Raw genomic sequence first — 70,471 nt, 5'->3', positions numbered from 1 at the left:
CACACCCAGACAAGTGGATTTTTTTATATGGTGTCAGGAAGGGATACAGTTTCACTCTTCTGCATATGGCTAACTAGTTATCCCAGTACCATTTATTGAATAGGGAGTCCTTTCTCCATTGCTTGTTTCTGTTAATTTTGTCAAAGATCAGATGGTAGTAGGTGTGCAGAATTATTTCTGGGCTCTATATTCTGTTCCATTGGCCTATATGTCTGTTTTTATACAAATATTATGCTGTTTTGGTTATTGTAGCTTTGTAGTATAGTTTGAAATCAGGTAATGTGATGCTTCCAGCTTTGTTATCTTTGCTTAGGATTGCTTTGGATATTTGGGTTCTTCATTCCATATGAATTTTAAAATAGTCTTTTAAACTTCTGTGAAGAATACATTGGTAGTTTAATAGGAATAACATTGAATCTATAAATTGCTTTGGGCAGTATAACCATTTTGACAATGTTGATTCTTCCCATCCATGTACATGGAATATTTTTCCACTTGTTTGTGTCATCTCTGATTTCTTAGAAGAGTGTTTTATAATTCTCATTATAGAGATCTTTGACCTCCCTGATTAGCTGTGTTCCTAGGTAGTTCATTCTTTTTGTGGCTATTGTGAATAGGACTGCATTCTTAATTTGGTTCTCAGCTTGGATGCTGTTGGTGTATAGCAATGCTACTGATTTTTGTACATTGATTTTGTATCATGAAACTTTGGTGAAGTATCAGATTAAGGAGCTTTTGGGCAGAAACTATGGGGTTTGCTAGGTAAAGAATTATATCATCTTCAAACAGGGGTAGTTTGACTTCCTCCATTCCTATTTGGATGCCCTTTATTTCTTTCTCTTGTTTGATTGCTGTTGCTAGCACTTCCAGTACTATGTTGAATGGAAGTGATGAGAGAAGGTGTCCTTGTTTTGTTCTGGTTTTCAAGTGGAATGTTTCCAGGTTTTGCCCATTCAGTATGATGTTGGCTGTGGGTTTGTCATAGATGGCTTTCATTATTTTGAAGTGCATTCCTTCAATGTCTAGTTTGTTGAGGGCTTTTAACTGATGGGAAGCTGAATTTTATCAAATCTGGGTGCTCCTGTGTCATGGGCATATATATTTAGGATTGTTAGGTTTTATTGAACTGAAACCTTATACCATTATGTATCGTCATTGTCCTTTTTGATCTTTGCTGGTTTAAAGTCTGTTTTGTCTGAAATTAGGAGAGCAACACTTGCTTCTTTTCTGTTTTCCATTTGCTTGGTATATTTTTTTCTGTCCTTTTGTGAGCCTATGGGTATCACTGCATGTAAGATGGGGGTCTTGAAGATAGCATACTGATGGGTCTTTCTTCTTTATCTAACTTGCCACTTGGTGCCTTTTTTTTAAAAAATATATATATATACTTTAAGTTCTAGGGTACATATGCACAACGTGCAGGTTTGTTACATAGGTATACATGTGCTGTGTTAGTTTGCTGCACCCATCGACTCATCATTTACATTAGGTATTTCTCCTAATGCTAGCCTTCCCCCAGACCCCCACTCCCCAACAGGCCCTGGTGTGTGATGTCCCCAGCCTATGTCCATGTATTATCGTTGCTCAACTCCCACCTATGAATGAGAACATGTGGTGTTTGGTTTTCTGTCCTTGTGATAGTTTGCTGAGAATGATGATTTCCAGCTTCACCCATGTCCCTGCAAAGGGCATGAACTCATCCTTTTTTATGGCTGCATAGTATTCCATGGTGTATATGTGCCACATTTTCTTAATCCAGTCTATCATTGATGGACATTTGGGTTGATTCCAAGTCTTTGCTATTGTGATTAGTGCTGCAATAAACATATGTGTGCATGTGTCTTTATTGTAGAATGATTTATACTCCTTTGGGTATATACCCAGTAATGGGATCACTGGGTCAAACGGTATTTCTAGTTTTAGATCCTTGAGGAATCGCCACACTGTCTTCTATAATGGTTGAACTCATTTACACTCCCAACAACAGTGTAAAAGCATTCCTATTTCTCCACATCCTCTCCAGCATCTGTTGTTTCCCGACTTTTTAATGTTCACCATTGTAACTGGCGTGAGATGGTATCTCATTGTGGTTTTGATTTGCATTTCTCTAATGACCAGTGATGATGAGCATTTTTTCAAATGTTTGTTGGCTGCATAAATGTCGTCTTTAGAGAAGTGTCTGTTCATATCCTTTGCCCACTTTTTGATGAGGTTGTTTTTTCCTTGTAAATGTGTTTAAGTTCTTTGTAGATCCTGGATATGAGCCCTTTGTCAGATGGGTGGATTGCAAAGATTTTCTCCCATTCTGTAGGTTGCCTGTTCATTCTGATGGTAGTTTCTTTTGCTGTGCAGAAGCTCTTTAGTTTAATTAGATTCCATTTGTCAATTTTGGCTTTTGTTGCCATTGCTTTTGGTGTTTTAGTTACGAAGTCTTTGCCCATGTATATGTCCTGAATGGTATTGGCTAGGTTTTCTTCTAGGGATTTTATGGTTTTAGGTCTAACATTTAAGTCTTTAATCCATCTTGAGTTAATTTTTGTATATGGTGTAAGGAAGGGATCCAGTTTCAGCTTTCTACATATGGCTAGCCAATTTTCCCAGCATCATTTATTAAATAGGGAATCCTTTCCCGATTGCTTGTTTGTATCAGGTTTGTCAAAGATCAGATGGTCGTAGACGTGTGATGTCATTTCTGAGGCCTCTGTTCTGTTCCATTTGTCTATATATCTGTTTTGGTACCAGTACCATGCTGTTTTGGTTACTGTAGCCTTGTAGTATAGTTTGAAGTCAGGTAGCATGATGCCTCCAGCTTTGTTCTTTTGGCTTAGGATTGTCTTGGCAATGCAGGCTCTTTTTTGGTTCCATATGAACTTTAGTTTTTTTCCCAATTCTGTGAGGAAAGTTATTGGTAGCCCAATGGTGATAGCTATAATTCCCTTGGGCAGTATGGCCATTTTTACAATATTGATTCTTCCTATCCATGAGCATGATATGTTCTTCCATTTGTTTGTGTCCTCTTTTATTTCATTGAGCAGTGGTTTATAGTTTTCCCTGAAGAGGTCCTTCACATCCCTTGTAAGTTGTATCCCTAGGTATTTTATTCTCTTAGTGGCAATTGTGAGTGAGAATTCACGATTTGGTGCTCTATCTGTTACTGGTGTATAGGAATGCTTGTGATTTTTGCACATTGACTTTATATTCTGAGACTTTGCTGAAGTTGCTTATCAGCTTAAGAAGATTTTGGGCTGAGATGATGGGGTTTTCTAAATATATAATAATGTCATCTGCAAACAGAGACCATTTGACTTCCTCTTTTCCTAATTGAATACCCTTTATTTCCTTCTCTTGCCTGATTTCCCTAGCCAGAAGTTCCAACACTTTGTTGAATAGGAGTGCTGAGAGAGGGCATCCTTGTCTTGTGCTGGTTTTCAAAGGGAATGCTTCCAGTTTTTATGCATTCAGTATGATATTGGCTGTGGGTTTGTCATAAATAGCTCTTATTTTGAGACACGTTCCATCAATACCTAGTTTATTGAGAGTTTTTAGCATGAAGGGCTGTTGAATTTTGTTGAAGGCCTTTTCTGCATCTATTGAGATAATCATGTGGTTTTCGTTGTTGGTTCTGTTTATGTGATGGATTACATTTATTGATTTGCATGTGTTGAACCAGCCTTGCATCCCATGGATTAAGCTGACTTGAATGTGGTGGATAAGTTTTTTGATGTGCTGCTGGATTGTTTGCCAGTATTTTATTGAGGATTTCCTCACTAATGTTAATCAGGGATATTGTCCTAAAACTCTCTTTTGTGTGTGTGTCTCTACCAGGCTTTGGTATCAGGATGATGCTAGCCTCATAAAATGAGTTAGAGAGGATTCTCTCTTTTATTAGAGATTGAAATTGTTTCAGAAGAATGGTACCAGCTCCTCTTTGTACCTCTGGTAGAATTTGGCTGTGAATCCATCTGGTCTTGGACTTTTTTTGGTTAGTAGGTTAGCAATTATTGCCTCACTTTCAGAACTTGTTATTGGTGTTTTCAGAGATTCAACTTCTTCCTGATTTCCTCCTGGGAGGGTGTATATGTCCTGGAATTTATCCACTTCTTCTAGATTTTCTAGTTTATGTGCATAGAGGTGTTTATAGTATGTTCTCTGATGTAGTTTATATTTCTGTGGGATCGGTGGTGATATCCCCTTTATTTTTTATTGTGTCTATTTGATTCTTCTGTCTTTTCTTATTTATTAGTCTTGCTAGCAGTCTATTTTGTTGATCTTTCAAAAAAATCAGCTCCTGGATTCATTGATTTTTTGAAGAGTTTTTTGTGTCTCTATCTGTCAGTTCTGCTCTGATCTTAGTTGTTTCTTGCCCTCTGCTAGCTTTTGAATGTGTTTGCTCTTCTCTAGTTCATTTAATTGTGATATTAGGGTGTCAATTTTAGATCTTTCTTGCTTTCTCTTGTGGGCATTTAGTGCTATAAATTTCCCTCTACACACTGTTTTAAATGTGTCCCAGAGATTCTGGTATGTTGTGTCTTTGTTCTCATTGGTTTCAAAGACATCTTTATCTCTGCCGTCATTTCGTTATGTACCCAGTAGTCACTCAAGAGCAGGTTGTTCAGTTTCCATGTAGTTGTGAAGTTTTGAGTGAGTTTATTAATCCTGAGTTCTAATTAGATTTCACTATAGTCTGAGAGTCAGTTTGTTGTGATTTCTGTTCTTTTACATTTGCTGAGGAGTGTTTTACTACCAATTATGTGGTCAATTTTAGAATAAGTGCAATGTGGTGCTGAGAAGAATTTGGGGTGGGCAGTTCTGTTGATGTCTATTAGGTCTGCTTAGTGCAGAGCTGAGTTCAAGTCCTGTATATCCTTGTTAACCTTCTGTCTCGTTGATATGTCTAATATTGACAGTGGGGTGTTAAATCTGCCATTAGTATTGTGTGGAAGTCTAAGTCTCTTTGTGTGTCTCTAATGACTTGCTTTATAAATCTGGGTGCTCCTGTATTGGGTGCATGTATATTTAGGATAGTTAGCTCTTCTTGGTGAATTGATCCCTTAACCATTATGTAGTGGCCTTCTTTGTCTCTTTTGATCTTTACTGGTATAAAGTCTGTTTTATCAGAGACTAGGTTGCAACCCCTGCTTTTTTTTTTTTTTTTTTTCCATTTGCTTGGTAGATCTTCCCCCATCCCTTTATTTTGAGTCTATGTGCACCTTTGCATGTGAGATGGGTCTCCTGAATACAGCACACTGATGGGTCTTGACTCTTTATCCAATTTGCCAGTCTGTGTCTTTTAACTGGGGCATTTAGCCCACTTACATTTAAGGTTAATATTGTTATGTTTGAATTTGATCCTGTCATTATGATGTTAGCTGGTTATTTTGCCCATTAATTGATGCAGTTTCTTCATGGCATCGATGGTCTTTACCATTTGGTATGCTTTTGCAGTGGCTGGTACCGGTTGTTCCTTTCCATGTTTAATGCTTCCTTCAGGAGCTCTTGTAAGGAAGGCCTGGTGGTGACAAAATCTCTCAGCATTTGCTTGTCTGTAAAGGATTTTGTTTCTCCTTCACTTATGAAGCTTAGTTTGGCTGGATATGAAATTCTGGATTGAAAATTCTATTCTTTAAGAATGTTGAATATTGGCCCCCACTCTCTTCTGGCTTGTAGGGTCTCTGCTGAGAGATCCGCTGTTAGTCTGATGGGCTTCCCTTTGTGGGTAACCCGACCTTTCTCTCTGGCTGCCCTTAACATTGTTTCCTTCATTTCAACTTTGGTGAATCTGAAAATTATGCGTGTTGGGGTTGCTGTTTTCGAGGAGTATCTTTGTGGTGTTCTCTGTATTTCCTGAATTTGAATGTTGGCCTGCCTTGCTAGATTAGGGAAGCTCTCCTGGATAGTAAACTGAAGAGTGTTTTCCAGCTTGGTTCCATTCTCTCTGTCACTTTCAGGTACATCAATCAAACGTAGATTTGGTCTTTTTACATAGTCCCATATTTCTTGGAGGGTTTGTTCATTTCTTTTCACTCTTTTTTCTCTAATCATGTCTTCTCGCTTTATTTCATTAATTTGATCTTCAATCACTGATACCCTTTCTTCCACTTGATCAAATCAGCTATTGAACTTATGCATGCATCAGGAAGTTCTCGTGCCATGGTTTTCAGCTCCATCAGGTCATTTAAGGTCTTCTCTACACTGTTTATTCTAGGTAGCCATTCATCTAACCTTTTTTCAAGGTTTTTAGCTTCCTTGCGATGGGTTAGAACATGCTCTTTTAGCTCAGGGAAGTTTGTTATTACTGACCTTCTGAAGCCTATTTCTGTCAACTCGTCAAACTCATTCTCTGTCCAGTTTTGTTCCCTTGCTGGCGAGCAGCTGTGATCCTTTGGAGGAGAAGAGGCACTGTTTTTTTTGAATTTTCAGATTTTCTGCTCTGGTTTCTCCCCATCTTTGTGGTTTTATCTACCTTTGGTCTTTGATGTTGGTGACCTACAGATGGGGTTTTGGTGTGGATGTCCTTTTTGTTGATGTTGATGCTATTCCTTTCTGTTTGTTAGTTTTCCTTCTACCAGTCAGACCCCTTAGCTGCAGGTCTGTTGGAGTTTGCTGGAAGTCCATCCAGACCCTGTTTGCCTGGGTATCACCAGCAGAGGCTCCAGAACAGCAAATATTGCTGCCTGACCCTTCCTCTGGAAGCTTCGTCCCAGAGGGGCACCCGCCTGTTTGAGGTGTCTGTCAGTCCTTACTGAGAGGTGTTTCCCAGTCAGGCTACACGGGGGTCAGGGACCCACTTGAGGAGGCAGTCTGTCCATTCTTGGAGCTCGAACACCATGCTGAGAGAACCACTACTTTCATCAGAGCTGTCAGACAGGGACATTTAAGTCTGTAGAAGCTGTCTGCTGCCTTTGTTCTACTATGTCCTGCCCCTCAGTCTGTGCCTTTTAATTGGGAGCATTTAGCTATTTACATTCAGTTTGTATTTATATGCATGAATTTCTTTCTGTCATCATCTTGTTACCTGATTATTATATAGTCTTGTTTGTGTGTTTACTTTAGAGTGTCACTGGTCTATGTACTTCAGTGTTTTTGTGGTGGCTAGTAATGATCTTTCCTAACATTGTTTAGTACTTCCATCAGGACTGCTTATAATGCAGATCTGGTGGTGACACAGTCACTTAGCACTTGCTTGTCTGAAAATAATCTTATTTCTACTTTGCTTATGAAACTTAGTTTGGTTGGAAATGAAATTCTTGTTGGAAATTGTTTTCTTTAAGAATGCTGAATATAGGCCCCTATTCTCTTCTGGCTTGTAGAGTTTTTGCTGAAAGGTCTGCTGTTAACCTGATGTGGTTTCCCCTGAGTTGCCTCTTTTTTCTTTCATTTGGGCTTGGAGAATCTGGTGACTTATGTGTATTAGGGATGGTCTTGTTTAGTATTTTGCAGGGGTTCTATGCATTTCCTGAGTTTGAATGCTGTCTTCGCTAGCAAGGCTGGTGAAATTTTCATGGATGATATGCTGAAATGTTTTCCAAGTTGCTTGCTTTCTCTCCCTGTCTTTCAGGGATGCCAGTGAGTCACAGATTTGGTTTTGTTACATAATCCCGTATTTCTTGGAGGTTTTGTTCATTCTTCATTAGTTTTCTTCCTTTTTGTCTGACTGAGGTATTTTAGAGAGCAGGACTTTGGGCTTTGAATTCTTTCCTCGGCTTGGTTGATTCTGCTATTAATATATGCAGTTGCATTCTGAAGTTCTTGAAGTAAGTTTTTCGGTTCTATCAGGTCAGTTAGGTTCTGTCTCAAAATGGTGATTTTGGCTTTTATTTCCTATATTGTTTTATTGTAATCCTTAGAATGCTTGATTGGATTTCAACTATCTCTTGAATGTTGATGATCTTCAGTCCAATCCATGCTCTAATCTCTATTTCTGTCATTTCAGCCATTTCAGCTCAGTTAAGAACCATTGTTGGGGAACTAGTGTAGTTGTTTGGAGGGAAGACATTTTGGGTTTTTGGGTTTTCATAGTTCTTGGTTCTTTCTCATCTGTGTGGGCTGGTGTTCCTTCAATGTTTGAAATTCTTGTCCTTTGGATGGGGCTTTTCTTGTTTGTTTGGTTTTGCTTTTATCTTCTTTGATATCCTTGGGGGGGATTCTGATTGTGGTATAAGGTGGATTCAGCCAACTAGCTGTTTCTGTTTTTGGGAGGTCAGGACTCAGCTGAGTATTCCTGGGCTGCATGTTCTTCTAAGTCTGAGGGGCTGGTATTGGGCCCCTGACTTTATTCTCTGGCCCTCTGAGGTTGTGAACTCACCATGCTGGAAGTACCAAAGTGTTCCCAGATCGCTGTCCACAACACTCTTTAGGGTGGTTTCATCCAAAGCACTTTATCAAGTGGTGGCAGCAGGATCCATGCTTCTTAATTCATGCCAGTGGCAGTGGCAGCATAGCAGAGTGTATACTTGTTGGCTGTGGTGGGGTGCTGATCAGCTGGGGCTGCCAGCCTCCATGTGGGTGTTGGAAGTGGTGGCAGCCTTAATTTTTTGAGATGGAGTCTCACTCTGTCACCCAGGCTGGAGTGCAGTGGTGCGATCTCAGCTCACTGCAACCTCCACCTCCTCAGTTCAAGGTATTCTCCTGCCTCAGCCTCCTGAATAGCCGGGATTACAGGCATGCACCACCACACGCGGCCACTTTTTGTATTTTTAGTAGAGACGGGGTTTCATCATGTTGGTCAGGCTGGTCTTGAACTCCTGACCTCGTGATCTGCCTGCTTGAGCCTCCCAAAGTGCTGGGATTACAGGAGTGAGCCCCTGCCCCTGGCCAGCCTTAAACAATTTTTAGATTTTTTTTGTGATTTCTTACTTGACCCATTGCTTATTTAGAAGTGTCTTAAAATTTTCACATATTTGTAAATTTCCCAGTTTTTGTTGTTGTTATTCTAATTTCAGTCCTTTGTGGTCAGAGAATGTGCTTTGTATGACTGCAGTACTTTAAAATTTACAGAGGTTCATTTCATGGCCTAGCATGTTATCTGTCCTGCAGAATGTTCTATGTGCTTTTGATACAGATGTAACAGTATTCTGCGGTTGAGTAGAATGTTGTATACATGTCTGCTAAGCTTAGGTTTATAGTGTTAATGTCTTTTATTTTCTTGTTGAGCTTCTGCTTAGTTGTTCTATCCATGATTGAAAGTGGAGTACTTGTCTCTATTGTTTAATAACCAATTTCTCCATTAAAGTCTGCTTTGCTTCATATATATTGGGGCTCTCTTGTTAGGTATCACTGATTACAACTTTCTGATGGATTAACATTTTACCATTATAAAATGTCTTTACCTTATGAGTTGGGGAAAGGGTAATTGGGCTCCTGGTACTCTTGGCCTGCCCTATGCATGGAAGGAAGAGAGCCCCCTACAGTTTTGTTACGTGTACCAGGAATTTAGCCTTTGTTATAACCCTATTGAAAGACACGAGGAATGCTCATGGCCTGCCCAGCTGGTGAAATATCGTATTTGTTAGTGGAGAGGAAATCTTATCTTCTTGGCCAGGAGCTCCATTTACTGTGAAGCTGCCATCAGGCTGAGCTGAGGGTGAGACATGATCTTGGTTCAGTGCCACAGGTTTTTGCCATTCTTACTGAATTTACATTTTTCTCAAATAAATGTTTCTTCTTTTGCTGTATACCCTAAGGATAATTTTCAGTGATTTTAAATGGCTGTTTTAAAGTACTTTTCACCAGTTAAGGTTTTGGTGGGAAACAGGTCTGCAGAAGTCCTTATTTAGTTATTCCAGAAGTGGAATTTCCAGTGTTCATTTTTAAACTGTATTATTTTCTTAGTGGCTGTTCTAGTGATGACAATATGCATTTTAATTTAATGCAGCCATCTTTATTAATTTCATCCGGTAAACTTTTCTGAAATATAGCTCTATTTTCTTCCCCCAACTTTATGCCATTTTTGTCGTGTTACATATTTTATAAATTCAACAATAGTTATCATTCCTTTGTGTCTTCTAGCTAAAAGAAGAAAAATACATTGTCTTTTATGTAAAAATTTATCCACAAATTTTACTTTTTATAATACTAATTTCTTTCAATGGATTTGAGTCACTTTCTGGTATCATTTCTTTGAAGCCTTTAGGTTTTCTTCAGCTTTTAAGGCAGGCTGGCTATCAATACACTTTCTTGGTCTTCATTAATCTGAGAATGTCTTTATTTTGCATTTACTTTGAAGAACAGTTTTGCTAGCTGTAGAATTCTAGATTCAGTTCCTTTTCTTCCAGCATGTCAAATACATTGCCACTGCCTCTGGTCTCCACTGTTTCTGATAAGTCAGCTGTTAAACTGTTGTTCCTCTATATGAGAATATTTTCTTGCTCCTTTCAAGAGCTTCCCTAACAGTTTCACTATAAAGTCTAGATGTCGTTCTATGTTTACCCCAGGCTTTACCGAAACCTTGTATTTGTAGATTTTTGTTTGTTTGTTTGTGGTTTAAGAGAGAGGGCTCACTATGTTGCCCAGGCTGGTGTCTTAACTCCTGGCTGCAAACAATCCTCCTGCCTCGGTCTTCCAAACTGCTGGAATTACAGGTATGAGCCACTGCTCCCAGCCATGTAGGGTATTTTAAGTCAAACTGGGGAAGTTTTCAGCCATTACTTCTCCAAATATTCACCCCTCTTCTAAGACTCCCATCATACATGTTGTTATGTTTGATGTTGTCTCACAAATTTCAACACAAAGATTATCTATAATGAAATGGGGCCTCCTCCTTATGAAGCACTTAAATTATTTTTGTTCCATTTACTTTTAAAATCTTAGTTCAGTACCGATATCAAGAAAATGTATATTTTCTTCCTTTTAGAAATAGAAGAGGGGCATAGTACTTCAGACTTTTGTTCTGCATACATAGCATATGATCTGACAAAAGTGAAATAGTAATACCGTAATGACCTGGTATGGAATGAAATGAGTTACTGCTTCCAGTTACAATATCAGAATTTCTTCATATACGGTGACTAGAAGGGAGAATGAAGGTAGAACAGTGGTGTTCCTCTTCAGGAACAGACAATAGTTATAAAACCTTAAATGTAATCTTTAATGAAAAGATATATGCATTATAAAAAAAGGGGTTATAATGAGTGATGTGGAGATGGCTACATATACTTTCTTAAGAATTCCACATCTTTTATCATACAGATTTCAAATGCTTTTTGGCAACATAAGCACTTTAAAAGAATTGAGCTACATCAACTAAATGACAATAATTAGTTCTTCATCATCACAATAAGACAACGATTAAAATATTTCACCTCATATAGTCAAAATACTAATCTTTTCATTTACAAATTTGTAGGCAAATGTGTAATTACCAAACAACGTATAGTACAGAAACAAGAAAAATGCTAAGTCTAGTTATGACAGTTTTTTTCTAATAGACAAAACTGTCAACAGTTTATTATAAAAAACCTATACAATTAATAAATACTTGATCAAAAGTCTTTAAAAATATATTCATAAAGAAATGTGTAGAAAGAGACATTTCAAAGTCATAGCAGTTACTACTATTACAATATTTAATCATTTTTACAATAGGTCTGCTGGTCCATTTCAATTAAATTCATTCTCAGAACCATCACATATCTTGCTGAATTTCACTTAAAGCAAAAGCAAGTTGCTTAATTTTTGCTTCCATTGTTCTTTTGTTCTTGCACGTTTCTTCCAAAAGTTCACGCATTTCTTTTTCAATTTGATGGACCTAAATTGACATGTAAATTTTACATTTTAATTTCTTAAAGAAAATGTATTTTTAAAATGCATTCTGAAAGAAAAGGTCCACAATTTATTCTTACACATTTTGAAATTTGTGATGTATTTGAAGAAATGACAGTAAAATGTAACTTGCTCAAATGCTAATAGGAAAAATACAGTATTTATACAGTATACAAAGTACTTTCATGAATTAAAATATTATCTACTTAGTTTTCATAAACTTCTTGTGAAAAAGACATGGCTCTCTCTCTCTCTCTCTATATATATATATTTTTCCTTGTTTTGAGACGGAGTCTCGCTCTGTTGCCCAGGCTGGAGTGCAGTGGCGCGATCTCTGCTCACTGCAAGCTCTGCTTCCCAGGTTCATGCTATTCTCCTGCCTCAGATTCCCGAGTAGCTGGGACTACAGGCACCCGCTACCACGCCCGGCTAATTTTTTTCTTTGTATTTTTAGTAGAGATGGGGATTTCACCATGTTAGCCAGGATGGTCTCATCTCCTGACCTCATGACCCGCCCACCTTGGCCTCCCAAAGTGCTGGGATTACAGGTGTGAGCCATCGCGCTTGGCCAAGACATGGAAATATAGTTTAACTTGGCCAGGTGTGGTGGCTCACACCTGTAATCCCAGCACTTTGGGAGGCTGAAGTGGGCAGATCACTTGAGGTCAGGAGTTCGAGACCAGCCTGGCCAACATGGTGAAACCCTGCCTCTGCTAAAAATACAAAATCAGCCGGGTGTGGTGGTATACCTGTAACCCAGCTACTCGGGAAGCTGAGGGAGGAGAGTCACTTGAACCCAGGAGGTGGAGGTTGCAGTAAGGCGAGATAGCACCACTGCACTCCAGCCAGAAGAAGAGTGAAACTCCATCTCCAAAATATATATATATATATATACACATACAGACACATACACACACACACACAATTTTAACTCTATTTTAGAGCTTAGAAAATTTGTTTATGGTTGTACAGTTTCTATATATCATAGCTAGGACAGAATCCCATGCTTTTGATTAATCCTTCTACAGTCCTATGCTGCTTATCAATGCTGAGTCACAAGTTCAGCTTAAACACCAGTTCCTTATAGATTTTTAAAACTGAAATAACCTCCTTCCCCAAAGAAACCCTATCTTTAATGTAGTGCCTACAGCTTTTCTAAAAATGCTGTTGGTGGTTATATATTGCCATCTTTTTGAGAGATCATTTTATCATTTATTCCTAACCTACATTCTCCTAGGAGTAGCTGTAGTTGATATCGTTAACTTCTAATTGAAATTGTCTTTCCTACGATATCGTAACACTTCTGATAATGTTACCAATATGACCATCTTTTTATGTTTACTTCATGCTTCCTAACCCCTAATATAGATCTCTCAATCTCTTTTGCCTTAGAAAACTAGTATTTCTCCTAAATAATCACCACTATCTGATACCTCATAATCCCCGGCCTACAAACCCAATGATCATATATCATATTTAAGCTCTAGCGCTATTTCATTTTTTTTTTTTTTTTTTTGAGACGGAGTCTCTGTCTGTCGCCCAGGCTGAAGTGCAGTGGCTGGATCTCAGCTCACTGCAAGCTCCGCCTCTCGGGTTTACGCCATTCTCCTGCCTCAGCCTCCCGAGTAGCTGGGACTACAGGCGCCCGCCACCTCACCTGGCTAGTTTTTTTTTTTGTTTAGTAGAGACGGGGTTTCACCGGGTTAGCCAGGATGGTCTCGATCTCCTGACCTCGTGATCCGCCCGTCTCGGCCTCCCAAAGTGCTGGGATTACAGGCTTGAGCCACCGTGCCCGGCCTCTAGTGCTATTTCTAAAACTCTTCCCTTTGATATTACTTGAAACACTTCCCTTAAGTGTTTAAACCTTAAACTTATTTAGTATTGAGGTTAATACTTAAACCTTACTTAGTATTAACTTACTTAGTATTACCTGTAACCTTATTTAAGGTTTAATCCTTATTTAGTATTACCTGATGTACCCTTGTTAAACATTTGGTAGATTTTTAAAATTTTGAGATAGGATATTGCTGTCACCCAGGCTGGAGTGCAGTGGTATAATCATAGCTCACCATAGTCTCAAACTCCTGGGCTCAAGCAATCCTCACATCTCAGCCTCCTGAACAGACAGGTCCACAGGCGTGTACCACTATGCCAGGATAATTAACACATTTTTTTTTTTGTAGAGACGAGATCTTGCTATGTTGCCCAGGCTGGTCTTGAATTCCTGGTCTTGAGTGATACTTCCACCTCAACCTCAACCTCCTAGTAAGTGTTGGGATTACAGGTGTTAAGCCACCATGCCCAGTCTACATTTGGTAGCTTTTTTTTTATTTTCAGACAGAGTTTCACTCTTTTGCCCAGACTGGAGTGCAATGGTGTGATCTCGGCTCACTGCAACCTCTGCCTCCCGGGTTCAAGCAATTCTCCTGCCTTAGCCTCCTGAGTACCTGGATTACAGGCATGTGCTACCATGCCCAGCTAATTTTGTATTTTTAGTAGAGATGAGGTTTCTCCATGTTGGTCAGGCTGGTCTTGAACTCCCAGCCTCAGATGATCCACCCACCTCAGCCTCCCAAAGTGCTGGGATCACAGGTGTGAGCCACCGCGCCTGGCCTGCATTTGGTAGTTTTTAAGTAAAATATTTGGAATATCTGTTCACATGAAACAAAAGACTAAAGTTTGGACAAGTTATACTCTTATTGCGATTATTTCCAAAGACCTTACTCCCTCTTCTTCTTTGCACAGAGTCCTGAGGATAATGTCATTTAAACAACAACCTTGATTATGATTATGATTTTTTTTTTTTGAGACAGGGTCTCACTCTGTAGTCCAGGCTGGAGTGCAGCGTGGCACAATCTCGGAGCACTGAAATCTCCGCCTCCTAGGCTAAAGTGATCCTGTGACCTCAGTCTCCCAAATAGCTGCAACTACAGGCATGTGCCACAACATCCAGCTAATTTTTGTATTTTTAGTGGAGATGGGGTTTCACCATGTTGGCCAGGCTGGTCATGAATTCCTTAGCTCAACTGATCCACCAGCCTCGGCCTCTACTGGGATTACAGGCTTGAGCCATGGCACCCAGTCATATAATTTCTATATGGAGCATTACTTTGCCTTTCTGTTGGTGCACTCTTTTATAGTTGCTGATTTCTGTATCTCCAGTTTTACAGATACCTTAGTTTCTTATTACCATTTCAGAAGCAGGAAAAAATGGAAATTCATAATTATCTCACCAGAGAGGTCACATAAGAATCACCTGTGAAATAAAAAAAATACCTTAGTCTGACTTCAGACTTAGTGAATGAGTCTCTGAGGGGAAGTTCATGAATACGGTGTTTTTTGTTTTTTTTTTTAAAGACAGAATCTTGCTTTGTCACCAGGCTGGAGTGCAGTGGCACGATCTCGGCTCACCGCAACCTCCACCTCCCGGGTTCAAGGCATTCTCCTGCCTCAGCCTCTCGAGTAGCTGGATTTACAGGTGCCCACCACCACGCCCAGCTAATTTTTGTAGTTTTAGTAGAGACAGGGTTTCACCATATTGGCCAGGATGGTCTTGATCTCCTGACCTGATCTGCCCGCCTCGGCCTCCCAAAGTGCTGGGATTACATGCATGAGCCACCGCGCCCGGCCTGAGTACGTATTATTAAAAAGCTTCATAGGTGCTTCTGATGTTTGCCTGTGATTTAGCATCACTCTAAACTCATTATTTTGTTAATCATATTGAGATAATAAAGTTGATAGTCTTGAACCCTAGTACTCTTTGATAACTTTTTCCAAGATGGTGATGGATTATGTTTAATATATTCCGATTCTCACCCTGCCTATGTGTAACCAAACAGACTTCTATCCAAGATTAGATATGAAATTTTTATCCAGAGAGCAGAGAAAGTACACATTAGAATCCAATGTACAATTTTTGTTTAGAAATTAGAATTATGTTCTACAATTAATCTAAGTATTACTAACATTTTACCCTGGTTTCATGATAGTTTTGGTAACATTCTTCATATCTATTTGGTCATGAGATCATGTTGCCTTTTCTCTTTATAATTCTCGAAGATCTAACTTACTTAGCTATAGTCATGTAATATACTGATTACTGAAGTGAATTTTACTTACAGTACCTTTAAATTTGCAGAATCAATACACTTCTGCTTTTCATTTGCCAGTTGCGCTATTTCAGCTTGATGAGCTTCAACAATTGCATCAACTTGTTTTTTAAAAGCATCATCCATACTATGAAGCTTTTCCATTGCATTCCTTAAAAAAACAAGAACACCCACATATATATGTGTATATGTGGTGTGAATGTATAGATTAGGATGTTATTTCTTCTCGGGTGGCTCACATTCATACTAATGAAAATGTAACTCAGTATTATGAAAATATCAAAGGGCTATTACAGGGTAACTAAAGATATAAGTAGTTCATCATCTAGCAAAATCTATTAGGGTAACAATTAGGTTAGGATCATATATCACTAATATTTGTTACATTTTCATTTTCTGAAAGTTAGAATATTCTGTTTCCCAATTTATTTTGAGTCTTAGAGTATAGTTTTTAATTTTATTTTATTTTTGAGACAGGGTCTGGCTGTGTCACCCAGGTTGGAGTGCAGTGGCATGATCATGGCTCAAAGCAACCTCTGGCTCCCAGGTTCAAGTGATTCTCATGCCTCAGCCTCCCAAGTAACTGAGATTACAGGCTGTGCACCACCATGGCCCAGCTAATTTTCTGTATTTTTAGTACAGACAGGGTTTCACTATGTTGGATAGGCTGGTCTTGAACTCCTGGCCTAAAGTGATCTGCCCACCTTGGCTTCCCAAAGTGCTGGCATTACAGAGGTGAGCCACCATCTGGCTTAAGGGTATAGTTTATAAGCACCTTCACAAATGATGACTACTATCAATCTTTTTTCTCTAGGTTTTCAATGTGATAATTTGAGAAGTGCATACTACAGATGGTTTAAGTTTATGAACATGTATTTGTGGCTTCCTTATGGTAATGCTTAGTGGACAAAACACATTAAATGGTATTCACAAAATTTTCATGCTAAAAGTATCCTGGAGGCAAAACAATTTCTTTATATAAATACAAATAATGCTATTAAAAAAGTAATGTTCATAAAAAGAACACATTTTCTGGTTTTGGTACAGCAATCAGTAATATAACAGATTGAACATAAGGAACATGCATCAAAAGCCTTTTTAAAATTGTACCACTTAGTAGCCAAGTGACTAGGGGCAAGTCACAAGCTGAGTTTTTCAACTATAAAACAGGACAATCCTGCCTGTTCTGCCAAACTTACAGGATTACTATTGGGTTCAAAATAAGATAGAAGAAATCAACCTATAAATTGTAAAAAGCTATACAAGTAAAACCTGTTATTATTAATAATAATTGGCTTATTTTATTACAATTCCATTAAATTAAAAAGTATTTATAGCAGTCTTAGTCATAAAGACAATTCATGTATAAAATCAGGTCTGCATTTTTATATTAATGGTATAATGAATAATGCAATGGAAAAGAGTCTAACGATTGCTAGGTTTTATAATTTTTACTAGTTTTTTGCTAATTATAGAATATGACTTTCTTTTAGAATCTGAAAGACTCCTAACTGTAAATTTGTTACTGGCAGGATAAAAAACTGCAACAGATTCCAAGCCAAGGTTCTTGTTTTAGTACTTGTTGAAAGCAAAGTGGAACAGGATCTATCAACAGAAAACAACTGTGCTATCAACCAAAACTTTCTGCAGTGTAACAACACTTTCCCATTAGACTGAATCACAACAAGAAATCAAATTCCAGGTTACATTAGATTTGACATAATTAGAACCTACCTTTAAGTGAGATTTTTGGGCTATCCATAGCCATGTTATCTGTATCACTCTGTCTTCACACAAGAACTAATCATGAAGCTGTGCTACTTAATTTTGAAGGTTCCAACTGTATAAATTATTTTTAACAAGTTTAGTTATATTATTTAACACAGTAAAACCTTATTTCCTCTTGAGTATTTTATGGAACCCACATAACAGTGGCAACCAGGTACACATTTTATTTCCTCTCTTTAAAATCGGCTCTTGGCCGGGCATGGTGGCTCATGCCTGTAATCCCAGCCCTTTGTCAGGCTGAGGCGGGTGGGTCACCTGAGGTCAGGAGTTCGAGACCAGACTGGCCAAAATGGTGAAACCCCGTCTCTACTAAAAATACAAAAAATTAGCTGGGTGTGGTAGTGCATGTCTGTAATCCCAGCTACTTGGGAGACTGAGGCAGGAGAATTGCTTGAACCCAGGAGGCGGAAGTTGCAGGGAGCCCAGATTGCGCCATTGCACTCCAGCCTGGGCAATAAGAGCGAAACTCCGTCTCGGAAAAACAAACAAAAAAATTGGCTCTCATTCTCAGCTTGTACTGGCAACTGCTATCTAAATGTCCTCTAGCCTCCTCAGGAGCTCACTGCCCCTGGTAGTCAACTGGCAGTCTCCTCTAAATTTCACTTACAACAACTAAAATATCACTAGCTGCTTTCATTCAAATACAGTTTAAAATGCTCATCATAATAAAAACAAAATGTTCACATAGCAATTTTTTTTTTTTTTTTTTGAGACAAAGTTTCGCTCTTGTTGCCCAGGCTGGAGTATAATGGTGTGATCTCGGCTCACTGCAACCTCCACCTCCCAGGTTCAAGTGATTCTCTGGCTTCAGCCTCCTGAGTAGCTGGGATTACAGGCGCCTGCCACCCTGTCCAGCTAATTTTTTCTATTTTTAGTGGAGATGGGGTTTCACTGTGTTGACCAGGCTGGTCTCGAACTCCTGATCTCAGGTGATCCACCTACCTTGGCCTCCCAAAGTGCTGGGATTGCAGGCGTGAGCCACCACATGTGGCCTGCCTCATATAGCAATTCTTATGTGCCAAGCACTGTTCTAAGAACTAGATAATTCATATAAGCTATATCTATTCATAAATATACACATATATATATAAAATGTCAACCTCTTATCTAAAATTTAAGGTAGGTGCTACTGCTATCTTCATTTTACAGATGAAATGGAAATAAACTTCTTGGCAAATAACTATGTCCTACGAGATTTTTAGCCCTCCTCTCTTTATACATATTTCACCCATTCCACAGTGTTTATGATTAAGGAGATCTCAAATCCTTTAGAACTTAATGCTTACTTTTGTAGTTCAATACTTTTGTCTCTTTCCGCTTTAAGTTTCTTTTCCTTGTTTTCAAATTTTTCTTTCACTTCTTTTACTTGTGTTTCAAGATGACACAGAAGTTCTCCTTTATCATGCCACTTCCGATTCAGTGTACTAATATGAGAAGTAATTTGAAAAATAAATAGGGTTTATTAAATTATTAAGCCACATTTTATTTCTCAGTGGGAAACACTGTACTATATAATACCTGTAAGCTTTTCTAATTTCTTCAAGTTCTACTTCCTTTCCTTTCAACTGTTGTTTTAGTTTTTCTTTTCTTTCATTGTGCCTTTCTAACTTCTCAAGTATCTCATCCAGTTGTGAGGATTTTTCATCAAGTTGTTCTTGAGTGCATTTTTCTATTTCTGTGATCTTTTCTTGTAATCTTTTGATGTGTTCATCTTTTTCTTGTAAACACTTCAAGACAAAAATTGGTACTTTGTTTTTATTAACTTTAAATACTTCATATTCTGGTTAATTAGATATGGTTTATCCTTTTAAATAATATTTTAAACACATAAAATGCTTCAAACTATACTACAAGGCTACAGTAACCAAAACAGCATGGTTGCTGGGCGCGGTGGCTCAAGCCTGTAATCCCAGCACTTTGGGAGGCCGAGGTGGGTGGATCACAAGGTCAGGAGATCGAGACCATCCTGGCTAACATGGTGAAACCCCGTCTCTACTAAAAATACAAAAAACTAGCTGGGCATGGTAGCGGGCACCTATAGTCCCAGCTACTTGGGAGGCTGAGGCGGGAGAATGGCGTAAACCTGGGAGGCAGAGCTTGCAGTGAGCCAAGATCGCACCACTGCACTCCAGCCTGGAAGACACAGAGAGACTCCGTCTCAAAAAAAAACCAAAAAAAACAAAAAAACAAAAAAAACACAGCATGGTACTGGTACCAAAACAGAGATATAGACCAATGGAACAGAACAGAGCCCTCAGAAATAATCCCACACATCTACAGCCATCTGATCTTTGACAAACCTGACAAAAACAAGAAATGGGGAAAGGATTCCCTATCTAATAAATGGTGCTGGGAAAATTGACTAGCCATAAGTAGAAAGCTGAAACTGGATCATTTCCTGGATCATTTCCTTACTCGTTATAAGAAAATTAATTCAAGATGGATTAGAGACTTAAATGTTAGACCTAAAACCATAAAAACCCTAGAAGAAAACCTAGGTAATACCATTCAGGACATAGGCATGGGCAAGGACTTCATGTCTAAAACACCAAAAGCAACGGCAACAAAAGCCGAAATTGACAAATGGGATCTCATTAAACTAAAGAGCTTCTGCACAGCAAAGGAAACTACCAGCAGAGTGAACAGGCAACCTACAGAATGGGAGAAAATTTTTGTAATCTACTCATCTGACAAAGGACTAATATCCAGAACCTATAAAGAACTCAAACAAATTTATAAGAAAAAACCAAACAACCCCATCAAAAAGTGGGCAAAGGATATGAACAGACACTTCTCAAAAGAAGACATTCATACAGCCAACAGACACATGAAAAAATGCTCATCATCACTCGCCATCAGAGAAATGCAAATCAAAACCACAATGAGATACCATCTCACACCAGTTAGAATGGCGATCATTAAAAAGTCAGGAAACAACAGGTGCTGGAGAGGATGTGGAGAAACAGGAACACTTTTACACTATTGGTGGGACTGTAAACTAGTTCAACCATTGTGGAAAACAGTCTGGCGATTCCTCAAGGATCTAGAACTAGAAATACCATTTGACCCAGCCATCCCATTACTGGATATATACCCAAAGGATTATAAGTCATGCTGCTATAAAGACACATGCACACGTATGTTTATTGCAGCACTATTCACAATAGCAATGACTTGGAATCAACCCAAATGTCCATCAATGATAGACTGGATTAAGAAAATGTGGCACATATACACCATGGAATACTATGCAGCCATAAAAAAGGATGAGTTTGTGTCCTTTGTAGGGACATGGATGCAGCTGGAAACCATCATTCTCAGCAAACTATTGCAAGAACAGAAAACCAAATACTGCATCTTCTCACTCATAGGTGGGAACTGAACAATGAGATCACTTGGATACAGGAAAGCGAGCATCACACCCCGGGTCCTATTGTGGGGAGGGGGTGGGGGAGGGATTGCATTAGGAGATATACCTAATGTAAATGACGAGTTAATGGGTGCAGCACACCAACATGGCACATGTGTACATATGTAACAAAACTGTACGTTGTGCACATGTACCCTAGAACTTAAAGTATAATAAAAAAAAAAAAAAAAGAAAAAAGAAAAAGAACAAGAACAAAAAACAAAAACAAAAAAACAAAAAAAAAACACATAAAATGTTCATTTTGTGACTCCTAACCCTTAATTGACACTGGGTATTTCCAGTTATTCCAAAGGCTATAATAAGATTCTCCATTAAATTCTGAAATAAAGTTCATTCCAAATTAATAAATATCATGTAGAACTTTTTAAGAGCAAAAGGGCAAATATTATAAAAAGAAATGCATGATAGTCTACCCTAAATTTTACAACAGTTGAAAAACACTGAAAAACAACTTTTGGATACTTTGATCCAAAGATTTTCAAACCTGCCATCTGCTCTTTAACCAAAATAAAATGTCAAACTTACATCTTTTAATTTTCTAATAGTTTCAGTTTGGTCGTCTATGATTTTGCACTTTATTTTTAATGCATCACTATCACTTTCATTTGTCTTTCGCAGACATTCATTCTCTCTAGATAAACTTTCAATTTGAGCCTCCAATTTGCCACGATTTTGGGCTAGAGAAGATCCTAAGAAACAAAAATCATCAATTACAAACTTTGAAACACCTTGGGGATTTGTATCTTATTAAACTCTAACGAACTGTAATATAATAATAAAAAAAACTAAATAAAGAATCATAGCTTATAATAGTACAATATGAAGAGGAAAAGGGAAGCAAACAAAAAGGCCTCTTATACACTTGTGGGTATTTTAAAACCTGAAACCACAAATAAAGTTGAGAATAAGTAACTCAGATATGTAATATTAATTCATGCTATGACATTCAAACAAACAAGAGCATATTAAAAATTCCTACAGAGAATGAACGAATAAGCAATGCTCCATTACAACTGAATATCTTGGCTGGGCGCAGCTGCTCACTCCTGTAATCCTAGCACTTTAGGAGGCTGAGGTGGGCGGACCACTTGAGGTCAGGAGTTTGAAACAAGGCTGGCCAACATGGTGAAACGCTGTCTCTAGTAAAAATACAAAAAAATTAGCTGGGTGTGGTGGCGCATGCCTGTAATCCCAGCTACTGGGGAGGATGAGGCAGGAGAATTGCTTGAACCTGGGAGGCAGGGTTGCAGCGAGCTGAGATCACACAACTGCACTTCAGCCTGGGCAACAGAGTGAGACTCATCTCAAAAAAAACCCAAAAAACCCCAAATATTTAGCTATTCATAATTTTAAAGGTATCTGTGAATGCAAAAAAACAAAAACAAAAACAAACAAAAAAAAACAACCCAGTATATATCTCTTGCTTTACAGAGATTGGAAAGGGAATGAGACTGAGGATTTACTGAAAAATAGCTTTCATTCATATAATATTTTAATTTGTGCATGCACAATAAATGTTGCATATATCAGAAAAGAAAATTAAATGTGTATACTGTACAAATAACTTGAAATCACTGTATAAGAATTATTTTTGGCCAGGTGCGGTGGCTCATGCCTGTAATCCCAGACCTTTGGGAGGCCGAGGTGGGTGGATCTCCTGAGGTCAGGAGTTTCAGACCAGCCTGGCCAACATGGTTAAACTCCGTCTCTACTAAAAATACAAAAATTAGCCAGGCGTGGCGGCATATGGCTGTAATCCCAGCTACTCAGGAGGCTGAGGCAGGAGAAGCGCTTGAACCCAGAAGGCAGAGGTTGCAGTGAGCTGAGACTGAGCTATCACACTCCAGCCTGGGCAACAAGAGCAAAACTCTGTCTCAAAAAAAAAATATATATATATTTTTAACAATATATGTAGATGTTACTTTGTAAAAGTAACACGTTTCAGAAAAGTTGTCAAATTATCATGGGAAAAAAAATTTAAAAAATCAGAGCCATAACTTCTTCATTGGTATAATAAACTATTTCTCATTTCCTAAGAGGTCTTCATTCCCCTGCGGCTGGCAAATGCCTACTTATTCTTCCAGATAAAGGGTCGCCTTTTTTCTTGGCATCTTTAGGCAGAGTTGAGCCTTTTTGTCTCCCATACCCAGATTTGCTCACTTATAAGAATAAGCTATTTTCCCTTTGAAAATCTGAGAATTTTACCCTGTTGTGCCAGCTCATGTCCCCATACTTTTCTTTCTGTCCTTAAACCAAATATTAGTGATTCCTTGGCTGCTAGCTCAGAAATAAGCTGGACTTTTTCGTGCTTGAGAAGTTCTATTTGAATACTCTTCTGCTTGTCATCTTCAATTAAAATTTCAAGGGTGTTGATTTGATTCTGTATATTCCCAAAAAAGATAAATAAGAATTATTATAATAAGTGCTTTATTTTCCATTTTTTCCATCTTACAATGAGAAAAAATGTTATATAAGCAAATACAAGTAAACATTACCAAATTTTACATTAGAAGTTTTAGTTTTAGTAACTAAAGACCAATGTAGATCATGAAATAAACAGCCGAATTTAAGAGACCACTCCTTTAAACAATCTGAATTTTACTCTAAAATTGTTAAAGAGAAACTATACCTGTAATACTCAAAATTTTCACCAAGCATTTATATCAATAGTGTTAAAAGTCACTTTCCAGAAATAAATTTTGGGTAAAATAGCATTAATGTTTAAAATTGAGACAACAGCAATAAAGACATTAATTTAATGATTATTACATCTAAGTATATCTAAAACCACCAGCATCACCACCACAAAATTAATATCAGCAATCCAAGTGGTGCTTCCCAAACTTTAACCATTTGAGTATCACTTTCACAATTTTTGCTGTATCACTGTACTGCTCGCACCTATTTAACTGAACATGTTTCTTAAAACTAATTTACTTATTTTACCTAAATGCTATCTCATGAGCAATACAATTTGTGAAATCATGAGCTTAATTTCTTTAGTTGTACTAGTTTTCTTATATGCAATATATAATTAGTATCATTTAAAAGTTCCTTTTGTGTACTTCCTGAAATTATCACAACCTACTTGAGAAAATAATATAAAAAAATTTTAAAACATATAATGTTGCAAAATCTTACCTGTAAATTTGCTGCTGTTTCTTGTTTCAATTTAGAAACTTCTGCCAGTTTTGTTTTTTGTTCCTTTACCATACAGGTCAGATCTTTAATTAAAGAGGAAGACTCATTTTCTTTTCGTTGAGCCCAAATAAGAGCGTGTTTGCTCTTTGCTAACTCAGTTGCAACATTTTCAAAACCATCTTTAACCTATATTCCAAAATTATATTATAAATGGCAGTTCTCCAAATAATTAGAAAATATTTGCTTCTGGAAACAGTATCACAGTTTTAGCAAAAGAGTAAGATTTAAAGATAATCTGTTTCAATCTACTAATTTCCAGATGATGGAACAGAGACCCAGGATGATTATATTTGCCTAAAGTGACCCAGGGAATTAGTGTCAAATCTAAAGCCAGAAATCATTTATTTGGGCTGGGCGTGGTGGCTCATGACTGTAATCCCAGCACTTTGGGAGGCCAAGGAGGGCAGATCACTTGAGGTCAGGAGTTTGAGACCAGCCTGGCCAAAATGGTGAAACCCCATCTCTATTAAAAATACAAAAATGAGCCAGGTGTGGTGGTGCACGCCTGTAAAATTCCAGCTACTTGGGAGGCTTGAACCCGGGAGGAGGAGGCTGCAGTGAGCTGAGATAGCGCCACTGCACTCCAGCCTGGGTGGCCAGATATTGCTCTAAGCACTGAAATGCATCAGTGAATACCACAGATTAAAATCTTTGCTTTTGTAAAGCTTAAATTCTAGGTGGCAGGGACTGACAATATAACAACAAGCATAATAAATTATACATCATGTTAGATGATACTATATGCTTGGGTAAAAGGTTAGAAGGATGTGAAGTGTGTGAAGTGTTGGGAGATGTGGGTTCAAGTTTAACCGGCATAATCACTGAGAATACAACAATGGAGCAATGACTGGAAGAAGGCAGGGACTGCAGCCATGCAAATGTGTGGGAAAGGAGTGTTTTAGGCAGGAATATGCCTGATACACTGGAGGACTAGGAAGAAGGCTGCTGTCACTGGAGTGGCATAAATGAAGGGGAAGGTAGTAGGAGATGAACTCAGAGGGCTAGATTGTTAAGTGTTTTGATCACTACTCTGAATAAAATGAAGGGACAATGGAGGTCTTTGAAGAGAGGAGTCATATTACCAAACATGTATTTTAAAAGAACACTCTAGCTGCTGTGTTTGGCATAAACAGAGCGGGGTAGGGGAAAGATAGAGGCAGGAAGATTAACTTGAAAGCTCTTCATATAATATAAGATAATGTGACATACCAGAGTGGCTATGTTAGAGGTGGTAAGAATTGGCCACATGTATATTTTTTAAATAATGGTGACAGAATCTCTTGAGGTACTGAATGTGTAGTGTCAGAGAAAGAGTAATCAACAATAACTTTGTTGTTGGCTTAAGCACCTAGAAGGATGGAGTTGTCTTTCACTGGGACAGGAGAAATGTCCAAAGTAGAAGGTTTGGTAATAAAATCAGCAGTGAAGTAGAATATGTTAAATAGGTGGTTAGTCATAGAAGTTTAAAATTCATGCAAAACATCCGGGCTGGAGATATAATGATGCTGGAGGAGTTTACTAACAGAATGAGTGTGTATAGAAAAGAAAAGGGATTTAAGGGCTGAAAACCTGGGCACTGCAATAATGAAATTGTGGAAGAAATAAGATAAACAAAGAGAGACTGAAAAGACGTGACGTCACGGAAAGCCAAGAAAACCAAGAAATGCAGTATGGTGGAAACCAAGCAAAGAAAGAGTATGGAAGAGGAGAAAGCTATCAACCCTGTCTAATGCTACACCTAGGTCAAATCAGATGAGGACAAACTTAACTGACAACTTTCATAGTGTGGATATTGCTTGTGGCTTTGATAGCACAATGCTAGCAGAGCAATAGAGATAAAAGCCAGATGAGAGCAGGTTGGAGAGGAGAGAAGTAGAGAAATCAAAGACAGCAAATGCCCAATTTTGAGATGTTCTGTTGTAAATGGAAGCAGAGAAACAACATAGTAGTCAAAGGAAGAAATGGAATCAAGTGAGTTTTAAGATGAGAGAAATCACAGCATGTTTGTATGCTGAAGGGAATGATCCAATATAGAGGGAAAAATTGCAGATGTAAGAGAGCAAGAAAGAAGGCTTACTGAAGCCATATCTTTAAGTAGGGAAGAGGCAATGGGATCCAGTATACGTTTGGTGGGACTGGTCGGAGGAGCACAATTATTCCTCTATAGCAAGGGTTACCAAACTTTTTCTAGAAAGTGCCAAACAGTAAACTGTTAGGCTATACAGGCCAGGCCATATGAACTCTGTTGAAAGTACTCAACTATGGCTGGGCACAGTGGCTCACGCCTGTAATCCCAGCAATTTGGGAGGCCGAGGCAGGTGGATCACCTGAGATCAGGAGTTCGAGACCAGCCTATCCAATATGGTGAAACCCTGTCTCTACTAAAAATACAAAAATTAGGCAGGTGTGGTGGCGTGTGACTATAGTCCCAGCTACTTGGGAGGCTGAGACAGGAGAATGGCTTGAATCTGGGAGGCAGAAATTGGAGTGAGCCGAGATCATGCCACTGCACCACTCCAGCCTGGGCGAGAGAGTGAGACTCCATCTCAAAAAAAAAAAAAAAAAAAAAAGTAAAAAATGAGCATGGCTCTGTTCCAATAAAGCTTTACTTAAAAGAGAAATAGGCAGCGGGCCATATTTGGCCTGGGGGCTTTAGTTTTTGCCAATCCCTACTCTATAGTAACAGGAGGGAATTCAGGTTTTCTGATTCCTATCCCAATATTCTACAACGTTTACAATCTTACTTAGTTTTTTCAAGAGCAATAAATAGTAGCTATTATTTACTTGAGGAAACTAAGGCCTCTAAGAATGTATATATTTTACTTAAGATTATGAAGCCAACATTTAATACAGCTATGTTTCTAAAACAAGTCCTCTCATCAAACCGTATCTTACTGATTCTGTTTTCAATAAAGAGCTGGGCGCCAATTCTTACATCTTGAAATCTTCTGGCTTCAACAGTTAAAGCAATACGGAATTCATTTTCTAAATCCATATACTGCTGGCTTAACACGTCAATTTTCTCTTGATATTCTTTTATCACTTGCTCATGTTTTTTCTCTTCTTTGGCTATTTCTTTAGCTAAGGCATCCTGGAACTCAGTATCAGTAAAAAACTCCCTTGTTTCAAGTTCCTTCCTGGAGGGAAAAACATATAAAGATAAAAGGATGATACTCACCTGAAAAGAAACATTGTAAAGGTCTTCACATAGTTCTTAATATTCTATATTCGCTATTGTTAATTCAATATCGGCCTCTAGCTTTCAAACACAGTAATTGGGCACAGATAGGTACAAATAATATGAGTTTTATTTGATTGTGTATTTAATAGTGATGGGGATAAGGGAAATATATCAAATCTTAACTTCATGAGATAGTTCAGAATCATTCTATGGCTTCAGAAATTCTTCAGGTGCATTTGCATAAGATATTTCACTGTATCTACTACTTTGGCCAAGTGTTTGACTTGCAATAAATACAGTCTGATTAGCACTGGTGGTTTGTTAATAGAAAAAGTCAGTTAAAGTATAAAATTATTTACTAATCTTTTGATATTGGGCCAGTTAGTCCATTCTTTACAGTTCTCCACTACTTTTCTTGCATTACTGAAACCCATAATGTGAAACCCATCATTTCCAGTTTTTGGTTTCTTTAAACTGGAATGAAACTAAGTAAAGCAAACTAAGTACAAAATGCCTGTACAGGAAACTAAGTACAAAATTCTAGATTTTTGTGATTATTTTCCCCCAATCTTTTATAGTTGTCTCTTCTACACATGATACCAATTTTCCCCAGAGCACCAAAATTTATGTAGATACAAAACAAAACAGGTTTGGGAATAAATACAATTAACATATGATAATCATACAATTTCACTGGTAGGATAGTACATAAATAACTAAAATAGATAAGCTGAAAATGTTCAAATTACTGCGGATTCTATAGAGCAAGAGTTGACAAACTACAGCCCATCAGCCAAATGTGACCTACAGCCTTTTTCTTTGTTAATAAACTTTTAATGTAACATAGCCATGCTGTTCATTTTATGTATTATCTATGGCTACTTTTGTGCTACAAAGGCAAAGTTAGGTATGGCCTACAGAGCCTGAAATATTTTCTATGTGACCCTTTACAGAAAAATTTCACTGACCTCTCCTTCAGAAGAATAAAGAATACTGATTAATTTACTGATTAATTTACTAATTAATTAACTTGGAGGTCAATTAAAAATTTTCTCTCTATAAAGACCAACTTTTGGCTGGGTTTGGAGAAATGAAAAATAAGCTATATTGTTATAAACCTATACTTCAAATACTGATAACAAAGGCACCTATTCATTTTTTAGCTACTAGTTCTTGCTATAGGGCTGATTCTAATGTACACATACATGAATATGGCATTTTCCAATAACTGATTCTGTCAGACTATACGAATGCTCAGTCACTATCTTTAAATACTGGTGGTGGGGAACCAGTAGCTTTCTTTTTCTATTTTTAAATGCCACATTTTTCATTTACCTGTGTTCCTGTTCTTTCAATGCAAGAAGTTCATGAAGTTGTTGCACTTGTTCTCTTTCTCGATGAAGGGAAGTTCTAAGTAAGTATATTTCTCTATCAGCAGCTGAAGCTTTGAGTTCCACCTCTTGGATCAGTCTTATCTGAGTAAAATGCACACAATTACAGTATTTAGATAATAATCTCCCCTGCTATTTTAATGTCAATTTCCATAAGTACCTTTTAAATGACAGTGTCTGGTGACTAAGTTGATTTTCAAAATTTAGGAAATTAATGATGTTTCAGTCACACAAAGTGCAGCGTTGGAAGGAACAAATACACTAGCATTAACTATTGCTTATTTGCATCACAGATTTTAATAATTTCCATTCAGAAGTATGACAATGAAATTCCTTCAACCACCTGAAAGCCTTTTTAAAAGCCAGCTCTCTCAGAATAAAAGCCTAACTACCTGCAACATTTCTATCAACTTTTCTTTTTAACTGCTTTAAGAGCTAGTAGTGTTAATTTAGACATAATTCAACAGGCTTTGTGACTGTTAAATTAACAGCAATTTAATTTTTGCATATAGCCTCACATCTTTTTTTTTTTTTTTTGCTTATTTCCAATTTTATTTTTCCAATAATAAAAGGGCTTTCATTGTTGTTAACATCTAAAGTTCATTCAAGAAGATACCTACTATGACAGATATTTTTTTTAAAAAAGAAAAAATATACTAGCTAATTAGCTAAGAAAGAAGCTTTGCATTTTGTGACAGAAGCTTCTGCCATTTAGCCTCACATCTTTTAGGTTTTCTAGGTGGTATAATTTGTTTCACAATAGAAGCTATGAATTTGTGTTAATCTATGCCACTCATACACTAAATAGAGAAATACCTGTGCCGCCTGCTGCTGCCTTTTTTGTCTCTCCATTTTTTCTAATGATTTTTCCAGGGTTCTTAAGTGTTTAAGGTGATCCTCTTGTTGATCTTTTGCTTTCATTAGTTCAACAGTCAGTTTTTTAATTTCATTTTGAAGTTTGTGAACCATAACTTCGAGTTGTCCTTTGGAATTTCTCTCTCTAAAAATAATTTCCTTTAGCCTAAAGCAGAAGTTATATGTGGTGTTAAGTATATACACATATAAAAATGATAAAATGGTAATAAGTGTTCAAACTTAGAGATCTGAAGTATGTTTCAAATTCTAATTACAGTAAAAACTGGCAGAAAAATAGTGCGTCTTTCCCCTACTCCTGAACCTAACATTATGATCAAAAGGAAAATATTTTATATAAATTACTATTCCACAGCAGAACTTTACTAAACAATTTGTTTCAGGCATTATACTAGATATTGGACTTAAAGGCAAGCAAGATGAGTAAGATGGAGTTTTCTCTGCCTTCGAGGAACCCAGCATCTCACAGAAGGAACAGACATGATATATTTATAAAGCGACGTGACAGATGTGCTACATAAATAGCAACCTGTAAGTCAACTTGGACTCCTTGTATCTAACCCAGACACCCAATATTGCTCCCAGCTTTGTGCTGGTTAGAACCCTTTCATTACAACTGAAAACTCTTAATCAGTTTCAATAAAAGAGAGAATTTACTGACTTGCATAAGCAAACATAGAGAAGGATGTGGTGGCACTATGCTGAGGGACCACTGAAACCAAGAACATAACACAATCCTAGAATCTGGCTTCAAAAGCAGACTCTAGGAAATCAGATATAGGTGGTCTGCATGGTGTCATGCAAGAATCTTTATGTTTGGGGTAAGGGTACAGGAGGGAGACTATGAACATCTCTGGGATCATATTCTAATAGCCCTGAACCAAACAGGAAAGAGTATCTTTCTCTAGCTCAATTTAGAATGAGTCCTAGGCAAGGCTCTGATTAGTCCAATTGGATTCATATGTCCACCCCATGAACCAATCACTGTGGCCATAGGATACAGGATGTTTACCCAGCTTAGGCCAAGTGCTCACCCCTTACTACAGACAGGTGGTTGAGATGACAGACTATAAGTCTATTGTTTGGAAACGGGACACTGACAAAGACGCAGCCTCATGAAGAAATTACTGAGTCATGCAGCCAACCCAGTGTAATTTCCAAGGCATATTTAAAAAAATATATCCATCAACTTCTACATTATGGTCATTTCTCCAATTCTTGTCCTTATCATCTTTCTTCTTGACTTCAATGAGAGTACTCTCCGAACTGGTCTTCCTTTGTTCATGCTCTCAACTCCTGTTTGGTATGCTATATGAAAGAGTGCTAGACTGCATATGGGTTGCGGGCAGGGAAGCCACCGAGAAGTAGAAATGGAACAATCATCTAAGCAACAGATAAGGGCCTAAAGAAAGGTAACAGGTTTGGGATACAGAGGAGATAGTTCAACATCTTTTAAGATGATATCAGTATTAATTGATGAATAAAGATATCAATAAAGATGATAATATCAACTGGCTGTGGGTGGGATAGGAGAAAGAGAAAGGAAGCAAAAAAAAAACAAAGATTCCTAGATTTCTATAGTTTTAGTGACCGACTGGATGCTGGATGGGGCACCATTTATTAGGGCAAGAAATATATAATAAAGAAGAAGAATGAGTCCACCTGAGGCCATGCTGATCTTAAGAAACTTATGAGGAATACAGACAAGGCATTTTTAGTAGATAATTAGATGAACAGATCTAGTCATCAAGGAGGTTTGGATAATAAAAATACCAAAGTAGATAAGATTCATTTTTTTGAAATTGTATGGCACCCACATGCCAGACCCTTTATTAGGGATACTGATTCCCTACCAAGGCACATAAGGGAATAGGAAGATTAGTAAGGATCTAATCTCAAACAAACATGTGGTAGTGGTGGGGGTGGTGGGTGGCGTAGATAGAAGAATCAGAAAAGATTGGTTTTTCATGAAAAAAATGAATACATAACTTGGGAAACACAGGCACAACAACAGTTAAGTAAGAAGAAAGATAAAGTGTGCCCAAAGTCTTCCAGTTTAAATGGACTGGCTAGCAGCCCTAGACACAGCTTCCTCTAATATCCCGCTAAATACTTAGAATACAGAATAAAGTAAAAATTCATACACATATAACTGAAAACAAAAGATAACAGAGTGCCAAAATTTGGGAATAATTTCAATTATAAGGCAAATGGAACTAAATTGAAATTAAAAACAACTCCTACAACACTCAGGCTTTGCCTCATGAAACTGCTCCATTCTGAAAAAAGGAAGACAGATCTCTTCTCTTCTACTGTCTGTCCATGACTCAGTCACAGGGTCTCTATAAATCTGTCACTACATAATGTTGGTTACTTACCCACTTACTGAAAGCAGGAGTGCTGTTTTTCTGAGGTAGAACACTCTAACTGAACCATCCTGTTCCCTCATCATACCCAGTGGCTTCTTGTGTCAATTCAGACAGACATTTGTAAAATACAAACAAGGCAGGAAGTTGGTGGGTAGTGGTAGAAGGGCTAACAATAACATTATGCATCATCATAGCTTTATAATTATAGAGGTTTAATAGCACGCATGTTGCATATTAGAATTGTCTTTATACTCGTCAGGTACAACATATCAGAGAACCATGCAGTGGGGTAGAAAACACCATGTCAGTATCACAAAAGTGCTTAAAAGAAACTGGGAACTGGGCTGTGAACTGTGTATATCAACTTATCCAAATGAGATTTTAGAAGGGGAATTATCCACTGCACAATCAGACAGGAAATGGAACCAGGAGCAACTTCCCAAAGTCTGTTAGCAAATGTCAAGTCTAGAAACCTAGTGCTCATTCAAGGATAAGAAACCATAAGAAACTCTAAAAATCTTATAATCATTTGAGGAAAAGCATAACATTAGAAATAATTACAGGAAACAGAAGGAAAAAAGTTATTGTAATTTAAAAAACTAGTATTTTCACAGAATGAAATGACAGACCTGTATTAAAGAATGCAATACAACAAAACAAAACAAAACAAAAAAAACCCAGATAAAATGGGAGACGTAATGGTGAGGATAGAATAAAAACATTAGATTAAGAAACCGGGCTATATGATACCAAAGGTCACTGCAGAAGATGAGTATGTGATGAAATCAAATATGACCCAAGAAGCTGAAAGAAAAAGGCTGCCAATGCCTGCCCTTTACAGAATCTGGCACTTTATATAAAAAGTTGTTAATCACTGCTCTAGTCTCTTGCTGTTCTTTACTTATAATATTTACCCGACACCTTCCTGCTTGAGGGCTCAAATACATGTATCTGAATTTCTTGTTGATATAACAAGCTATTAAAGTGCTAAATTATCTAATACAATTAGTTCAAATCAAACTAAAACCACATACATTGTTGTTGATTGAACTACACTGAAACTAAGGAATTAAAGTTCTAAAGTCAGTATTCTTTATGCTATGAGGTATCTTCAGGTTTATTAATTTTTTTACCTATCTGTGGTAAGTAAAGCCAGACTATGAATATCATCTTTTTCATTTGCATGTTTATGCAGCTCATCGATATAATCCATGAGTTTATTTTCGGCTTGCTCAGCTCTCCATCTCTTCTCTCTCTCTTGGTCTAGCTGTTCAACAAGGGACTGAAAAAAAACAACAAAGTTATGTGAACTTATAAAAGTTACCTAACTTCTCACAGCCTCAATTTTCCCATTTATAACAGGGGAATAATAGTACCTACTTCAAAGAGCTGCGGTGAAACTTTTTATTTTATTTTTTTGAGTCTCATTCTGTCACCCAGGCTGGAGTGGAGGGGCATGATCTCAGCTCACTGCAAACTCTGCCTCCTGGGTTCCAGCAATTCTTCTGCCTCAGCTTCCTGAGTAGCTGGGACCACAGGCATGTCCCACTACGCTTGGCTGTTTTTTGTATTTTTAGTAGAGACGGGGCTTCACCACGTTGGTCAGGCTGGTCTCGAACTCCTGACCTCAAGTGATCCACCCACCTTGGCCTCCCAAAGTGTTGGGATTACAGGCGTGAGCCACTGCGCCTGGCCAAAAATTAAGTTAATGGTAGCAAAACATATAGATAAGTGCAGAACAGTGCCTGCTACATAATAACCAATCAATAAATGTTAGCTGCCATTATTATGCCACAGTAGATAAGATTCGTTTTTTGAAATAGTATATACTCATAGCATGGCACCCACATGCCAGACCCTGTATTAAGGATACAGAGTCCTTACCAAGGCACGCAAGGAATATGAAGACTGGTAAGGATCTAATCTCAAACAAACTTGGGGGGGTAGAATCAGACAAGATTGATTTTTCATGAGAAAAATGAATATATAACTTGGGAAACACAGGCACAATAGGTTAAGTAAGAAGAAAGATGAAGTGTGTCCAAAGTCATAATGATAATTATTATTTTTCAATATTAAAGCCTCTATAGTTGAGAATAAGGGGAGGAAGCCAGTAGCCTAAAATGTACGAATTCTATTACTGAAAGAACAATACACAAGTAATATAAGGGGAAGTTAATGAAAAATATAAAATAATGAATCCACAAGTACTGAAGTTTCTCAACATGAGAATTGTCAAGAAAATTTTGAAGAATTAAAAAATTTTTGAACACCTCTTAATCTGGGATCCAGTGGTCCAAAATTGAGTTTCAGGAAAGTCCATGAAAACCTTGAAATTATATACATTTGCTTTGAGTGTAAAAATAGGCTTCTTTGAGAAGACCTGTAGAGATTTTTAGATACTGAAAAGGGTCTGACACCCCAAAAAAGTAGGAAGCACTACATTAAGGAATAAGAATTTAAATATTCATAACTGTTTCTTCCTCCAGAAGCATATAACAAATGATTTCACTTAAATCTGATCATAAAAAAATGAAATTTTCATTCATTCAAAAATAACATTACATAAAATCTGGAAATCAGGAAGGAAAAAATAACCAATCTTCATCACTCCAATAAAATTCAAACACTTTTTGCTAATAAAAGCATGCATGATTTTTCTGGGACTCTGTATTTAAAATTATTCATACTACTTTTTCTTAATTTCTTAAATCATACCTGGTAAGTGTTGTCTTCTGAGTGACTTTTGTCTACTTTAATTATTTCAGTCTTTGGCTTTTCTGATTCTTGTAACATAGGACAGTTCGCTAAAGATGAGCTTACATATAATTCTTTAAGGTAAGGTGGTTTCATTTTACGATTACAACTGTAAAGAATAAAACATAGCAAATCACTCAAAAAAGTATGTTCACATTACTTTTCTCTAACATTAACATTTCTAGTTGTATATGCAAACAGCTTTTTAAAAAGAATATTAATAAAATTATAGTAACTTGGACAAACTGCTTTATAAATTTTATAATGGGTGTGCTCTGTTGATTAATGAGTACCTCAAGATTTTAAAAAAGATAATGATTTCATAAATGTTCAGGTTTCAACATTTTCAGGTAGGGTAGAATTCTTGGATATATCAGAATAATTTAAAAAGTACTATGGTAAGGTGATACCTAAGAACTCGAAAAGACAGTAAACAGAGCTACTCTTTGGGAGTTAAAAGTTTAAAATCAACACATAATGGATCAAAGTTAATAGATTCTATCACTTGGTAGGACCAAAGAAATTCCAGGGTACGTCCTGGAAAAAAGTACAGTGTTTGAAGTGAACTGAATGCCTCTGTGTGTGTGTGTGTATATATATATGTACATGTAAAATGTAATTGGGTAGGTATGGAAGAATTAAACAACAAAACAACAAAATATGCTTTGCAAAAGGAGAATTACAGAAGCAAAAGTTTACTGTAACCATCCCAGAGTAGTCATTTCTGAACCACTTGTCATGGTGATCCCAATTACGAAAGTACAGACATCGGTTTCCCTTGTCCTTATGGCATTAAACACAATCATCTTATTCACATTTAATCCTAAATTCAGTGTCATCTGACTAGGACTTGGCTTTCCATCTAGATCTGCCTACAAAGAGAGAAAAGGCTAGTCATGTAGACTCAAGTGTACCAGTCTTATTTCCCACTGTAAATGAATGAAACTAAAACCACATACATTCTTTTTGATTGAACTAAACCTAGATTAAACGAAGGTATTCCAGTTCTAAGGTCAGTATTCTTTATGCTATGAGATATCTTCAGGTTTATACATTAATTTTGCAACTAAGGTACAGACACAGAGAAAAGGATCCTTTTATATACATTTACATGAATGTACTGACCAGATCAGAACCTACAAGGCTGAAAAATCAAATCTTCAACATTAGTAAAGTAATAAATATCACCATGAGATAGCTTCGAGAAGCCAGCATTATTAACTTCTGTGTGCCTTAAATTTCTAAAACTAAAACAAGTACCTTACAAAAGGGTTGCAGTTTTTATTGTGGTGCTTAATAGTTTGAATGGTTTTGGCATAATACGGGATTTTTGATCTTCGAGGAACTTTTTTATTGCATTCTTTTCTGTTTCCATAGTCACTTTCAGAAGTTATATCTGTGTCTCTTTTTGGTCTGGGGTCTTTCTCAGGAACATTATCTATTGAATTACAAGTCTAGAATTTAAAAAGCCAACAAAGTTTGTTAAAAGTTCCATATAAAAAAGATTAAAATTGGAAATTTTCTGAAATATTATGACTTTTTATATGATTAAGGGTTTATAAACTAGAAATGTTTGACATTAAAGACAGGGAATTAAGCTTCTGGTATGGACAAGTAGGCATCTACCATGTTGACTTTCCTGCAGATAACAATTATAAACTCTGGAAAAAATACAAACAAAACAAAACAAAAATAAAAACTACTTGAAGGCCTTAGAAAGTGAACAAAAGTAGGATTATTCTAGAGGGGAGGTGACACTTGGAAAATGGACCAGAATTAGGGTGTTTCTGTTTTTTATGGTTTTTAGCCTGAGAATGTACCACAATCAGTATCATGCAGAGAGTCTAAACCTCAGGTAGGAAAAACCAGACTTCTGGGCCTAAGGAACCAGAGGGCAGTATGAAGTGGACTGCAAGTGGCCCAGCAAAGAATGAAATAAATGAAATGAACTTTGAACTGCTACCTAAGATAAAAACATACAATCTGAGTCAAACCAAGTTAAATGCTTACTAAAAACAAAAATGCCAACACTCTTTGGAGGACTATAACCAAATCTAGAGTATCCACAACAAAACATTCACGATGTCCAGGATGCACTTCAAAATTGCTCGCCATAGGAAGAACCAGGAAAATGACCTATTCTCAAGACAAAATGGAGACCAAACCTGAGATGACTCAATGTTTGAATAAGCAAACAAGAACTTTAAAATAGTGATCAAATAGTGATGTTCAGTGAGATAATAAGAAATACACCTGTCATAAACAAAAAGACAAGAAAACTCAGTGCAGAAGTAGAACTATAAAAAATAGAAATTCTATAACTGAAAAATACAATGTCTGAAGTAGAAACTGACTGAGATTAATAGCAGAATGAGACAATAAAGAAAGAGTACATGAACCTGAAGCTAGCTCAATGGAAGTTATTCGATATGAAGAATACAGAAAAACAAATGTTGACAAAATGTACAGAGCCTTGGGGAATTTTGAGGCAATATCAAAAAGTCTACATGGAATCTGAAAGAGAGAGGAGAGAATGGAGCAGAATAAATATTGGAAGAAAGTTCCCCAATTAGGTGAAAACATAAAATTACAGATTCAGGAAGCATAGAGAAACTGGAAGTAGGATAAACACAAAGAAAACCATCCTTAGGTACAATGCAGTCAAACTGCTGAAAACAAACAGAGACAAATTCTTGACAGTAGCCAAAGAAAAATGGCATATTACATACAAGAAATCAAGGATCTTGAATTCATGTTAACTTTGCAATCAAAACTATGGAGACCAGGGACAGTACTGAAAGAAAAAAACATTGTCAATTGAGAACTCTATATTCAGTGAAAAAGTCCAGTAAGACTAAAGGTGAAACACACTACTATCCACAGATGTAACACTACATTTGCTAAAGGAAGTTCAGACTGGAAGTCCTGGCTGAAGGAATATAACACTAGATGGAAATTTGAATCCTCAAGAAGAAATAAGAGCATCACAGTTGATTTATATACAGATAAATACAAATAATGTTTAAACATTTTACTTGAAATGATACAGTATTAACTCTAAGTAGACTATTTCAAGTCTTTTTTTAGAGCATTCAGACCAAAACAAAACCTAAAGAATTGTGACTAAAAAACCAACATTATGAATTAAAACTGAATTATATCCCAGCACTTTGGGAAGCCAAGGCGGGTAGATCACCTGAGCTGGGGAGTTCAAGGCCAGCCTGACCAACATGGAGAAACCCAGTCTCTACTAAAAATACAAAATTAGCCATGGTGTGGTGGCACATGCCTGCAATCCCTGCTACTCAGGATGCTGAGACAGGAGAATCGCTTGAACCCAGGAGGTGGAGGTTGAGGTGAGCTGAGATCATGCCATTGCATTTCAGCCTGGGCAACAAGAGTGAAACTCCGTCTCAAAAAACAAAATAAAACAAAACAAAACAAAAAAACCTGAATTCTAAAAATTATCCAACAGAAAGTAGGAAAGGAAGAAAAATGAATATAAAACAGAGACAAACAGAAAACAAATAACAATAAAATGGTAGACTCTAATCTAACTTCATTAATGATTACAGTAAATTTTAACAGACTCTTCAAAAGAAGTGATGGCCAGATGGGATTTAAAAACAAGACTCACTTTTCTTCTGTCCACAAGACCCATTCAAATATAAAGACACAAACAGATTAAAAGTAAACAGATGCCACGATGAGGTATGCCTCTACACCCACTAGGATGGCTATAATGAAAATGACATAAAAGAACAAGATAGCAAGGATGTGGAAAAACTGGAACCTTCATATACTGCTGCTGAAGATATAAAATAGTGCAGTTACTTTGGAAAGTCTGGTAGTTGCTCCAAAGGTTAAACATATGACCCAGCAATTCTACTTCTAGGTATATAGCCAAGAGAAATGAAAATCTATGTCTACACAAAAACTTATACATAAATATTCATAGAAATATCATAATAATCAAAAGTAGAGGCTACTCAAACGTCTATCAACTGACAAAAGGATAAATAAAATATGGTATATCCATACAATGGAACAATTGTTTGGTAATAAAAAGAAATGAAGTATTGATACATGCTACAATATGGATGAACCTTGAAAATATTATGCTAAGTGAAAGAAGCTAGTCACAAAAGGCTAAATATTATGATTTCATTTATATGAAATGTTCAAAATAGGCAAATCCATAGAGAAAGAAAATAGATTTGTGGTTGCTTAGGGTTGAGGGTGTAGGTAGAAGGAAATGAGCAATGACTGCTAATGGGTAGCACTGAATTGCACACTTCAAATGGGTGAACCACATGGTAAGTGAATAATGTATCTCAATAAGGCTGTTAAAGAGGAACATTTCATAATAATAAAAGAGTAACTTCATCAGAAAGACCAAGCAGTCATAAACGTGTATGTGTTTAATAACAGAGCTTCAAACATAAGAAGCAAATAAAGAACTAAAGGGAGAAACACAAATCCACAATCATAGAGATTTAAACACTTCTTCATGCCGCAACTGATAGAACTAGATCAACCCCTCACCTCTACAAACAAAAAACCAAGCATCAGCAACTGATAGAATGGACAAAAAATGAGTAAAGACATGGTTCACCTGAAAATACTATCAATCATGCTGACTTAATTGTAGAATATACATTCTTTTTAAAAGCACAATGAATATCCACCTAGAAAAACCATATGCCAGGCTATAAAAAAACTCAATAAATTTAAAAAGATGGAAATTATTCAGAATATGTTCTCTGAACAAAATGGAAGTAAATCAGAAATCAAGGACCAATAACATATCTATAGAATGACAAATGGTTTAAAAATTAATAAAAGACATTTCTAAATATTTCTTGGATCAAGGAAGAAATCACAAAGGAAATTAGAAAAGTATTTATACAATAGCAAAAGCAAAACATACCAAAATTTGTGGCATGCACCTAAAACAGTGCTCAGAGGAATATTTATGGCTTTAAATGATCATATTAGGAGATAAGTCTAAAATCAATGATGTAAGTATTTATATTAAGAAGTTACAGCTGGGGGCCGTGCCTTATGCCTATAATCCCAGCACTTTGGAAGGCAGAGGTGGGAGGATAGCTTGAGGCCAGGAGTTCGAGACCAGCCTGGGCAACACGGTGAAAGAAACCCTGTCTCTACTAAAATTACAAACATTAGCCGGGTGTGGCAGCACAGGCCTGTAATCCCAGCTATTTGGGAGGCTGAGGCAGGAGAATCGCTTGAACCCAGGAGCCATGGAGGTTGTAGTGAGCTGAAATCAGGCCACTGCACTCCAGCCTGGGTGACAGAGCAAGACGGTATTAAAAAAAAAAAAAAAAAAAGGCGCTAGAAAACAAACAGCAAAGTAAATTCACAGTAGAGGAGGAAAATAACCAGAAATCAAGAACATAGAAAACAAATATTTATCAAATTAACAAAGCCAAAAGTCTATTCCCTGAAAAGACCATCAAAACCCCTTGCTAAACTAATCAAGCAAACAAATAAAAAATAAATAGAGAAAACACATATTACCAGTATCAGTAATGAAAGAGATTTTCATTACAGATCCTACATAAATTAAAAGTATAATAAGGGAATATTAACAATTTTATGCTGATAATGAGATGAAATGGACAAATTAACTGAAAAATACAACTTACTCAAACTGACAAAGAAAAAAAGAACCCGGAGCTAGATTCTACAGTTTGTAAGGTGATTTTTTTTTTTTTTTTTTTTAAGAAATTCATTAAAGAAATTTAGTGAAAAGAAAAGCGTTTTCTACAAATGGTACTGAGATAACTGAAAATCCACATGGAAAAGAGTGAACCATATATGTACACAGATCTAAATGCAAAAGGTAAAACCATTAAAACTTTTAGAGGCTAACACAGGAGAATGTTGTTTTGGTATGCACAAAAGTTTTTAAAGTTGCAGAAAACAATGATCCTAAAAGGGAAAAAAATGATAAATTGGACTTTATCAAAATTAAACACTATGGCTTATCAAAAAACCAGTAAGGAAATGAATGTGAGATCCACAAACAGGGAGAAAATATTCATACTAGATATATTTGACAAAACACTGGTGTCTAGCATATATAATAAATTCCTACAACCTGGATAAACAACCCAATTTAAAAATGGGCAAAAATTTTGAATAGGCATTCATAGAAGATAAATAAATATTCAATAAGCGCACAAAAAACTGTCCAACAAAACTAATCATTAGTGAAATGTAGATTAAAATCAGAACAAACATCATGATACTCCCCCTAGAATGACTAAAATAAAAGCAATGCTCACCTCACCAAATATTGGTGGTGTGGCAGAAAAACTGGAACAGTCATACATTGTTAGTGAGAATGAAATAGAATAACCACTTTGAAAAAAGTTATCAATTTCTTATAAAACTGAACATACATCTACCCTATAACCCAGAAACTGTACTTCTAGCTGTTTACTGAAGAGAAACAAAGATACATGTTTACAAAAAGATTATACAATAATATTCATTGCAGCTCTACTCATAAACCTCAAATAACCCAGGTTATAAGCTAGGTTATAACCTTCAACAGGACAATGGAAAAGTAAAGTGTAATATATTCACAGAATGGCATACTTCATAGAAATAAGTACTGATATACATAACAGCATGGATTTTTAAAAGGTTATGCTGAGTGAAAGAAGCCTTACACAAAAGAGTATACATTGTATGATTCCATTTATATTAGGTTCTAAAACAAATATTAAATAATATATGGTAGACTAAAAATCAGAAAAGTGATTGCCTCTGGAGGCAGTAGAGGACTGCTTGTGGGAGAGGCCATAGGGAACATGATGTTAACCTTCACAGAAGTTTGGATAACAGATATATGTATTCTCAATTCAGGAAATATGCAGACCTGTATTTTACATCAAAGAAAACACCTAAAACATATTTAACTCTAATTAATGATATGCATGCTTAGTATTTAGGGAGAAATGTACTAATGTGTGTAATTTACTTTGAAATGTGTCATAAGATAGTCTGATACATGAATAGATAGCTACATGACAAAATAAATGTAGTAAAACCTTAAGTGTAGAATCTAGTTGGTGGATATATTGATATTCAATAAGAAATTCTTTCAAGTTTGCTGAAGAATAAAAATGCTCACAATAGAATGTTGGAGTAAAACTAAAATAAAGGCAAAACAGTTTTTCACAGATATAAAATTTCCCACTTCGGCAGGGTAATTATGATTTTAAGTCCTATGATTAAGAAAAACAAATGTCTTTATTATAGTACAGCACATTGCAGTAATATTATGACTTTATAAGTTGATACTCGAGATGAAATCATTTGAGTGTAAGAACAGCTCAATGCAATTCAAACTGCATGTGTACTCTTTCCACCAAGATAGACAGTTAACAAGAAGTCATTTTCTTAAACATTTTAAATATATATAGCAGAGAATCACCTTTCTTTCCAGATAGCTAGACTCCTGTTTTTGGTTAACAAAGTAGAAAGAACTAGCACTGTAAGTGAGAAGCATGACACAGTTGAAGAATTTGATTGGACATAAGGAGATATGAATTTGGAGCTCAACTATCTTGCAAATAAAGTACTTTTAAATAAGTGATTTAAATTCTGGAACTTCTTTTCTACAACACGGACAATAATGCATTAATCTCTATCTACTTGATTGGGTTGTCAAGAGAATAAAATGAGATCAGCCAATAAGAAACTGAAATGTTCACTTCACATTAAAGACATTAAAAACTTCAATCTAAGTTCTTTCATTGGTAGAAGAGTCAGCCATTAGAAAAGATGAAAGATGAAACCTGAGGAAATGGAGGAGTCCAAAAGTCCAGCCATACAGTATCAATGATGTCAAATAATACGTACGCCAGCATTCTTGTCTCACTTCTATTACTATCTCCTTATTGGCTCAAACTGAAATCTCTATGGATTTCTGAAACACAGAATCCTCACAGCCTTATTCACTTTCACTCACCTAAGGCAGACCTCTTGTTTATCCAGCATTGTTAATATTATATAAATAATAGTTCAGGATTAAAAACTTCCTGAACCATAACCATTTCATAAGCATTTTCTACTCCTCCCCCCTTCCTAAATTTGAGAAAAAATTTTGACTAAGAAAATTGAGTTATAGAGGTTGGGCGTGGTGGCTCTTGCCTGTAATCCCACTATTTTACGAGGCTGAGGTGGGAGGATCACTTGAAGCCAGGAGTTTGAGACAAGCCTAGGTAACAAAGCGAGACCCAGTCTCCACACAAAAAATTTAAAAATTAGCTAGGCACAGTGGCATGTGCCTATAGTCCCAGCTACTCAGGAGGCTGAGGTGGGAAGATTCTTGGGCCCAAGAGTTCGAGGCTGCAGTGAGCTATGTTCATGCCACCATACTCCAGCCTGGGTGACAGAGTAAGAACCTGACTCTAAAAAAAAAAAATTAGTAATAATAACTTAGTTACAAATTTTTAAGTTGAACTAACATTTGACTAATAGCCTCTTTGACCTATAGCACTATCTTTCTATCCTACACCCAGCTAGAAGGGAAATAAAGTAATAATCTATTGCAGTCAGATAGCAGTGGTACCCAAGAGAACCACCGCCACTGTGGATGATAGTGAGAATGCTGGAGCGAGGGTTGGAGACCTGAATAGCAGTAAATTCTAGGAATTGTAGTTCATAAACATAGCTCACAGATTCTAAAAACTAGAGATTCAGTAGCAGGGGTAAAAAAGGATTGACAGCTCAGGAAAGTATAGATTGATTAGGTGATGGTCTACTGGAAAATGAAATTGATACAGGAACTATGTAAATTAACCTGCCATTCAGCTGTAAGTTGTAGAGGTGATTTTGACCATTAGTCCACTGAAGAGATCATACAGGCCAAAGTATTCCTTTGCGTTAAGTAACACTGAGTCCAAAGAGTTTCCCCCTTGCTTATGGTGGAAATAAAAGGTGGGTGGAATGGAAGTAATGTGAAATACTGCAGAACAAGACAAAGAAATTACATAATGAAGATGTAAAGGAAGACAAGTAAAATGAGTGAAAAATTTATGTTACCTTTTACTACCATTATGCAATAACAGAACCCTATTTCTGTAGAGGAAAACAAAAATATATGAACAGTGATGCATTAAAATAGGTTGGTCAGCTAGTACATAATTTTTATTTTACATTTTCTTAACTATGTTTTCTTCAATAAACATGTCTATAAAGAAGTAGGAAAAATAGTTACTTCATTTAGAAGTTGTAAAATTTGATCATCTAATTTCTGAAGTTTTATCTCATTCTGCAAATCGCTTTCATGATTACTTTTCTCTGGCTCAGAAGACTGACACACGGACATAAAAGACGTCAACACAGCATCACTTGGTGGACTTGCAAACTGTTCCAAAGGAACTAACTCATCGATGGGTGCTGTTATCACTGGCATTCTATCAATGATCTATGACACAGAAACAAACCAAAATCCTTTTAATTTATATTCACTTATTGAAATTTGAAGGTATTTTTTATATTACGAAAAAAATGTAAATACTATACCTCATCTTCACTTATATTTAGGGGAGAATCAGAAGAAACTAAATTATCCAAAAGACCCTCTAGGCACTGCAGTTGTGATGAATTTATTTCTGCCAAATTTACTGGTTCACCAAATATGTTCTTGCAATCTAGGATTCTAAGCTGTGGCAAAGTCTGGAGAATAACTGCTCTGTACCCTTGGAAACAAATCATTCAAAATGAAAACTTAAATATTAAAAAAAAGTCAATTATTTCTAGAATAAACCAAATTTATCAGCTACCAGATATATCCCAGGGAATAGTTTCAGAAGGCAAATAATAAACTTGTTACTTATTCAACTTCTCCAGCATGTAATCATTAAAATATAAATATAAATCATTACATATAAAAGAAACAAAACACTTCTCCTCCACTCTCCATCCCTCTCAAATAACCCTCCTGATGAAGTTCAAAAAGTGAAAATAACTATCTCTAAAAAATTACTTTAAATATATAATGCATAAAATCAGCAGAAATTTATTCTAGGAAGGAAGCTAAACATGTCTTTTATTTTTTAATACGATTAATATAAACAACATAAATGAACATAAAGCAGGATGATGTGGATAATGACCAAAATGACCAAATTTCCCTAATGAAGTCTCAGTATTAGCAAAATATCCCCTTTGTTCTTTTAAATTACACATAACTAATATTAAATCAGGTAAACTATCAAGTAATCAAGAATAATATGTATATTTTCCCTAAGAACAATTAAATCTGACAAATTAACATTCCTTTGGTACTACGGTTAACAGGAGCACCTTAATCCTGCATAAACGTAATTTTAAAACTATTTCTAATAAAGACCAACAGAGTGATTGGAAGAATTCCAAAAGTAAGAAAGAAGTCTGACAAATTAGTATTAGAAATCTTGAGGGAAGACAAGTTTTTTCAGCAACAAGTTACCTCTCAATTCTTAAGGGAGGGTGACTGTATTGAGAGAAGTACCTAATCTAGGAAAAAAGGTGGAAAACAAAGATTCGAATTGTAGAAACCAGAGGTTCTTGAGACAAGATTATTTTAAAAAAAAAAAAAAAAAAATCCAACCCGAGGGTTTACCAGAGAAAAGAAAAATGCAAGGCTTTAGAAATATGGTTTTCTTTCCAGGAAAGGGTTTCCTCAGAAAACTCTCAAATCTGTCTTGATTTTCAGGGAGACTTTATGGAAAACAATAGGAAATATTTTCCACCTTCGGAAAACAATTACCAAATATATCAGATTTTCTTCTGTGAAATAAAATTACCAACACAGGTTTCCCATGCTGCAAAAAGCCTTCTTGTAGTTGTGTATGAATAATAAAATGAAGCCTCTGTAGCTAACTTGTACTCAAGCAGATCGTTAGAATGTGTATTCACATTCTACACATTTCTCTCTTATTGTTTGGTTAAGCAATATAAGTGAGTTCTAGAAATGATAGTCTGGTCTGCTTTATCTTTGTCAACTTGATTGATTCCCAATTAGCTCAAATAGCATTTCAGCAGCACTAGCATCTCTATATATTAAACTTTCTCAAAACAAAATCATTTATTAAAAATGTAATAAATTCACATAATATGAAATTCAAAAGGAACATAGTGAAAAATTTTCTCATTTCTTAATCTCCAGTTGCCCAGTTCCCTTTCCTGGAGTTAGCCAATATTATAATTTTTTAAAAGTGTGTATTCTTCTAGATGTTTTATGTACATACTGAGCACACACACACATGCGTGCATACACATATATGTATGTATGTAATGTTTGTGTCTGTGTATGTGTGTTACCCTTTTCACACAAATGGTGGCCTACTGTATGCAGTACTTTACAACCTGCTTTTCATCCTCCTAATGTATCTTGTACATAATTATCCATTAGCATATAAAGAGATGCTATATTCTTTATTGTGGCTGCATAGTATTATACTATTATTAATAGAATGTACCATAATGATACAATTTTGAGGCATTCACTTATCAAATATGAAACTGCCTAAATAGGAGAATCACTGAACTGTTAATCTTGTGTTCTGTAACAGTCATTAGTCTTAATACACTAATTTTATTTGTAACCATGTTTTCTCCAATATAGAAAATGTTGCAAAGCTGAAGACTAAAATGAGGTCACAAATGCCAATTTCAGGAAAATAAGGAAGCTCTGAATATTAACTGTTAGAAAAAATATTAAATTAATTGTTCTTACCTGGTAGTCGACAGACAGGGTTATCATCTCCATCTTTCTCCAAAATAAGATTGGTCAGGAAGTGCAATCCTATCGTACACTGAAGTAAGTGATGGATACTATCTATACAATTACTATGTAGATCAATATACCTAAGTTTATGCTTAATTCCATGAAGGGGAATCAACCCTGCAATAGGAAAATAATTCTTTAAATGCCACAGCAATAGTCTTTCCAATAGCTAATTAGAAATAGTGGCTAGATAGGTTATACTTTTAGAGGCAAACGGGCAGCATTAATAAGATCTTGCTGTGAACAGCTATATCTAATGAATAGGCTATCGGTAAAGTTATTTGTTGTTTTGAAGAAACACAAGTTTAACATTTCTTTGAGGCTTTAGTCCCCAAGGTTCCTGGGCTCTGGTTCTCTTCAAAACAAAATAAATCAAAAGAACTTCCCCAGGTGGATGCACACACTCATATGAGAAAAAGGTAAAGCAATGGCTTTAGGCTGCCTCAACACATCAGTCTTAATTAGCAGACATAAGCAAACCCTGTAGTACACTTCAATTTTGCTGGTTTGAATATAAAATAAATACATTAGCATTCATTTAATTCCCTGGTAATATTTCTCACACATGCTTATCTAGAACATTTTGTAGCAGTTGCTATTGGTGCCTGGCCCAACTTGGACTTCAGCTGCAGCTGTCATGGACGAGTACTAATTGTACAATGGCAGCGTACCCTTCAAGTACTTACAGTTTCTTTTTCTGCCTCAGAACTTTCTCCAAAATGGAGAAACGATATAAAAGGCCATGTAATCATATGAACATTCACGTACAGGTCTTTGAGTGGACACATTTTAATTTCTCTTTGGTAAATACCTAAGAGTCAGACTGCACAATTATATTTAAGGGTTATGTTTACCATTATAACAATAACAAACTGTCAAACTCAGCCAGGCACAGTGACAGCCAGTACAGGCTCACGCCTGTAGTCTTAGCACTTTGGGAGGATGAGGTGGGTAGATCACTTGAGGCCAGGATTTCAAGACAAGCCTGGCCAACATGGTGAAACCCTGTCTCTACTAAAAATATAAAAAATTAGCCGGGCATGGTGGAGCATGCCTGTAGTCCCAGCTACTCAGGAGGCTAAGACAGGAGAATCGCTGGAACCCAGGAGGCAGAGAGTGCAGTGAGCCAGGATCACACCACTACACTCCAGAGCGAGACTTTATCTCAAATTAAAAAAACCCAAAAACCTCCTTTCCAAAGTGGTTGTACCATTTTAAATCTACCAGCAATGTATGCAAGTTTCAACTGCTTCACAATCTCACCAGCACTGTCACTGTTTTAGCTGTTCTAGGGGTGAAATGGTATTGTGGTTTTAATTTGTATTTCATTAATCACTAAGGATTCCAACCACTTTTTTTTCATGGCTTATTTGCCATTTATGTATCTTCTTGGGGAAGTGTCTGTTCAAATCTTTTGCTGATTTTTTGGGGGGTTGTTTTTCTTCCCCACTATAATGTAAGCCCTGTAACTTATCTTACTTATTGTTGTTGGTTTTTTCATCACTATAAGACAGTGTTTGATATAGTGATCTTCATAAACACGTACTGAGAGAATGAACTATCTTATCCATTCACATTTTTTAGATAAGGAAATTGCATCCAAAGAGTAAACACCTCGCTCAACATTACACAGTAATTAATGACAAGGCCAGGGTTGAAACTCAGTTCCTTCTTTCTTTTTTTTTTTGGAGATGGAGTTTCACTCCTGTTGCCCAGGCTGGAGTATAATGCCGCAATCTCGGCTCACTGCAACCTCCGCCTCCCGGGTTCAGGCGATTCTCCCACCTCAGCCTCCTGAGTAGCTGAGATTATAGGCACACGCCATCAAGTCCAGCTATTCTTGTATTTTTAGTAGAGATGGGGTTTCTCCATGTTGGTCAGGCTGGTCTCGAACTCCCGACCTCGGGCGATCCGCCCGCCTTGGCCTCCCAAAGTGCTGGGATTACAGGCGTGAGACACCGCGCCCGGCGAAACTCAGTTCTAATACCTCACGTCTTTAGAGGAAAAAAGGTTTTAAAAAATTAAAATACAGTTGTTACTTCAGCTTAAGGGTACAAACTAGGTCTTTTTATTTTTTGCATACTAAGCAGCTGGCACAGGGTAGTGTTCTTTTAGTGGGGGAGAAGAGTCAACCAATGAATCAGATTGTTTCAAATATTGATAAGGATTGTGAAGATATTAGAGGAATTCTGCTAGTTCTAACAGATAATTCTAAGAATAGTCATGAAACTGTTCAACTTATCAGCTACATCACTTTAATCAATTAAAAAAGGCAACACTTTAAAAATCTTCTTAGCTGTATTACAGATAAAAAGAAAATATCATTTTATTTGCTCCTTAACTTGCAACAGCCTTTGGAATGCGGCATGTCACTGTTCAACATGGTAGCCATTAGCTGCACGTGGCTTTTTATTTTCGAAGTAAAATTAAGTAAAATTACAAATTCAGTCCTTAAGTTGCACTAATTATATTTCTAGTGCTCAATAACCACATTTGGCTACTGGCTACCATACTGAACACAGATTAGAACATTTTTACCACTGTGAAAGTTCTATTGGAACTATTCTTCTCTATATAACAGTACATTGACTAATTGGCTAAAATTAAAACATATTCCCTTAAACTGGATCCTTTCCAATCAAGTTTTTCCTGCTACTGATTACCTTGGTTTTTACTTCTAAATTTTGTACTCAGCTGTGGTTCTGGCACCAACAAAACAGAATTATGACTGGAATACACTCTGTAGATGAGCTCTTTGGCTAAAAATTAGATTAATATTCAGAGATATCCAACATGCTTAGCTGAGCTGTTAACTTATCACATGCGGCAAAACATTTAGCATACAGAAAACATAAGCACTTCTACTTACCAATAAGATCATTTATGTGGTTGTATGATAAATTTAGTCTAGTCAGATTAATTAGTTCTTCAAGTCCTAAAAAAAAAAAGTAAAATAAAATAAAGCGTTTATAAAATTTAAATAATTAATTAGAGAGATATAGCATTACAATGTTATTTCAGACTGTTCCAGTCTGGTAACAGCAAAATCACTTTTATTGGCATTTAGAAAAAACAGAATTTTTAAAAAATTGACACTTTTTTGGAGAAAATATTTTGTATAATGAGTTTTGGACTCAATTTTTAAGAGTTTCTGATAATATTTATTCTATTCTTTTGGGAAAAAAAAGGACCTAAATCATTTTCCTTATGTTAAGTGTTATATGAAAATCGCTTACAAACCTTCTACTTTTGTAATCAAATTGCAGGACAAATTTAATGTGCAAAGTTTTGTCAGTGTGTTTAGCCCTTCAATTCGACTTATTTGATTAGATGACAGATCTAGATGTCGTAAATTCCAAATATGATCAATGGCTTCGATCTTGGAGATGTTATTGCAATGAAGATTGACGGCATGAAGAGTTGAATCTAAAGATAATTCTGATATGCTACAAAAGAAAATATATATTATTAAAAAAAAGATTTTAAAAGCATGACCAAATAACTAAAATTAACCAAACAGCATGCAGATACTAAATATGTGCTCTATTCATTCTAGAATGAAATCTTTCCTATTTGTGGTACCTTTGAAATGTCTCACAAAACACAGTGCTTCTTACAACACAACCAAGTATTTTGGATTATTTATACAAACGAGAAACCGCCCAAGGGAGGCAAGTGACAGTGGGCATTTCTAACTCCTATATGCAGTCATCAGCATATATTGAAGGCAGTGCTGAATAATAGTTAATAACTGTAAAGGCTTTGGAATCTTAATATCCCAGTTCGAATCTGCATTCTACCACGGTTTTGCTGTGTGATTTGAGCAAATGACAACTTAAGTCTCAGTTTTCTGACCTCAATTAATTCTCACAATAACTCTAAGCAGTGGGTATCTTAAGGATACCAAAGTGTATAGAAATTAAATAGCTTGCCCAAATTCTTGCAGTTATGTTAACAGAGCGTATGTCAATCCAGATCTCATGCTGGAGATTATAACTTCATTTTCTTCTTCGTGTGCAATAGCTATTTAATCCACAGTCTATTGCATTTTCAAAAAGAAACCATGTTATTGCAATTTCTGTTGAAAAAGTCCCCATTCTCCCTTGTTGAAAGTTAATGGATCTCCCCTAAACAGAACTCATCTCCTCACTCCAATTACTATTTAAAACTGGAGCTTCTCCTGAAGATAGTAGTTCCAGGAACATAAACTACAGTGCACACGGTTTGGAGTTGCTGGATGGGAGATACAGCCAGGAACAGGGACACACAATGTCATGGGCATCTGCTGTAGGTTCAGTAGCAGCTATCTTACAGCTGTAGGAAACTTAACTCTGACAGCAGGGAAGCATTTGCAAATTTCAGACTAGCAACGTTTAAATGTTACTATCTGGAGCATTTCGCAATTATCCCGCCCTGTCATTTACTTGAGTTCTTTCTTAGTGCCAGACCTTATGCTATCAACACATGCTCTTAATGACAGTCATTTATTTTCTGACACATTTCTTTTTCTCGACATTAATAATGTGCAGATAATGCGAGATCGTAGAAAAAGCACAGTGAAATTAGACGGAAAATGGGTTTGAATCCGAACTTCATTCTTTACGAAGTGTTTAAAGATGAACAAATTGTCAATAGACTCTGAGTCTCACTCATCACTTGTAAATGAGAAAAATTACTACCTTGTAGAATTACCGTGAGGATTAGTGATAATGTATATAACATGCACACACAGATGGCATTCAGTAAATGGCAGCTAGTATTAAATAGAAATGTAAAATGTCCCTTGAACACCATCTTCTTGGGATCATCTGGCAAAGTTTAAATCAGAATCCAGAACAAGATGCTTAATTATCAGTAGCAAAGTTCGCGTAGAGGACACGCTACAAAGGAACAGCATATGCAAAGGCACAGAGAAGTCTGCTATGGAACTGCCTGTAGCTCAGTACAGCTAAATAAAGTGTAAGTGGAGAAACGTTAAGAGACGAGACTAAAGAGCCTCAAATGCAGGCGGAGACCTGCTTTACAGAATTGCAGAACCAAGTGCCTCATACGCTTTGCACAAGTCGGGGCTTCGAGAGAGGGAAACGGTGAACTAAATATAGTAAGTTTAGTACTTTCAAAAAGTATATGACTATATGTATTGCAGTGTTCTGTAACAAATAATTTCGAATGGAGGCAAGGAGAACTGAGGCAAAACTAACAGGCAGCTGCGACTGCCCGCTCATAGCTGCCAGAGATACTATCCTGCAGGTTTTTTTTTCAGAGGGAAGAAGAGGAAAGACGAGAGAACACGAGAAAACCAACAATTAAACAGCAAGCAAAGGAATAAGTAAGTAAGCAAAACCAGCAGAAGGAAACAGTGGTCATAAGCTGGTGGAGGACAGGTCTTGGGGCAGTTTCAAGGCTAAGCAGAGTCGTGTGAAATGCTGGGCAGGAGACAGGGGCGGGAAGACATCCATCCATGGCTCATTCAACCTGGCACTTCGGCAGAGCAGTTTTGGAGAAGTGGGGAGGCCGAAAGCCAGACTGCGTTCACTTATGGTCTTGGTAAAGCAGTGCCGCGCCTCCGCTCCGCTGTCGCCGCCAGCCACCCACGGCCCCGGCCCTGGCGAATGCGCGGGTCGCTCCCAGCTGCGGAGCGCCCTTTACCTCTGCAAGCCTTTGTCCATGAAGCATACATCCCCGCAGCTGCTGTCGCCGTCTTCGTTTTCCACTTCCGCCTCCGCCGCCGCCGCCGCCGCCGCCTCCATAGCACCGGCGACGGGGAGCGGGGTCTTAACCGGCACCCAGCGAGGGGTCCCTGAGCTTAGGACACGCCTCCCGGAAGCGCGGAAGTGCGGCCCGAGGGGGCGGAGCGAGGACCCACCCTCCAACTGACAGCCGGGAACTTTCCCGCCCTGACGGCGCCGCAAAACTGGAATCCTCGTCCCCACCGTGGAGTTCTTTCCCTTTTACGGCATCTGCGGGTGCGACTCTTCAACTTGCTGTAAAGTGAAACTGCTTCCCGGGCGTGTAGGAGTTGGAGAATGAATGGATTTGTCCTGTGTACCTAGTAGCCGACTGACTTCTGAATGCGGTTTTCACAGGGTTTGGCTTTACGTTCCTTTACATAGTCTTACATACCTATAAATTGTTCCACTGGCCATTGCACCTCCTGTTGATTCATTGAACATTTGTGGGATGCCTTACTGTATGTAGTCACTTCCCTGTATGAGGAAGAAAAAGATGAAACTTATTCTTGTTCCTGGAAACATTCACAGTTCAATAGAGGAAACAGAATTGCCATACAGTATGACGAATGCTAAGAATAACACAAGGACATCTAAACCAACTCTAGAGTGATATGGGTAGTGGGTACGTTTTCTAAAGGAAGTGATTGATGACTGAATAGAGTCTTGCTGGGTCAAGGGGAGCTCTGGATGAAATGGCATTACAGGTGGGAAAGCAATACCTGTATGAGGTCAAATAACCCTCCTGGCTAGATTGCTTCCTAAGGCATAGTAATATTTTAAAAGGGAGAAAATGGTGCAGTAGTCCGTTTGAAGTGGTCTATTTCCTTTTGAAATAACTCATACAGACAAAAATAAAAAAGATGTTTTAAAAAATGAGCAAAGCCCACACGACATATAGGACACCATAAAGCGACCAAATATTCAAAATTTTGGAGTCTCAGAAGGCAAAGAGAAAACAATACAGTTAGAAAAGCGGTTCAACAAAATACTATATGAAAACTTTCCAAGTCTAGCAAGAGATTTAGACACCCAGGCACAGGAGGCCCAAAGATTCCCAAACAGATACAATGAAAAAAGGTTTTCTTAAAAAAAAAAAGATTCATCTTATTTTTTATTTTAGATTCAGGGGGTACATGTGCGGGTTTGTTACATAAGTATATTGCATGATGCTGAGTTTGTGGCTTCTAATGATCCTGTAACCCAAATAGTAAATATAGTACTTGATAGGTGGTTATTCAACTTTTGCCTTCTCCCTTTTGGAGCCCCCAGTGTCTATTGTTCCCATCTTTGTGTTCATGCATATCCAATGTTTAGCTGCCACTTAGAAGTGAGAACATATAGTATTTGGTTTTCTGTTTCAGTGTTAATTCACTTAGGATAATGGCCTTCAGCTTCATCCATATTGCTGCAAAGGACATGATTTTGTTCTTTTTTATGGCTGCATGTTCGTGTATATGTGCCACATTTTCTTTATCCAGGCTATCATTGATGGGCATCAGGGTTCATTCCATGTCTTTGCTACTGTGCTGCAATAAACATAGGAATGCAGGTGTCTTTTTGGTAAAATAATTTATTTTTCTTTGGCTAGATACCTGGTCATGAGATTCCTGGGTTGAATGATAATTCTGTTTTTAGTTCTTTGTGAAATCAACAAACTGCTTTCCACCATGGCTGCAATTTGCATTCCCACTGATGGTGTGTAAGCATTCCTTTTTCTCTGCAACCTCACCAACATCTCATATTTTCTGACTTTTTAATAAAAGCCACTCTGCTGTGAGATGATATCTCATCATAGTTTTGATTTGCATTTCTCTGATTATTAGTGATGTTGAGCATTTAAAAAATATGTTTATTGGCTGCTTGCATGTCTTCTTTTGCAAAAAAGAAAAGAAGAAGTCTCCTTTATGGCCCATTGTAGTCAAACTGTTAAAAGTCAAATACAAAGAATTCTGAAAACAGCAAGAGAAAAATTAGTCATTTATAAGGGAACTCTCAACAGACTAACAGGGGGTTTCTCACCAAAAACTTTACAAGCCAGCAGAGACTGGGATGATAAATTCAAAGTGTGAAAGAAAAAAACAAAAAAAGCCAGCCAAGGACACTGTAAACAATAAAGTTATCCTTCATAAACGAAGGAAAAATAAAGGCTTTCCAAGATAAGCAAAAGCTGAGGGAATTCATCACCAGTTGACTGGACCTACAAAAATGCTCATGGTAGTCCTACATACGGAAACAAAAGGACAATATTTACCAGCATGAAAACGCACAAATATAGAAAGTCCACTGGTAGATCAAACACACAAATAAGAAAGAGAAAGGACTCAAATATTACCATTACAGAAAACCACCAAACTACAATCATAAACAACAATAGAGATGCAAAGGAACAAGGAATATACAAAAATAACCAGAAATCGATTAATAAAATGGCAGGAATAAGCCCTCACATATCAATCATAACCTTGAATGTAAATGGATTAAATTTTCCACCTGAAAGATATAGCTTGAATTAATGGATTAAAAAATGACCCAACAATATTCTGCCTAGAAGAAACTCATCACACTTGTAAAGACACATATGGACTGAAAGTAAAGGGAAGAAAAAAGATATTTTATGCAAATGGAAACCAAAAGTCAGCAGGAATAGCTATATGAATGTTAGACACAATAGACTGTAAGTTTAAAAAGAGACAAGAAAGGTCATTATGTAATGATAAAGGGATTGGGCACAGTGGCTCACGCCTGTAATCCTAGCACTTTGGGAAGCCGAGGCGGGCAAATCGCCTGAGCTCAGGAGTTTGAGACCAGCCTGGGCAACATGGTGAAACCCCGTCTCTACTAAAATACAAAAAATTAGCCAGGGTTGACTGCGTGTGCCTGTAATCCCAGCTACTCAGGAGGCTGAGACAGGAGAATCACTTGAACCAGGGAGGTGGAGGTTGCAGTGAACCAAGATCACACCACTGCACTCCAGCCTGGGCAACAGAGTGAGACTCCGTCTCAAACAAACAAACAAACAAACAAACAAAAGATCAATTCAGCAAGATGATATAACAATTCTAAACATATATGCTGTCTACACCAAGGCACCCAGATGTAAAAAGCAAATATTATTAGATCTAAAGGGAGAGAGAGATTCCAACACAATAATAGTAGGGAAAATTTAAGCACCCCATTCTCAGCATTACATAGATCATCTAGACAGAAAACAATAAACAAAGGAACAAACAAAAAATGTTTAATTTAAACTGCACTTTATACCCAATGGATCTAACAGACATTTACAGAAAATTTCATCCGAGAGCCAGAGAATACACATTTTTCTCATCAGCATAGGGAACATTCTCCAGGATAGACTATATTTTAGAACACAAAAAATGGCTTAACAAAATTTTTAAAAATTAAATAATGCAAAGTGTCTTCTCAGACTCCATTAAAACAAAACTAGACATCAATTACAAGAGGAACTTTAGAAACCGCACAAATACATGGAAATTAAAGCACATGCTCCCAAATTATTGAGCAAGAAAGAAATTAAAGAGGAAGTCAAAAAATTTTTTAGACCAGTAAGAATCAAAACACAACATACCAACATGTCTGGGATACAGCAAAAGCAATGCTAACTGGGAAATTTATAGTAATTAATGCCTATGTCAAAAAAGTAGGAAAGATTTCAAATAAACAATTTAATGATGCACCTCAAGGAACTAGAAAAGCATGAAGAATCCCAACCCAACATTAGCAGAAGAAAAGAAATCATGAAGATCAGAGCGGAGCTAAATGAAATAGAAGCTTAAAAAAATACAAAGGATCAACAAATTTTTTTTTAAAAAAGGATGAACAAAATTGATAACATGCAAACAAAATTCACTAGCTAGACTAACCAAGAAAAAAAGAAGATACAAGTAAACAAAATCAGAAATGAAGAAGAAGGCATTAAAACTGATGCCACAGAAATACAAAAGAGTGTCAGAGACAATTATGAACAACTGTATGGTAATGAACTGGAAACCCTAAAAGAAATGGTTGAATTCCTTGATACATACAACCTACCAAGATTAAACCAGGAAGAAATAGAAAACCTAAACAGACCAATAATTATTAGCTAGATTGAATCAGTAATAAAAAGTCTTCCAACAAAGAAAACTCCAGGACTGGATGGCTTCATGCTGACTCCCACCAATTTTTCAAAGAAGAACCAAAGCCAATTCTCTTCAAGCTATTCAAAAAAATTGAACATGAGGCAATTATCCCTAACTCATTCTCCAAGGCCAGCATTATACTGATACCAAAACTAGACAGGGATGCAAAAAGTAAAGAAAACTACAGGCCAATATCCCTGATGAACAGATGCAAAAATCCTCAATGAAATACTAGCAAACTGAATCCAACAGCACATCAAACAGATACTAAATGATCGAGTGGAATTTATTCCAGGGATGCAGGAATGGTTCAACATATGCAAATGAACACATGTGATACATCATATCAACAGAATGAAGGACAAAATCCATATGATCATTTCAGAAGATGCAGAAAATGCATTAGATAAAACTTAGTCTTTTCATAATACAAAATCTCAACAAACTAGGCATAGAAAGAATATACTTCAATATAATAAAGGCCATATATGAAAAACTCACAGTTAACATCATACTGAATGGGAAAAAGCTGAAATCCTTTCCTCTAAGAACTGGAACAAGACGAGCGTGCCCACTTTCAGCACTCGTATTTGACATACTACTGGAAATTATAGCTAGAGTAATCGGCAATATAAAGAAATAAAAAGATACTGAAATTGGAAAAGAGAAAGTTAAATTGTCCCTGTTTGCAAATGGCATAACCTTACATCTAAAGAAACTTTAGGATTCTACCAAAAAACTCTTAGATCTGAAAAATAAATTCAGGAAAGTTGCAGCATAGAATTTCATCATACACAAATGTAGCATTTCTATACACTAATAATGAACAAGCTGATAAAGAAACCAAGAAGGCAATCCCATTTACAATAGCTACAAAAATAAAATACTTGGAAATAAATTTAGCCAAGGAGGTGAAAGACAGCCTTTCTCTGCAAGAAAAGCTACAAAAGACTGATGAGGGAAATCGAAGAGGACACAGTCAATTAGAAAGCCATCTCAAGCTCACGTACCAGAAGAATCAACCTTGGCAAAATGACCATACTGCCCAAAGCAATCTACAGATTTAATGCAATCTCTATCAAAATACCAACGTCAATTTTCACAGAAATAGAAAAAAGAATCATAAAATTGGTGTATAGAATCAACAAAGAGCTTGAATAACTGAAGTAATCCTGAGCAAAAGGAATAAAGCTGAAGGCATCACACTACCTGACTTCAAACCATATTACTCAGCTATGGTAACCCAAACAGCATGACATTGGTATTTAAAAAGACACATTGACTGATAGAGAAGAATAGAGAGTCCAGAAATAAACCTGCATACTTAAAACCAAGTGATTTTTGACAAAGGTGCCAGGAACATACATTGTAGAGAAGATATCCTCTTTAATAAATGGTGCTGGGAAAATCAGATATCCATGCAGAAGAATGAAATTGGACTACTATCTCTTACCATATACAAAAAGCAGCTGAAAATGGATTATAAACTTAAATGTAAGACTGCAAATTATAAGGCTACTAGAAGAAAACAGAGAAAACATTTCAGAACATTCGTCTAGGCAAAGATTTTATGGCTAAGACAGCAAAAGCATAGATAACAAAAACAGAAATAGAGAAATGGGATTAAAGTTAAAAAACTGTACAGCAAAGAAAGCCCTCAAGAGTTAGGATACCTGCTGAATGGAAGAAAATATTTGTAAACTATTTATCCAACAAGGGATGAATATCTAAAATATGCAAGGAACTCAACAGTAAAAAAAATAATAATTTCATTAAAAAGTGAGCAAAGAACGCAAATGGACATTTTTAGAAAGAAGACATACAAATGATCAACAGGTACATGAAAAAAACGCTTGTCATTAATCATCAGGGAAATGCAAATCAAAATCAGAATGAGATATCATCTTACCCAGTTAGAATTGCTTTTATTAAAAAAGAAAATGTAACAGATTCTGGCAAGAATATGGAGAAAAGGGAACTCTTATACACTGTTGGTAGGAATGTAAATTAATAGGGCCACTATGGAAAACAGTATGGAGAATTCTTATATAACTAAAAATAACACTACCATATGATCCAGCAATTCCACTACTGGGTAATTATCCACAGGAAAGTAAATCATTATATCAAAGGGATACCTTCACTCTCATGTTCATTGCAGCACTATTCATAATAGCAAAGATATTGAGTCAACCTAAATGTCCATCAACAGATGAATGCATAAAGAAAATGTGGTAAACACAATGGAGTATTAGTTGGCCCTAAAAAAATGAGATCTTGTCATTTGCAGAAACACGGATGGATCTGGAGGTTATTATGTTAAGTGAAGTAAGCTATGCACAGATTGAGAAATATCACATGTTCTCACTCATATGTGGGAGCTATAACAGTTGATCCCATGGAGGTGGAGGTAGAAAGAATGATAGATAATAGGCTGGGAAGTGTGTGTGGGTTGGGGAGGATGGATGAAGAGAGATTGGTTAATGAGCACAAACATACAGTTAGGAGAAGTAAGTTCTAATGTTCGATAGCAGAATAGGGTGCCTAGAGTTAACAACAATGTAGTGTATGTTTCTTTTTCTTTCTTATTCTTTGAGATAGAGTTTTGCTCTGTCTCCCAGGCTGGAGTGCAGTGGCGAGATCTTGGCTCACTGCAACCTCCACCTCCTGGGTTCAAGAGATTCTCCTTCCTCAGCCTCCTGAGTAGCTGGGATTACAGGTGTGTGCCACCACATCCAGCTAATTTTTGTATTTTTAGTAGAGACAGGGTTTTGCCATGTTGGCCAGGCTGGTCTAGACTTCCTGGCCTCAAGTGATCTACCCACCTTGGCCTCTCAAAGTACTGGGATTACAGGTGTGAGCCACTGCGCTCAGCCTGTAGTGTATCTTTCAAAATAACTAGAAGAGATGACTTAAACTTTCTTAACACATAGAAATAAGAAAATACTTCAGGTGGTAGATACCCCTAATATTTTGACTTGATCATTACTCATTCTATGCATGTAACAAAATAGCATATGTACTCCATGAATATATACAAATATTAAATATTAACAACACAATTAAAAAATCTGTTATCCCACTCCAAAATCTGTGGAAGTTGGCCAAAAAAATTCATAAGGGAAAATTTATAACTTTAAATAAATGCATTACATAACAAGAATAACAACAGCATTAAAGACTGAAAATCAGTAAACTTTCAAGGAAATAAAAAAGGGAAAGAATAAAAGAAATCCTAAATTAATTTATTAATTAAAATAAAGAATATGGTCATTTCAATGAAGAACTAAAAGTAATTTTTCATGATTAAAAAAGTAGTTAACAAACTAGGAACAGATGGAACAAATGTAACTTAATAAAGGATACCTTTGAAAATCCTATAGCAGTGTTACCCAATAAAACATTAAAAGTATACCTGCTATTGTCTAGAAATGATACTCAGACCATCATGATTGTAACCGTATCAATTGTCCTAAAACTTACCTCGCGTTTCATTCAATCACAATAAAAGTCCCAACAGAAGCTTTCCTGGAACTTGAAAATATTATTTCAAAATATATGTCATTTCAAAAATGGTATTTTGATGAAAAATAAAGAAAGCAATTAACCGTATCAAATATATAAAATATTTAAAAACTGTGGTTATTATAATCATAATATAGACAAATAAATGGAAAAATTAACACTATAGGAATAAACTTTTATAAATATGAAAAGAATTTCTATTACAGCAAATTTATTTACTCACAAAATTTCCTTTCAAAAATATTTCTTTTTCAAATAATCAGATCATGTCTTTTTTTTTTTTTTTTTTTTCCTTGAGACTGAGTCTTTTTCTGTCTCCCAGGCTGGAGTGCAGTGGTGAGATCTTGGCTCACTGCAACCTCTGCCTCCTGGGTTCAAGCGATTCTCCTGTCTCAGCCTCCCATGTGGCTGGTATTACAGGTGCACACCACCATGCCTGGCTAATTTTTGTATTTTTAGTAGAGACAGGGTTTTGCCACATTAGTGAGACTGGTCTCAAACCCTTGACCTCAGGTGATCCGCCCTCATCTGCCTTCCAAAGCGCTGGGATTACAGGCGTGAGCCACCACACCTGGTCTGATCATGTCCTTTGCAGCAACGTGGAGGGAGCTGGAGGCCAGTATCCTAAGCAAACTAACACAGGAACAGAATACCAAATACTGCATGTTCTCACTTATAGGTGGGAGCTGAATAATGAGTACACATGGACACAAAGAAAGAAACAACAGATACTGGGGCCTACTTAAGGATGGATGGTTCAGGGAAGGTGAGGATCAAAAACCTACCTATTGGGCACTATGCTTATTACACAGGTGACAAAATAATCTGTACACCAAATACCCATGAAATGCAGTTTACCTATAAAACGAACCTGCACGTGTACCTCTAAACCTAAAAGTTAAAAAATATCTCTTTTTTAAAAACAAAAGTGGAAACGAATTTTTAAAGCATATTGACATTTTACTGCCATTTTAACATGATTTCTTTGTCCCTAGTTTTATTCTTAAGAGTTTAAAAATACATGATTAGCTAATCATTTTTTCAGGAACAGAAAAGGAATCCAGCTCAGTTATAATTATTTATTTTTATTTGTCTTGTTTGTATAAATTTACGGGCTACAAATGTAATTTTGTTACATGCATAGATTGATTTCACAGTGGTGAAGTTGAGGCTTTTAGGATATTCAACACTTGAATAATATACATTGCATCCATTAAGTAATCTCTCATAATCTATCCCTTTTACCTCTGCTTAATGAATAGTAAACGTATTTTCTCTTCCATTAGATTTTCATAATAACATTTTTTTTTTAAATCTAGCTTACTTTATTGTAAGAATACAATGTACAATACATGTAATATACAAAATATATGTTAATACACTATTTGTGTTATTGGCAAGGCTATTAGCAGTTAAGTTTTGGGGGATTAAAAAGTTGTATGTGGATTTTCAACTGTTTGGGGGTCAGCACCTGTAGCCCCTGTGTTGCTCAAGGGTCAATGATATATGCAAGGGCTTATTTTGAGATTCTCTATTCTATACCCTTTGTCTATATGTTTGTCCTTATACCTGTAAAACAGTGTTTTGATTACTGTAGCTTTGCAGTACGTTTTGAAATCAGGAAGTGTGATCCCTCCAGCTTTGTTCTTCTTTTTCAAGATTGATTTAGCTACTTGGGGTTCCATGAGACTCCATATATATTTTAGATTTTTAAAATTTCTGTAAAAAATATCATTGGGCTTTTGACAGAGATTGCATCGAATCTGTGGATCTCTTTGGGTAGCATTTGACATCTTAACAATATTAAGTCTTCCAATTAATGTGCAAGGGCTACAGTTCCATTTACTTATGTTTTCTTTAATTTCTTTCAACAACGTTTTGCAGTTTTCATCGTGCAAGTCTGTTACCTTCTTGGTTAAATTAATTCCTAAATAATTTATTCTTTTTGCTGATAGGATAGATGAAATTATTTTAATAATTTCATTTTCAAATTATTCATTATTAGCGTATAAAAATGCAACAGATGTTTGAGCATTGACTTTGTTACTTTGCTGAATTCATTTATTAGTTCTAGCCATTTGTGTGTATGTGTGTCTTTAGGATTTTCTATGTCTAAGATTATATCCTCTGTGAAAAGGATAATTTTACTTCTTTCTTTTAAGTTCAAATTCCTTTTATTTCTTTTTCTTGCCTAATTATCCTGGTCAGAACCTCAAATACTATATTGAATAGAAGTGATGAGAGTGGGTATCCTTAACTTGTTTATGATCTTAGGGGAAAGGCTTTCAACTATTCACCATTGAGTACAATTTTATCTGTGAAGTTGTGCTATATGGCCTTTATTGTGTTGAAATTCATTCAATCAATACCTAATTTGTTGAGAATTCTTATCATGAACGATTATTGAATTTTGTCAAAATTATTTTCGATCAATTGAGATGATCATCGATTTTTTCCTTCATACTGTTAATGTAGTACATTATATTAATCAATTTTCATATATTGAATCCTCCTTGAATTTCAGGAATAAATCACACTTGGTCATGTTGTATAATTCTTTTAATATGATGCTTAATTCAGTTTGCTAGTATTGTGTTTAGGATTTTGGCACCTATTTTCTTAAGGAATATTGGCCTGTAGTTTTTCTTTTTTTGTAATGAGTTTGGCTTGGTATCAGGGTAATGCTGACCTCATAGAATGATAATGTTAGGAAGTGTTCTGTCCTTTTCAATTTTTTTGAAAGGTTTTAGAGGTATTGGATTAGCTCTTTTTTAAATGTTTAGTAGAATTCATCAGTAGAGCCATCAGGCCCAGTGCTATTCTTTGTTAGATTTTTGATTGCTGATTCAATCTTCTTATTAGTTATAGAACTACTCAGATTTTCTAACTCTTCATGATTTAGCCCTGGTAGGTTTTATGTGTCTAGGAATTTGTCCATTACAATTAGGTTATCCGATTTATTGGCATAGAGTTGTTCATAATACTTTCCTATACTCCTATTTATTTCTGTGGAATCAGTAATAATGTCTCTACTTCATTTCTGATTTTAGTAATTTGAATCTTCTTTTTTTAAAAAAAATTTATTTATTTATTTTATTATACTTTAAGTTCTAGGGTAAATGTGCACAGCATGCAGGTTTGTTACATATGTATACATGTGCCATGTTGGTGTGCTGCACCCATCAACTCGTCATTTACATTAGGTAGATCTCCTAATGCTATCCTTCCCCCATTCCCCACCCTGCGACAGGCCCCGGTGTGTGATGTTCTCTACCCTGTGTCCAAGTGTTCTCACTGTTCAGTTCCCACCTATGAGTGAGAACATGCGGTGTTTGGTTTTCTGTCCTTGCGATAGTTTGCTCAGAATGAGGTTTCCAGCTTCATTCATGTCCCTGCAAAGGACATGAGCTCATCCTTTTTTATGGCTGCATAGTATTCCACGGTATATATGTGCCACATTTTCTTTTTTTTTTTTTTTTTAATTTATTTATTATTATTATACTGTAAGTTGTAGGGTACATGTGCATAACGTGCAGGTTTGTTACATATATATACTTGTGCCATGTTGGTGTGCTGCACCCATCAACTCGTCATTTACATCAGGTATAACTCCCAATGCAATCCCTCCCCCCGCCCCCCCTCCCCATGATAGGCCCCGGTGTGTGATGTTCCCCTTCCCGAGTCCAAGTGATCTCATTGTTCAGTTCCCACCTATGAGTGAGAACATGCGGTGTTTGGTTTTCTGTTCTTGTGATAGTTTGCTAAGAATGATGGTTTCCAGCTGCATCCATGTCCCTACAAAGGACACAAACTCATCCTTTTTTATGGCTGCATAGTATTCCATGGTGTATATGTGCCACATTTTCTTAATCCAGTCTGTCACTGATGGACATTTGGGCTGATTCCAAGTCTTTGCTATTGTGAATAGTGCTGCAATAAACATACGTGTGCATGTGTCTTTATAGCAGCATAATTTATAATCCTTTGGGTATATACCCAGTAATGGGATGGCTGGGTCATATGGTACATCTAGTTCTAGATCCTTGAGGAATCGCCATACTGTTTTCCATAATGGTTGAACTAGTTTACAATCCCACCAACAGTGTAAAAGTGTTCCTAGTTCTCCACATCCTCTCCAGCACCTGTTGTTTCCCGACTTTTTAATGATCGCCATTCTAACTGGTGTGAGATGGTATCTCATTGTGGTTTTGATTTGCATTTCTCTGATGGCCAGTGATGATGAGCATTTTTTCATGTGTCTGTTGGCTGTATGAATGTCTTCTTTTGAGAAATGTCTGTTCATATCCTTTGCCCACTTTTTGATGGGGTTGTTTGTTTTTTTCTTGTAAATTTGTTTGAGTTCTTTGTAGGTTCTGGATATTAGCCCTTTGTCGGATGAGTAGATTGCAAAAATTTTCTCCCATTCTGTAGGTTGCCTGTTCACTCTGATGGTAGTTTCTTTTGCTGTGCAGAAGCTCTTTAGTTTAATGAGATCCTATTTGTCAATTTTGGCTTTTGTTGCCGTTGCTTTTGGTGTTTTAGACATGAAGTCTTTGCCCATGCCTATGTCCTGAATGGTACTACCTAGGTTTTCTTCTAGGATTTTTATGGTATTAGGTCTAACATTTAAGTCTCTAATCCATCTTGAATTAATTTTCGTATCAGGAGTAAGGAAAGGATCCAGTTTCAGCTTTCTACTTATGGCTAGCCAATTTTCCCAGCACCATTTATTAAATAGGGAATCCTTTCCCCATTTCTTGTTTCTCTCAGGTTTGTCAAAGATCAGATGGCTATAGATGTGTGGTATTATTTCTGAGGACTCTGTTCTGTTCCATTGGTCTATATCTCTGTTTTGGTACCAGTACCATGCTGTTTTGGTTACTGTAGCCTTGTATTATAGTTTGAAGTCAGGTAGCGTGATGCCTCCAGCTTTGTTCTTTTGACTTAGGATTGTCTTGGAGATGCGGGCTCTTTTTTGGTTCCATATGAACTTTAAAGCAGTTTTTTCCAATTCTGTGAAGAAATTCATTGGTAGCTTGATGGGGATGGCATTGAATCTATAAATTACCTTGGGCAGTATGGCCATTTTCACGATATTGATTCTTCCTATCCATGAGCATGGTATGTTCTTCCATTTGTTTGTGTCCTCTTTTATTTCACTGAGCAGTGGTTTGTAGTTCTCCTTGAAGAGGTCCTTTACATCCCTTGTAAGTTGGATTCCTAGGTATTTGATTCTCTTTGAAGCAATTGTGAATGGAAGTTCATTCATGATTTGGCTCTGTGTTTGTCTGTTACTGGTGTATAAGAATGCTTGTGATTTTTGCACATTAATTTTGTATCCTGAGACTTTGCTGAAGTTGCTTATCAGCTTAAGGAGATTTTGGGCTGAGACAATGGGGTTTTCTAAATATACAATCATGTCATCTGCAAAGAGGGACAATTTGACTTCTTCTTTTCCTAACTGAATACCCTTGATTTCTTTCTCTTGCCTAATTGCCCTAGCCAGAACTTCCAACACTATGTTGAATAGGAGTGGTGAGAGAGGGCATCCCTGTCTTGTGCCAGTTTTCAAAGGGAATTTTTCCAGTTTTTGCCCATTCAGTATGATATTGGCTGTGGGTTTGTCATAAATAGCTCTTATTATTTTGAGGTACGTTCCATCAATACCGAATTTATTGAGCGTTTTTAGCATGAAGGGCTGTTGAATTTTGTCAAAAGCCTTTTCTGCATCTATTGAAATAATCATGTGGTTCTTGTCTTTGGTTCTGTTTATATGCTGGATTATGTTTATTGATTTGCGAATGTTGAACCAGCCTTGCATCCCAGGGATGAAGCCCACTTGGTCATGGTGGATAAGCTTTTTGATGTGTTGTTGAATCCGGTTTGCCAGTATTTTATTGAGGATTTTTGCATCGATGTTCATCAGGGATATTGGTCTAAAATTCTCTTTTTTTGTTGTGTCTCTGCCAGGTATCAGGATGATGTTGGCCTCATAAAATGAGTTAGGGAGGATTCCCTCTTTTTCTATTGATTGGAATAGTTTCAGAAGGAATGGTACCAACTCCTCCTTGTACCTCTGGTAGAATTCAGCTGTGAATCCATCTGGTCCTGGACTTTTTTTGGCTGGTAGGCTATTAATTATTGCCTCAATTTCAGAGCCTGCTATTGGTCTATTCAGGGATTCAACTTCTTCCTGGTTTAGTCTTGGAAGAGTGTAAGTGTCCAGGAAATTATCCAGTTCTTCTAGATTTTCCAGTTTATTTGCATAGAGGTGTTTATAGTATTCTCTGATGGTAGTTTGTATTTCTGTGGGGTCGGTGGTGATATCCCCTTTATCATTTTTAATTGCGTCGATTTGATTCTTCTCTCTTTTCTTCTTTATTAGTCTTGCTAGTGGTCTGTCAATTTTGTTGATCTTTTCAAAAAACCAACTCCTGGATTCATTGATTTTTTGGAGGGTTTTTTGTGTCTCTATCTCCTTCAATTCTGCTCTGATCTTAGTTATTTCTTGCCTTCTGCTAGCTTTCGAATATGTTTGCTCTTGCTTCTCTAGTTCTTTTAATTGCGATGTTAGAGTGTCAATTTTAGATCTTTCCTGCTTTCTCTTGTGGGCATTTAGTGCTATAAATTTCCCTCTACACACTGCTTTAAATGTGTCCCAGAGATTCTGGTATGTTGTATCTTTGTTCTCACTGGTTTCAAAGAACATCTTTATTTCTGCCTTCATTTCGTTATGTACCCAGTAGTCATTCAGGAGCAGGTTGTTCAGTTTCCATGTAGTTGAGCGGTTTTGATTGAGTTTCTTAGTCCTGAGTTCTAGTTTGATTGCACTGTGGTCTGAGAGACAGTTTGTTATAATTTCTGTTCTTGTACATTTGCTGAGGAGTGCTTTACTTCCAATTATGTGGTCAATTTTGGAGTAAGTACGATGTCGTGCTGAGAAGAATGTATATTCTGTTGATTTGGGGTGGAGAGTTCTATAGATGTCTATTAGGTCTGCTTGCTGCAGAGATGAGTTCAATTCCTGGATATCCTTGTTAACTTTCTGTCTCGTTGATCTGTCTAATGTTGACAGTGGAGTGTTGAAGTCTCCCATTATTATTGTATGGGAGTCTAAGTCTCTTTGTAAGTCTCTAAGGACTTGCTTTATGAATCTGGGTGCTCCTGTATTGGGTGCATGTATATTTAGGAGAGTTAGCTCTTCCTGTTGAATTGATCCCTTTACCATTATGTAATGGCCTTCTTTGTCTCTTTTGATCTTTCATGGTTTAAAGTCTGTTTTATCAGAGACTAGTATTGCAACCCCTGCTTTTTTTTGTTCTCCATTTGCTTGGTAAATCTTCCTCCATCCCTTTATTTTGAGCCTATGTGTGTCTCTGTGTGTGAGATGGGTCTCCTGAATACAGCAGACTGATGGGTCTTGACTCTTTATCCAGTTTGCCAGTCTGTGTCTTTTAATTGGAGCATTTAGTCCATTTATATTTAAGGTTAATATTGTTATGTGTGAACTTGATCCTGCCATTATGATATTAACTGGTTATTTTGCTCGTTAGTTGATGCAGTTTCTTCCTAGCCTCGATGGTCTTTACATTTTGGCATGTTTTTGCAATGGCTGGTACCGGTTGTTCCTTTCCATGTTTAGTGCTTCCTTCAGGGTCTCTTGTAAGGCAGGCCTAGTGGTGACAAAATCTCTAAGCATTTGCTTATCTGTAAAGGATTTTATTTCTCCTTCACTTATGAAACTTAGTTTGGCTGGATATGAAATTCTGGGTTGAAAATTCTTTTCTTTAAGAATGTTGAATATTGGCCCCCACTCTCTTCTGGCTTGTAGAGTTTCTGCCGAGAGATCTGCTGTGAGTCTGATGGGCTTCCCTTTGTGGGTAACCCGACCTTTCTCTCTGGCTGCCCTTAAGATTTTTTCCTTCATTTCAACTTTGGTGAATCTGGCAATTATGTGTCTTGGAGTTGCTCTTCTCGAGGAGTATCTTTGTGGCGTTCTCTGTATTTCCTGGATTTGAATGTTGGCCTGCCCTACTAGGTTGGGGAAGTTCTCCTGGATGATATCCTGAAGAGTGTTTTCCAACTTGGTTCCATTTTCCCCCTCACTTTCAGGCACCCCAATCAGACGTAGATTTGGTCTTTTTACATAATCCCATACTTCTTGCAGGCTTTGTTCATTTCTTTTTCTTCTTTTTTCTTTTGGTTTCTCTTCTAGCTTCATTTCATTCATTTGATCCTCAATCGCTGATACTCTTTCTTCCAGTTGATCGAGTCGGTTACTGAAGCTTGTGCATTTGTCACGTATTTCTCGTGTCATGGTTTTCATCTCTTTCATTTCGTTTATGACCTTCTCTGCATTAATTACTCTAGCCATCAATTCTTCCACTTTTTTTTCAAGATTTTTAGTTTCTTTGCGCTGGGTACGTAATTCCTCCTTTAGCTCTGAGAAATTTGATGGACTGAAGCCTTCTTCTCTCATCTCGTCAAAGTCATTCTCCGTCCAGCTTTGATCCGTTGCTGGCGATGAGCTGCGCTCCTTTGCCGGGGGAGATGCGCTCTTATTTTTTGAATTTCCAGCTTTTCTGCCCTGCTTTTTCCCCATCTTTGTGGTTTTATCTGCCTCTGGTCTTTGATGATGGTGATGTACTGATGGGGTTTTGGTGTAGGTGTCCTTCCTGTTTGATAGTTTTCCTTCTAACAGTCAGGACCCTCAGCTGTAGGTCTGTTGGAGATTGCTTGAGGTCCACTCCAGACCCTGTTTGCCTGGGTATCAGCAGCAGAGGCTGCAGAAGATAGAATATTTCTGAACAGCGAGTGTACCTGTCTGATTCTTGCTTTGGAAGCTTCTTCTCAGGGGTGTACTCCACCCTGTGAGGTGTGGGGTGTCAGACTGCCCCTAGTGGGGGATGTCTCCCAGTTAGGCTACTCAGGGGTCAGGGACCCACTTGAGCAGGCAGTCTGTCCCTTCTCAGATCTCAACCTCCGTGTTGGGAGATCCACTGCTCTCTTCAAAGCTGTCAGACAGAGTCGTTTGCGTCTGCAGAGCTTTCTGCTGCTTTTTTGTTGTTGTTGTTGTTGTTGTTGTTGTGTAGCTGTGCCCTGTCCCCAGAGGTGGAGTCTACAGAGACAGGCAGGTTTCCTTGAGCTGCTGTGAGCTCCACCCAGTTGGAGCTTCCCAGCAGCTTTGTTTACCTACTTAAGCCTCAGCAATGGCGGGCGCCCCTCCCCCAGCCTCGCTGCTGCCTTGCCCGTAGATCACAGACTGCTGTGCTAGCAATGAGGGAGGCTCCGTGAGCGTGGGACCCTCCCAGCCAGGTGTGGGATATGATCTCCTGGTGTGCCTGTTTGCTTAAAGTGCAGTATTGGGGTGGGAGTTACCCGATTTTCCAGGTGTTGTGTGTCTCAGTTCCCCTGGCTAGGAAAAGGGATTCCCTTCCCCCTTGCGCTTCCCAGGTGAGGCGATGCCTCGCCCTGCTTCAGCTCTCGCTGGTCGGGCTGCAGCAGCTGACCAGCACCGATCGTCCGGCACTCCCCAGTGAGATGAACCCAGTACCTCAGTTGAAAATGCAGAAATCACCGGTCTTCTGTGTCGCTCGCGCTGGGAGTTGGAGACTGGAGCTGTTCCTATTCGGCCATCTTGCTCCGCCCCCCGCCACATTTTCTTAATCCAGTCTATCATTGATGGACATTTGGGTTGGTTCCAAGTCATTGCTATTGTGGATAGTGCTGCAATAAATGTGCGTGTGCATGTGTCTTTATAGCTGCATGATTTATAATCCTTTGGGTATATACACAATAATGAGATCGCTGGGTCAAATGGTATTTCTAGTTCTAGATCCTTGAAGAATCGCCACACTCTTTTCCGCAATGGTTGAACTAGTTTACAGTCCCACCAATAGTATAAAAGTGTTCCTATTTCTCGACATCCTCTCCAGCACCTGTTGTTTCCTGACTTTTTAATGATTGCCATTCTAACTGGCATGAGATGGTATCTCATTTTGGTTTTGATGTGCATTTCTCTGATGAGTAATATCCTGAAGAGTGTTTTCCAACTTGGCTCCATTCTTCCTGTCACTTTCAGGTACACCAATCAGACATAGATTTGGTCTTTTCACGGAGTTCCATATTTCTTGGAGGCTTTGTTCATTTCTTTTTACTTTAAAATTCTCTTCTTGCTTCATTTCATTCCTTTGATCTTCAATCACTGATACCCTTTCTTCCACTTGATCGAATCAGCTACTGAAGCTTGTGCATGCATCATGTAGTTCTTGTGCCATGGTTTTCAGCTTAATCAGGTCATTTATTGTCTTCTCTACACTGTTTATTCTAGTTAGCTAGTCGTTTAATATTTTTTCAAGGTTTTTAGTTTCTTTGCAATGGGTTCGAACATCCTCCTTTAGC

General features: G+C 37.0%; 1 protein-coding gene across 4 annotated transcripts; it reads right to left on the bottom strand.

Annotated features, from left to right (window-relative positions):
• Positions 1–11,061: 11,061 nt before the first annotated feature.
• Positions 11,062–52,624, bottom strand: LRRCC1 (leucine rich repeat and coiled-coil centrosomal protein 1). Of its 4 annotated transcripts, XM_025393945.1 has the most exons (19): positions 52,321–52,618; positions 49,912–50,117; positions 49,541–49,606; positions 46,621–46,788; positions 44,424–44,599; positions 44,116–44,325; positions 36,120–36,313; positions 34,821–34,968; positions 33,236–33,384; positions 29,677–29,881; positions 28,805–28,944; positions 27,224–27,425; positions 24,229–24,414; positions 23,293–23,467; positions 21,613–21,776; positions 19,176–19,384; positions 18,944–19,081; positions 15,885–16,020; positions 11,066–11,746 (listed from the first exon to the last, which is right to left on the bottom strand). In XM_025393945.1, the coding sequence occupies exons 1-19, from the start codon at positions 52,419–52,421 to the stop codon at positions 11,624–11,626; spliced, it is 3,096 nt and encodes a 1,031-aa protein (XP_025249730.1). In that variant the 5' UTR covers positions 52,422–52,618; the 3' UTR covers positions 11,066–11,623. The 4 variants fall into 4 exon arrangements, with proteins under 4 accessions (XP_025249731.1, XP_025249732.1, XP_025249733.1 ...); XM_025393946.1 differs by lacking the exon at positions 49,912–50,117 and having other exon boundaries at positions 11,062–11,746; positions 52,321–52,624; XM_025393947.1 differs by lacking the exons at positions 44,116–44,325; positions 44,424–44,599 and having other exon boundaries at positions 11,062–11,746; positions 52,321–52,624.
• Positions 52,625–70,471: the final 17,847 nt, after the last annotated feature.

This window comes from Theropithecus gelada, chromosome 8 (assembly GCF_003255815.1).
Source record: "Theropithecus gelada isolate Dixy chromosome 8, Tgel_1.0, whole genome shotgun sequence".
In the NCBI taxonomy this organism is placed as follows: domain Eukaryota; kingdom Metazoa; phylum Chordata; class Mammalia; order Primates; family Cercopithecidae; genus Theropithecus; species Theropithecus gelada.
The sequence above is the reverse complement of the archived record's forward strand: the minus strand, read 5'-3'. Positions and strand labels throughout refer to the sequence as shown.

Bases quoted from the DNA above. Each gene is read 5' to 3' on its own strand.
- LRRCC1 (XM_025393945.1), bottom strand. From the start codon at position 52,421: ATGGAGGCGGCGGCGGCGGCGGCGGCGGAGGCGGAAGTGGAAAACGAA. The intron at 36,314-44,115 runs GTAACTATTTTT...TTTAAATTCTAG, and splicing joins TTTTACAACTTCTAAATGAA to ACTTGTAATTCAATAGATAA. The intron at 27,426-28,804 runs GTAAATGAAAAA...TTTTCCCTCCAG, and splicing joins TTGAAAGAACAGGAACACAG to GAAGGAACTTGAAACAAGGG.